Source organism: Helianthus annuus, chromosome 9, assembly GCF_002127325.2.
Source record: "Helianthus annuus cultivar XRQ/B chromosome 9, HanXRQr2.0-SUNRISE, whole genome shotgun sequence".
In the NCBI taxonomy this organism is placed as follows: Eukaryota; Viridiplantae; Streptophyta; class Magnoliopsida; order Asterales; family Asteraceae; genus Helianthus; species Helianthus annuus.
This window is the reverse complement of record NC_035441.2, coordinates 45,800,159-45,872,247: the sequence shown is the minus strand read 5'-3', so window position 1 is coordinate 45,872,247 and position 72,089 is coordinate 45,800,159. Positions and strand designations below refer to the sequence as shown.

Genomic DNA, 72,089 nt, shown 5'->3' with positions numbered 1-72,089 from the left:
GAATAAAAACTCATATCCAACATGAACATAATAAAATAGTTTAAACGTGCTAGTTTACGTAGTCCAAGTGATAGCCCAAGTTTCCCAATGCGTTTAAAGTACCTAACCCAAAGTTTAACGGGAGGTTGATATGTCTCCTCCTAACAATACCCCAAAGACTAACGGGGAGGTGCATTACTCCTATAGCGCTACTATTGTTAAGGCGGAACTACACACAAGAATTAAACGTTCACATTGCACAAAAAGTCTCAAGATTCACAAGTTTCATGTTTCATGTTTAAATGGATAGAGTAAGTTTCAAATAAGTTTCAAGTGTCGTGTGCGTTTAATATAGAATACATGTTGCACCCAAAGTGTTAAAAGTAGAAATGGGTTCGAGTATACTCACGGTTTACAAGTGGTGACTTGAAGTTCCGAGAGCAAGTTTGTAGATGAGTTAGTTTGGAGCACCTTGTCCTTCTACACAAGGAAACGTAGGTGTGTGAGTTTGGCGTATACGGAAGATTATAGATTCGGAGTTTAAAATATAAAGAAAGTAACATAGGTGAAAATAATCATCTTGTACACATAACTCTTGTTCTTGACACTATTGAAACTCAAAAGAGTTGGTATGATTTCATGGATTCTAAGATCCATTAGAGTCGTAACAAGGGCATGGTCATAGATGATGTAACGTCCACTTAACAAATAACTATTAAGTCATCATCAAGTCTTAGTTACTTAGATGTATACGTATAGAATAACTTAGATATTATATAGTTTTACAAGTCTTAAGATTCAAGCATGAGGTAGGAGATTAATGTCTCCATTTAGGTACCTCTTTGTGTCATAGAATACATACATGAGGTAGGAAGAACAAGCTTCCATTTAGGCACCTCTATTGTTCACCACTACGCTTGTTGTTATAAACGACAAGGAGGGTCATGAACATACAAGTATCAAGGTATGAACAACAACTAATCTATAGTAAAACATCAAGTAATGAGTGGATTCTTATGAAGGATAGCCCAAGCTAATCCAACCATCACACACACATCAAGCTTCACACTTGAACACTACTTGTGGGTAAAACCCTAATTAAAACAGAAAGTTTATGAGGTTTTAACCTCTGATTTAGATGTCTCAACCATGTTTTTAAGCTTAACCAACCATGAGAGGGGTTGTAAGCATTAGGACATTGGTTTGAGATGTGTTTCACACAAGTTAGATGAAGTTTGCATAGGTTTGAAACAAAACAGAAAGTTTTAGTCCATTTTAGGGCAAATCCAAGCCTGATTCTTCCAAGGAAAAACCAAGGATTCAAACCCAAGGAAATAACAAGGCAATAGGAAGAAGAACCAAGTGATTTGGTTGAGAAATGAGCAAGTTACACTCACTTTTGTAAGTCTTCACGAATCTGTCCAAAACTCAGATTCTCAGCTGATTAGAGAGTAGTTTAGTGAAGATTAGAGAGTTGTGAAAGTGTCAAATGGGTTGGAGAAGGTGGGTATTTATAATGGAGGAGTTAGAAGGTGATTGGAGGTGATTAGAGGTGGATTAAAGGTGATTGGGTGGTTTAGGTTAATGGGATTTCGTGCACAATCAGCTCAAGAAAACACATTCTGCCGAAACAAGGGCGTCGCGTGACGCCTAGCACCCTCGCGTCGCGCGGCGGGTGTGGTTGTCCGACTTTTGTTTTTGTTACACTTTAGCCCCTGAAGTTTGTAATTGGTCCCTTTAGGTGCATATTTGATAGTTTAGGGACTTGTTTTGATGTAAAAGCATAGTTTAAGGTGTAGTTAAGCATGAAGATCATAACCGAAGTAAGTTTAAGTGTATAAATGTCATAACCAAGTATCGTTCTCGTTCAAAACACGTTCAATGCGTAAGTTTAGTTTAATTACAAGTTTCGCACATAGTTTCCAAGAATCACGATTAAACATAGACTGATTCACCAAATTGAACATACGAGTATACATAGAATGCGTTTAACATAGATGTAACAAAATATAAGCTTCATTAATGATCCAAGTCTCGATTTGATAAAGATTACAAGGAAAGAAACGATTACAAGAATACAAAGTTTCCAAAAATAGAATTACGAATCAAACTTTCTATAAATGGAAAGTACAAAATAGCCGGGCGTTACAGTCTCCCCTCCTTTAGGAAATTTCGTCCCGAAATTTAGGAAGACGTAGGGAAGAGATGAGGATACTTTGACTTCATATCCTTTTTGAGTTCCCATGTAAATTCAGCGCCACGTTTTCCTTCCCATCTAACTTTGACGATAGGAATCTTGCTGCGCCTTAATAGCTTGACTTCTTGCTCAATGATTTCCACTGGTTTTTCCACAAAATGCATAGTATCGTTGATTTGAAGATCTTCGAGAGGAACTTGAAGTCCTTCATTAGCGAGACATCTCTTTAGGTTCGAGACGTGGAACGTTGGATGAACGTTGCTGAGCTCTTGGGGTAAGTCGAGTCGATAAGCCACCTTACCAATCCTTTCGAGTATCTTGAAAGGACCGACATAACGAGGGGCAAGTTTTCCCTTTTTACCAAAACGGACAACTCCTTTCCAAGGAGATACTTTGAGTAGGACATGGTCCCCAACGTTGAACTCCATTGGTTTTCGTCCCTTGTCAGCATAGCTCTTTTGACGATTTCGAGCCTTGAGCAGATTGTCACGGATTTGGAGAATCTTATCCGTTGCCTCTTGTATGATCTCAGGGCCAGAAAAATGCTTATCACCAATCTCGTGCCAGCTTAAAGGAGATCGGCATTTGCGACCATACAATGCCTCGAAAGGAGCCATTTGAATACTAGAGTGGTAGCTATTGTTGTACGAGAACTCGATCAAAGGTAAATGCACATCCCAACTACCACCAAAGTCGATGACACAAGAACGGAGCATGTCCTCTAGGGTTTGGATAGTACGTTCAGTCTGTCCATCCGTTTGAGGATGGAAGGCCGTACTGAGATTTAAATGAGTACCCATAGCGGACTGAAAAGTTTGCCAGAGACGCGAAGTGAATCGACCATCACGATCAGAAATGATGTCGAGAGGAACACCATGATGGCGTATGACTTCATTGGTATAGATACGAGCAAGTCGTTCAACCTTGAAATCCTCACGAATGGGAATGAATTGTGCGGACTTGGTCAAACGATCAATGACCACCCAAATACTATCGTAACCAGCAGGTGTACGAGGAAGTTTAGTTATGAAGTCCATCGCAATGCTATCCCATTTCCAAACAGGGATCTCAGGTTGTTCGAGTAGGCCAGAAGGTCGTTGATGCTCGGCTTTGACTTTCGAACAGGTAAGACACTTGGAAACGTACACAGCAATGTCTCTCTTCATACCAGGCCACCAATAGGATGTACGTAGATTATGGTACATCTTGTCGGCGCCAGGATGAATTGAGTACCTAGATTTGTGTGCTTCGTTCATGATAAGGTCACGAAGATTGTCGCGATCTGGGATCCAGACGCGATCACAACAATAGAGAAGACCATCAGGTTTCGAAACGAGTTGACTTTCAGAAGCTCCACGTATTTCTACAGCCATGGAACCTTCATTGACAGACGAGTATTGCGCTTCACGAATGCAATTGTGAAGATCGCTCGAGATATGAAAACAACGAATGACATCTACGTGAGCTTTACGACTAAGTGCATCGGCCACGACATTCGCCTTACCAGGATGGTAGCGAATCTCGCAATCATAGTCATTAAGTAATTCCACCCAACGTCGCTGTCGCATATTGAGTTCTTTTTGGTCAAAGTTGTGTTGCAGGCTCTTATGGTCAGTGAAAACCACACACTTAGTACCATATAGGTAGTGTCGCCAAATCTTTAACGCAAAAACAACTGCGCCAAGCTCGAGGTCGTGGGTAGTATAATTTTTCTCATGTATTTTGAGTTGGCGAGAGGCGTAAGCGATGACTTTGTCTCGTTGCATGAGCACACAACCAAGACCACGATTTGATGCATCACAATACACCACGAAATCATCAGTCCCATCAGGGAGAGCGAGAATAGGAGCGTTGCAAAGTAAGTCCTTGAGAGTTTGAAAAGATTCCTCTTGCTCAGGACCCCAAGCAAAAGGTTTCTCCTTTTGAGTCAACGAAGTGAGAGGAACGGCGATCTTTGAAAAATTCGAGATGAATCGACGGTAATAACCCACCAATCCTAAGAAAGAACGGATTTCAGAAGGAGATTTAGGCGCGGTCCAATTCTTCACAGCTTCGATTTTTGAGGGGTCGACATGAATTCCTTTTTCACTAACAACGTGCCCAAGGAATTGAACTTCTTTGATCCAAAACTCGCATTTAGAGAACTTAGCGTATAAACGTTCACTACGCAAGAGTTCGAGTATAAGACGAAGATGACGCTCATGATCGGCTCGAGATTTAGAATAAATGAGGATATCGTCAATAAAGACGATTACGAAGCGATCCAAGTAAGGTTTACAAACACGATTCATGAGGTCCATGAACACAGTGGGTGCGTTGGTTAAGCCAAAAGGCATAACCACGAACTCGTAATGTCCATAGCGAGTACGAAAAGCGGTTTTGGGAACGTCCTCTTCGAGGACTCGAAGTTGATGATAACCAGAACGAAGATCGATTTTGGAGAAACAGGTAGCGCCTTGAAGTTGATCAAAGAGGTCGTCGATACGCGGAAGAGAGTAACGATTCTTGACGGTGAGTTTGTTGAGCTCACGATAATCGATACACATGCGAAAGGAACCATCTTTCTTTTTAACGAAGAGCACGGGAGCACCCCAAGGAGAGGTACTTGGACGAATGAAACCCTTCTCGAGGAGTTCTTGAAGTTGCGAAGATAATTCTTGCATCTCGGAAGGTGCAAGACGATAAGGAGCCTTGGCAACAGGAGTTGCGCCAGGTACGAGATCAATACGAAAATCAACGGATCGAGGAGGAGGAGGACCGGGCAAATCTTCAGGGAAGACGTCAGGGAAATCGCGCACCACTGAAACATCACTTAGGCTCTTTCCCTTGCCTTTTTCTTCCACAACGTGGGCTAAAAAGGCAAAGTACTGTTTGCGTAAGTACTTGTTTGCTTGTGTGCAGGACATCAACTTTAGTCCCCTTGAAGGTCGGTCTCCATAAACGTGTAAAACATCACCAGAGGGAAGAGGTAAGCGAACGAATTTCTCGTGACAAGCGATTTCGGCATGATTCTTTTGAAGCCAATCCATGCCTATGATGACGTCGAAACTACCCAGTTGCATGGGTATGAGATCGATAGAGAAAACGTGCTCGTTAAGAATAAGACGACAATCGAGGAGAATGGAATCGACTAGGATAGACTTGCCATTGGCGACTTCAACGGAAAACGACTTAGGTAGCTTAGAGCGTGCACATTTTAACAATGATTCGAATTCTAAGGACACAAAGCTTTTGTCCGCACCAGTATCAAATAGTATCGAAGCATAAAGATGGTTAACAAGAAACGTACCGTTAACGACATCATTGTCGTTGCGTGCTTGATTTGCGTTTAGGTTGAAGACGCGTCCACGAGGAGGCTGCTGCTGCTCTTGGATCCATTGAGGGCATTGGGGATGAAGATGATTAACATCCCCACATTTGAAACACGCCCTAGCGGGTCTTGCGTTTTGAGGAGCAGGTTGGGCTGGCTGAGCTTGCTGAGCTTGTTGAGCTTGCTGAACTTGTTGAGCTGGCTGCCCTTGGCGACAATAGTTGATGGTATGACCATAACGGTTGCAATTTTCACAACGACGACACCTAGCATTAGCGGGATGATGGAAGTTACAGGTGGTACACTTGGGGTGAATCCCAGTGTACGGCTTGGGGGCATCAACAGGAGCAACAGGATTTGGGTTAACAGGCGGCACAATCGCGTTACAAACGGGGTTGGATTGCTTTCGCTTCTTTCCCCTATTGTTATTCGATTGTTGGGTAACTTGATGGGCTGGCTTAGAAGAAACGGGGTTTGCGGCTTGCTTATCGCGAACGCGATTGTTGTTCAAAGACGCGGCCAAACGGTAAATGTCTTCGATGCTATCGAGTTTGGCTGCCTCGATTGTGTCACGCATACTAGGGGGTAAACCATTGATATACTTGCTTTTCTTGCGATCAGGGGTTGAAACAAGGTGAGGGACAATGAAGCTAAGTTGCTTGAAACGGGTGGTGTAAGCTAGGTTGTCATCACCAACTTGCTTTAAAACCCAAAATTCTTCCTCTAACTTTCTTTGCTCATGCGGAGGACAAAACTCATCCATCATTAGGGCCTTAGTCTCCTCCCAGGTCAACGCATAAGCCAACTCGTTCGAACGGATGTTTCTTTCATTCGACCACCACTCAAGGGCGCGGGCTTGGAATACCCCGGTTGCGCTACGTGTCTTGAGTTCGTCAGGGCAATCGCTATTGATGAATGTGACCTCTATGCTATCAAACCACTCAAGCATAGCGGTCACCCCATCATTGCCAGTAAATGGCTTGGGATTGCACAAAGAAAAGTGCTTAAAGTTGAACGAGGCGGGCTTGCGTATTTCTACCTTAGAGTCGACGGAAGAGTGAGGAGTTTCAGATGCACAAATCTCGGAAATGACCTTTGGGACGACGCGAGCGAATTGATCGGCCATGAAAGCCATCATCTTCTTGGTGGAGCGAGACTTTGACTTCTTAGACGCGTTGGAGAGACGAGAAGACATCTAAGATTTAAAGAACGAAATGAGTGAGACTTGGTCATAATGTTTGTTTATGAAAACGAAATTGATCACATAGCATAAAGAGTCACATAGCATAAAGGTTCAAGTTGATTTTTCATAGCATAAAAGTTTAAACGTTTCATATAGCATAGTCATGAATTCCACATAGCATAACATGAATAAACGAAAGCATTGTAAATTTAGTTTGTTCATGAGGGATTATTATTGTTTGTGATTGCGATAACGTGCGAAATGTTTAAAACGACATTTTGAAATGAACGAACGTTCAAGTATAAAATCACATATAAATTGAGATACATAAAAGAGAGGCTCAATAAAACATTGGAGTGTTTCGGGTAGAGAAACGTCGACTATTCCAAAGTGGGTCGAAAGTTCTTTCGAATTAGAGATATTGTGCTTTGGCCTATAAGTAAGATACTCTCGTCGAGAAGCGATTAACGGTATCTTACCCTTCCGGTTACTACACATCTCTAAATGATTGAAACATTCGGGACTTAGGCGAGAATAAAAATCAAGGAATGGGACTTAATCGACAAGATGCGGGTTTCACCCCTAACTTGACGATTTCGTACCCTAAATGTGGTTGGTACTCGTCGGCCAAAATAAATTTTGACACTTTGACGAGGGTCCACTAGAGTTGAAATGGAAATTACCATTAAGTTGTGGATGTCACTCCTAGCTTAATGGTGAAATTTCGTGCAAAAATAGATTAAAGGTAGAATGAGAGTCGTTTACCAAATTGTGGGTTTCACGCCTATTTTGGTAAATTCTTCTCGTTGGTGTTACAAGAGTATAAAAATAGCATAAGTGTATTCGTGTTAGCCTTAGGAAAGGCACATAAATTTAATCAAAAGTATAGCTAGGAAGCATGCATGGTAGAGTACAAAAGTTTTAAACAACGAATAAGAGGCAAAATTCCTAGAACTATAGATTAGGGCAAAAGCATGGCAATTTTTCCTAATTCCCTATAGTTATGGCTCTGATACCAATCTGTCACACCCCAACCGATGGCGGAAACATCGGGATGAGACGAAGTGTGTAGATTGCTCAAAACGTCATAACACTATGTGACAATAATTAATTTAAATTTAAATTTCATTTCAAAACTAAATGTCATACATAATTCAAAAGGAAATAACAACTTTGTTTCATAACATAACATAACCAACAAAGTGATAGATTAATCTAGGTGTGTATCTAGTCCACCCTAAACTTGTTTCATGAATCATCCATACTTCAAAATCAACCTGCAACATGTATTAAAATAGAGTTTCAATGCAAAAGCAAAGAGCGAGTATACAAGTTTGTTTACATAGCATAATAGAATAAAAACTCATATCCAACATGAACATAATAAAATAGTTTAAACGTGCTAGTTTACGTAGTCCAAGTGATAGCCCAAGTTTCCCAATGCGTTTAAAGTACCTAACCCAAAGTTTAACGGGAGGTTGATATGTCTCCTCCTAACAATACCCCAAAGACTAACGGGGAGGTGCATTACTCCTATAGCGCTACTATTGTTAAGGCGGAACTACACACAAGAATTAAACGTTCACATTGCACAAAAAGTCTCAAGATTCACAAGTTTCATGTTTCATGTTTAAATGGATAGAGTAAGTTTCAAATAAGTTTCAAGTGTCGTGTGCGTTTAATATAGAATACATGTTGCACCCAAAGTGTTAAAAGTAGAAATGGGTTCGAGTATACTCACGGTTTACAAGTGGTGACTTGAAGTTCCGAGAGCAAGTTTGTAGATGAGTTAGTTTGGAGCACCTTGTCCTTCTACACAAGGAAACGTAGGTGTGTGAGTTTGGCGTATACGGAAGATTATAGATTCGGAGTTTAAAATATAAAGAAAGTAACATAGGTGAAAATAATCATCTTGTACACATAACTCTTGTTCTTGACACTATTGAAACTCAAAAGAGTTGGTATGATTTCATGGATTCTAAGATCCATTTGAGTCGTAACAAGGGCATGGTCATAGATAATGTAACGTCCACTTAACAAATAACTATTAAGTCATCATCAAGTCTTAGTTACTTAGATGTATACGTATAGAATAACTTAGATATTATATAGTTTTACAAGTCTTAAGATTCAAGCATGAGGTAGGAGATTAATGTCTCCATTTAGGTACCTCTTTGTGTCATAGAATACATACATGAGGTAGGAAGAACAAGCTTCCATTTAGGCACCTCTATTGTTCACCACTACGCTTGTTGTTATAAACGACAAGGAGGGTCATGAACATACAAGTATCAAGGTATGAACAACAACTAATCTATAGTAAAACATCAAGTAATGAGTGGATTCTTATGAAGGATAGCCCAAGCTAATCCAACCATCACACACACATCAAGCTTCACACTTGAACACTACTTGTGGGTAAAACCCTAATTAAAACAGAAAGTTTATGAGGTTTTAACCTCTGATTTAGATGTCTCAACCATGTTTTTAAGCTTAACCAACCATGAGAGGGGTTGTAAGCATTAGGACATTGGTTTGAGATGTGTTTCACACAAGTTAGATGAAGTTTGCATAGGTTTGAAACAAAACAGAAAGTTTTAGTCCATTTTAGGGCAAATCCAAGCCTGATTCTTCCAAGGAAAAACCAAGGATTCAAACCCAAGGAAATAACAAGGCAATAGGAAGAAGAACCAAGTGATTTGGTTGAGAAATGAGCAAGTTACACTCACTTTTGTAAGTCTTCACGAATCTGTCCAAAACTCAGATTCTCAGCTGATTAGAGAGTAGTTTAGTGAAGATTAGAGAGTTGTGAAAGTGTCAAATGGGTTGGAGAAGGTGGGTATTTATAATGGAGGAGTTAGAAGGTGATTGGAGGTGATTAGAGGTGGATTAAAGGTGATTGGGTGGTTTAGGTTAATGGGATTTCGTGCACAATCAGCTCAAGAAAACACATTCTGCCGAAACAAGGGCGTCGCGTGACGCCTAGCACCCTCGCGTCGCGCGGCGGGTGTGGTTGTCCGACTTTTGTTTTTGTTACACTTTAGCCCCTGAAGTTTGTAATTGATCCCTTTAGGTGCATATTTGATAGTTTAGGGACTTGTTTTGATGTAAAAGCATAGTTTAAGGTGTAGTTAAGCATGAAGATCATAACCGAAGTAAGTTTAAGCGTATAAATGTCATAACCAAGTATCGTTCTCGTTCAAAACACGTTCAATGCGTAAGTTTAGTTTAATTACAAGTTTCGCACATAGTTTCCAAGAATCACGATTAAACATAGACTGATTCACCAAATTGAACATACGAGTATACATAGAATGCGTTTAACATAGATGTAACAAAATATAAGCTTCATTAATGATCCAAGTCTCGATTTGATAAAGATTACAAGGAAAGAAACGATTACAAGAATACAAAGTTTCCAAAAATAGAATTACGAATCAAACTTTCTATAAATGGAAAGTACAAAATAGCCGGGCGTTACACTTCCATCGGCACGGTGCTAGATTGTCGACTTTTTCATCGATCTCCGGAAGTGAGTAACAATCTTTGGGGCAGGCCTTGTTAAGGTCTTTATAATCGACGCACATGCGCCAGCCCCCGCTTACTTTTTCTACCATGACTGGGTTTGACAACCAAGTCTGCTATTTCACTTCCTGCAGGATCCTTGCGGAGTGCAGTTCCTTGACCTGCTCATTCATCGCATCGTTCTTTGCGGATCCCAGGTGACGTTGTCCCTGGATCACGAGTTTGATACCTGGTAAGGTATTCAAGAAGTGTCGCGCGACCTCAAACGGGACGCCTGTCATATCAGAGGGCATCCACGCGAAGATGTCTTTATTTGTAACATTCCGGAAATCCGCAAAGTTTATATTTTAACAAATAAATGATCCAGTTTTTTTTATCGCATGTGAATCGGTTGACGACTCTGGACATGTAATGTCACACCCCAACCAATGGCGGAAACATCGGGATGAGACGAAGTGTGAAGATTGCTCGAGACATCATAACGCTATTTGTGACAATAATTTAATAATCCAAATTTCATTTCCAAAATAAATTGTCAAAACATTACAAGCAAAGCAAATAACAACATTGTTCAACATAACATAAACAAAATTGATACAACACTTTAAACCTAAACGTCTAAGTGAGTATCTAGGCATCTTTGCTATCCGTTTTCATTTCATCATCGTCAACCTGTAACATGTTTAAAAATACAATTCAATGCAAAAGCAAAGGCGAGTATACAAGTTTGGTACATACATAGCATAAGACAAAAGTGTGAACAATTCCTCATACCAAGCATGCGATTCAAGATAAACATTAAATATGGCATGTGTCTAACATATCAAACCAAGAAAACGCAACTTGCTCATGACATAACCAAAGTTTCAGTAGAGGCGGGTCGTTAATCCTATAGCGCTACATATGTCAAGGTTTGGCTCGTACCAAGTTAATGATAAGTTCTACACATAAGAATCACCCAAATTTAAAGTATCAAGCCATCACATATACAAGCATGTTATAGGAATGTTCATGTGTTTAGACAAAAGTTCATGTGTAAGTTTCAATAGGTAAACATGTTACACCCCAAAAGTGATAAAAGTAAAAAGGGGGAATACGAGTATACTCACAAAGTTTGCATATGTTTTTCGATTATCCAATTGTTGACGAGTTGATGAGGTTAGAAGGTTGAATGTGTAGGGTTAAAGTTCATGTATGCTTAGAGTCGAGATTCGGTATTTAAAAACAACATAAAAGTAAGATATGAGAATAGCATGTGAAAGTAATCATCTTCAACCCATAACACTTGTATGACACTTGGTAACCACAAGGGTTATGATAATATTTTCATGAGTTGAACACCCATAAGAATCACAACAAGGTTTAGGTCTTAGGTGATGTTCTACTACTTTAACATATAAACATGAGTTCAATATTAAAGGTTCGAATGAGTGTATATATATATCTAGGTTAAGTACTACATATTATTTAGTCCAATAATTCAAGTAGGAGGTAGAAGATTAGAATCTTCATTTAGGCACCTCGTGTTATCATAGATGTCATGTATGGGGTAGGAAGGACATGCTTCCATTTAGGAACCCCTTGAATGTTCACCACTTCACTTGGTGTAACAACAACCAAGGAGGGTCACGAACTAGGATTTGCACAATAACATAAACAACCTAACTATTGAGAAATCATCAAATCATGTGAGGATTGTATGTAGGACAACCCAAGTTGTTCCATAATCACTCATGTATCAAAGGCTATGTTTGACATGATTTGTGGGTTGAAACCCTAAACAAAACACCAAGTTTATGAGGTTTAATCCTCTGATTTTAAATGTCTCAACCTTGTTTTTAAGCTTAACCAACCATGGGATAAGTTGTAAGCATTAGGACATAGGTATGAGATGTGTTGAACACAAGTTACATAGGTTTAAACAAGTTTTTGATGAACATAAAAACAAACAGAAAGTTTATGGACGATTTCGGGGCATTTCCAGGTCTGATTTCTCCAAGGAGAAGTCTAGGAATCGAACCCCATGATTATACAAGCAAGTAGGAAAAAGAATCGAGTGAATCGGATAAGAATTGAGTGAGTTATGCTCATTTTCGTGAAGGGGTGTCAATCTACTCGAACCCTTGCTTTCAGCTACGGTTTGGTGGATGTTTTGTGAGTTTTTAGGGTTGCAAAAGTGGTAGGGAGGCTGGTTATAAGTGGTATTTATAGGGGGAAGGATTAGGGTTTCAATGGGTTGGGCTTTGGAAGTGTTTAGAAGGGGTTACACCTTGAAACTAGCCCACAAAACCCAACTATATGGGGCTGAATTTTGCTGAATTGGGCTGCCATATTTCTTTATTTTTTTTATTTTTTTAAAACATTATAATGAGTAATTTTGTTAATTAAGTTGTGTAATAATATGCAACAATGTTTCCCCTAACTTGTAACAAGGTGAAATATGAAATAAAACATGATTTAACTAGGTAAAAAGTGTAATGTACAAGTTTTATTTACGAAGCAAGTTCCGTATTTTACAACGATTATGATGAAAGAATGGTTATAAGAACACAAGATTTCCAAAGATAGAATTTCACGTAAGGTTTCTAAATGTAGGATGTTTGAAAACGCAGGGCGTTACAGTCTCCCCTCCTTTAGGAAATTCGTCCCGAAATTTATTCAAGAGGAAGGCTTGAAAGAGTTTTTGGCATAAAGGTGATCATTAAGAATTGAAACTTGGGAAGTTTGAAAGTTTTGAAAAGTGCCAAATTTTGGAGAACGTCAAGGTAGATTTGCAAGGGGAAGTTTTTAAGGATAGTATAAAAAAATCATACTTTCGTAAAACCTGTTTATTGAGAGGAACGAAAAGGTTTGTTACTTTAAATAAAGCAATAGAGGTATACTAAGTATAGTTTCACAAGAATCAAGAAATAGGGAGGCTATTTTATAGGTAACGAGGTAAGTTAGGACTCAAATGTTTAAACAAGCTGGATTGCGAACGAGTTTTGTATAAAATAATACGAGTATAGAATGAACGAATGACTCTTAAAGAGTACAAGTATGTGAATAGCATAAGTGTTGGATAGATGAACGTAGTGTGTTAAGGATGAAGTCTCATCATGAATAATCGGATATAATGCGTTTGTGAGTTGCGTGAAGTTGTATTAGGTCCAAAAGGTCTGCAACACACTGAATTTCTCATGGCACGTTTTACGAAAGTTTGGTAACATGGTGAAAACACTTATATATAGGAAGTACCAGCGGCGTATCCACCATGTTTTAACCACATTACGTCCGTTTCGTTACTCGGGGCCATGTTACGTTCCGTGTCTTACCATACACAGTAGTACACTCTATGGTTCTCATACGCCTATCACTATAATCCCGTGTGCACCCGCGATTATGCTGATTGTCGCATGATCCACATAGCTTGTACTAGTTATGTATGAATCAAGGTATACATGAATTTGAAAATAAGAATGTGTACGTAGAAGAATGTCGTATGTAAGCATGTTTATGTTTAAGCATGTATGGGACCCACGTAAGCGAATCCCTCGGATTACGCTCGCGTATAGGTACGAATGTACGAATCATGAGTAAGGATGAAAGTATGAGCATAAGTTTAAGTATGAATACGCATGTATGTATGAGCATAAACATAAAACGTGTAAGTAGTATGTGTACAAGCAGAAGCGTAAAACGTATAAGTAGTATGTGTATGAGTACAAGCATAAAACGTATGAACATAGGTGTAGGTATGAAAAATAAATATTGCGTATATGGTGTACGTTGAGACATTGCGGAGAAAAAAAAGGTTAAGTATGTAGATACGAACGATATAAATGATGTTATCGCGAGATATCGACTAAAATGTGTATGATGATGTGCATGTATAGTTGTTTAAACAAAACGTTGAGTTTGTCGAATCAAAATTAGATTGAGCTTGGTTTGAAAGGTAGAATATAGTTTGTATATGTAAAGGAACATAAAGTGCTCATTGGTCATGTTTAACGTATTTTGTAATGATTAAAATGCTAATTTTGTTTCAAAAAAAAAGGAGTTCACGTATGTTGAAAATTGTCGGTCCCCATGAAGTCTTCTAGCCCACGTGTTTTGAAATTTGGATGACGAGTTAAGCGTTTTAGAGAAGGTTTTTTTTTTTTTTAAATAACGGGTTTGTTTCATTTGCATCAAAACATGAAAATTTTTGGACTTTGAAAGTTCTTGTGAAAACGTCGACCCTTAGAAAAGAAATTTAGTAAAAGAACTTAGTGATTGTTTAAAAATAATTTTAACAAAGGATTTATTGATGTTGGAAAGAGTATTTGGTAAACGGTCATATAACATCTATGAGGTCTTATAAGTAATTGAGAAAGGTTAGTTTGATTTCGATTAAGAGTGGAAGTCTCTAGTATGATGATATAATGTGAACGTGTTTCAGTTAATAAATCAGATGTGAAGTTCATGGGCAAGAGATTCATTAGACCGATTAAATTGATAGGTAGCATTTCGTAAGGTTTGGAAATTCGTGTAGTAAAACGGTAAATACATGATTAAGAATCTCGTGTATATGATTTGAGTGAAAATGGATGGTAGAATAAGAAGTACGTTTGATAAACAATGTATTTTGAAATCGGTATAAGTAGGTATTTTGAATAATGATAAATGATTTAGGTATAAAACATGATCGGGTTTGCATAATAAAATATTTTGAAAGAGAAGTTTTGGGTAACGGTCACCTAAGTAAGGGAATCACCCCTAACTCGTTGGTGAAGTCGTTTTAAGGGAAGAGGGGTGGAGTCAATCGTCAAGGTAAGGAAGTCACTCCAATCTCGATGATACATCTCCACTAGTTGTTACAAGGAATATGAATTTAAATTATATGAAAATCATGCGTATATAAGTGTATCGAAAAGGTTCGATATGTTGTGCGTGTGAAAAGAGAAATCAAAGGTAAACTCGAGGTTGAAAGATTGCATCGTATAAAATGAACAATAGAAACACATGTTTGACCAAAGTTTGGAGTGTTCCAAAACGGAACTTTGACTAACCAAAGTGGTCGAAAAGTCTTTTGAATTTGAGGAGCATGTTTTGGCCTAATAGGTAAAATACTCTCGCCGACAAGTCGGTTAACGGTATTTACCCTTCCGGTTACTACATGTCCCAAATCAATCGAAATTTCGAGACATGGCGGGATTTATGAAAAAATGCCAAGGAGTGGAACTAGTCGACAAGGTGCAGGTTTCACCCCTAACTTGACGATTTCGTATCCTAAGTGTGGTTGGTACTCGTCGGGTCAAAATTTAATTTCGACGTGTTGACGAGGGTCCACTAGAACTTGAAATTTGAGATTTACCATTAAGATGTGGATTTCACTCCTAGCTTAATCGCGATATCTCGTGTAAAAAAAAAGAATAGGTAGATTGAGAGTCGTTCACCAAATTGTGGGTTTCACGCCTATTTTGGTGAATTCGCCTCATTTGTACAATATGAGTGTTGTCGGATTTAGAATAATCGAGTAAAATGCATGAGGGAAGTGTATGTCGAAGGAGATACACAAACAAGTATAAACACATAAGAAAGCATATCAAGGATGATACTTAAATAATGAAATAAAACAAGTATTAACACATAGAGAAATATGTCAAGAATAACACATAAAGAATCGAACAACGAAACAAGTGTTAACACATAATAAAACAAGCATTAATGCGTAAGAATAACATGTCGAATATTACACATGAGTAACATACATGTTTAAAAGAGCATAAATAAGTAACAAATAAAGTATCATGTAGTAGTCCAAGCAAAGCATACGAATAAGGTTCTAAAACTATAGACTAGGCTAAAGCATTCCTACTTTTCCTAATTCCCTATAGTTATGGCTCTGATACCAATCTGTCACACCCCAACCAATGGCGGAAACATCGGGATGAGACGAAGTGTGAAGATTGCTCGAGACATCATAACGCTATTTGTGACAATAATTTAATAATCCAAATTTCATTTCCAAAATAAATTGTCAAAACATTACAAGCAAAGCAAATAACAACATTGTTCAACATAACATAAACAAAATTGATACAACACTTTAAACCTAAACGTCTAAGTGAGTATCTAGGCATCTTTGCTATCCGTTTTCATTTCATCATCGTCAACCTGTAACATGTTTAAAAATACAATTCAATGCAAAAGCAAAGGCGAGTATACAAGTTTGGTACATACATAGCATAAGACAAAAGTGTGAACAATTCCTCATAGCAAGCATGCGATTCAAGATAAACATTAAATATGGCATGTGTCTAACATATCAAACCAAGAAAACGCAACTTGCTCATGACATAACCAAAGTTTCAGTAGAAGCGGGTCGTTAATCCTATAGCGCTACATATGTCAAGGTTTGGCTCGTACGAAGTTAATGATAAGTTCTACACATAAGAATCACCCAAATTTAAAGTATCAAGCCATCACATATACAAGCATGTTATAGGAATGTTCATGTGTTTAGACAAAAGTTCATGTGTAAGTTTCAATAGGTAAACATGTTACACCCCAAAAGTGATAAAAGTAAAAAGGGGGAATACGAGTATACTCACAAAGTTTGCATATGTTTTCCGATTATCCAATTGTTGACGAGTTGATGAGGTTAGAAGGTTGAATGTGTAGGGTTAAAGTTCATGTATGCTTAGAGTCGAGATTCGGTATTTAAAAACAACATAAAAGTAAGATATGAGAATAGCATGTGAAAGTAATCATCTTCAACCCATAACACTTGTATGACACTTGGTAACCACAAGGGTTATGATAATATTTTCATGAGTTGAACACCCATAAGAATCACAACAAGTACAGGTCTTAGGTGATGTTCTACTACTTTAACATATAAACATGAGTTCAATATTAAAGGTTCGAATGAGTGTATATATATATCTAGGTTAAGTACTACATATTATTTAGTCCAATAATTCAAGTAGGAGGTAGAAGATTAGAATCTTCATTTAGGCACCTCGTGTTATCATAGATGTCATGTATGGGGTAGGAAGGACATGCTTCCATTTAGGAACCCCTTGAATGTTCACCACTTCACTTGGTGTAACAACAACCAAGGAGGGTCACGAACTAGGATTTGCACAATAACATAAACAACCTAACTATTGAGAAATCATCAAATCATGTGAGGATTGTATGTAGGACAACCCAAGTTGTTCCATAATCACTCATGTATCAAAGGCTATGTTTGACATGATTTGTGGGTTGAAACCCTAAACAAAACACCAAGTTTATGAGGTTTAATCCTCTGATTTTAAATGTCTCAACCTTGTTTTTAAGCTTAACCAACCATGGGATAAGTTGTAAGCATTAGGACATAGGTATGAGATGTGTTGAACACAAGTTACATAGGTTTAAACAAGTTTTTGATGAACATAAAAACAAACAGAAAGTTTATGGACGATTTCGGGGCATTTCCAGGTCTGATTTCTCCAAGGAGAAGTCTAGGAATCGAACCCCATGATTATACAAGTAAGTAGGAAAAAGAATCGAGTGAATCGGATAAGAATTGAGTGAGTTATGCTCATTTTCGTGAAGGGGTGTCAATCTACTCGAACCCTTGCTTTCAGCTACGGTTTGGTGGATGTTTTGTGAGTTTTTAGGGTTGCAAAAGTGGTAGGGAGGCTGGTTATAAGTGGTATTTATAGGGGGAAGGATTAGGGTTTCAATGGGTTGGGCTTTGGAAGTGTTTAGAAGGGGTTACACCTTGAAACTAGCCCACAAAACCCAACTATATGGGGCTGAATTTTGCTGAATTGGGCTGCCATATTTCTTTATTTTTTTTATTTTTTTAAAACATTATAATGAGTAATTTTGTTAATTAAGTTGTGTAATAATATGCAACAATGTTTCCCCTAACTTGTAACAAGGTGAAATATGAAATAAAACATGATTTAACTAGGTAAAAAGTGTAATGTACAAGTTTTATTTACGAAGCAAGTTCCGTATTTTACAACGATTACGATGAAAGAATGGTTATAAGAACACAAGATTTCCAAAGATAGAATTTCACGTAAGGTTTCTAAATGTAGGATGTTTGAAAACGCAGGGCGTTACATGTAAGGCATGATTGAATAGAATTATTGGATTCAAGGGGGCTCGATTGTCAATATACAAAATTGGTTATAATAACTTTGGAAACAAGTTGCACTAATGCAATTTTTGAGGGGCCAAGTCGAACTTTGTATAAAAAAAAAGAAGAAGAAAAAAAACAAGTTTAAAGATAAAACCCTAAGCCTCATGCGACCTAGGGATATAGCAGCCGTGGGAAACAGAAGACTAAAGAGAGAAGAAGAAGAGCGGAAGGAGACCGAGCGGTGCCGGGGTTGACTCGGAGAAGACTATCAGATCTACAATCACATCAAGGTAACCTTCTTTACAGTTTACACATGTTATTTATTTCGTTTTGCATGGAGGGTTGCTGGATTATGGGTACCGGTTGGTTTAGGAGGTGTTTTTCTACGATGGTGGCAGTCGGCGATGGCGGAGAAGGCAGACTGCGGTGTTGTTGGAGGTGGCTTTGATGTTTGGGAAGGTGGTTGCGGTTTGACGAAGGTGATGGTGCGTGAAGGAGGAGATGGTGTCGTGTGATGATGCTTGGTAATGGCGGGGTGTGGTGGTGCATGGTGATGACGGGATGGGATGTGGTGGTAACCCAAGATGGCCATGGTGATGTTTCGCAACCGTGTAGGCGACGGGTTCAGATGACTCGATAAAAGGAGTTATGGTTCGGTTACGAGCAGATGAAGATGGTGGCAGCGAGGGTGAGCATTGGTGGTGTGATGGCGGCGCGGTGATAACGGCGACAGACGCCTGTGAAGATAGAAGATGGTGCGTGAAACTGTATGTTTTGTGGCAATGAAGATGATGGTTTGGTGTAATGAGATGAAGGTGGTAATGTATAGTGTTGGGGTGTAAAACGTAGAAGATGGATGGGTTTGAATGTTATTGTAAAAATGTTGATGACTTGTATAATAGTAGGATCAAAGGAAGGTGACAATGATGAAGTCGCAAGGTATCTTGGGCATGCATGAGAAAATTGTTAAATGTCAGTATGATGGACTAGGGTGTACAAAATAAGTGATAATCATGGCGCATGATTTTTATGTAGGGTGCATGGGAGGTGATTAGTATATGCTTAAGTGTGTGTTTCATGAGGTGAAGGTGGTGCATGTGCATAGAGACCCGATGCGGGTTCTCGTGTTTCAAATGGGTCGGGGGCGGTTCGGTTTTATTTATTCACGAGACTCGGAATGGGGAGTGGTTGGATACGGAGATGTTAACGGGTCAGACTATGCGTTATTAAATCGAATGAGTTGTAACCACGAGTTTTCGGTTACAGGTTATGTTTGAGGACGCGGTTCGAGGCGCTTAGCTTGTCAACTTGGAAGCTTGCAACTGGTGAGTTCTTGAGCCCACTCTTTTAAATGCTTATAAATCTTTCGGGCTAATGTGCATGCTAAACTCGTATGATTAATTTTATGAAGAAAGCTGTGAAATTCTTTTTACATATTTATAATTTTTTTTTTACTCGTATGCTTTTTAAGCATGAATTGTAAGTAGGGTTATATTTTTTTATATACCTATTCATGTGAAGGCGATTATTGATCAGAATAAAATATATACCCATGTTTATATATGTTTACATATATATAAGAACAAATTTATATAGATATATTGTTATATAAATACTCGAGTTTATGAGGGAATATATATTTATGAGGGGTGTAGGTACGAAGATACACGTATGATGGTTGAAGTATATATATACACACACGTATGTATTTAAGTGTAAGTTCATGATGTTCTTTATTCAATGTCTCAAAGTTTAAGGGCTTATAAGCATGCTGGATGTATTAAATTGATGATAAACTTCTACGACATTTGTTTGGTTACTTTAATCTACATTATAACTATACATGAAGATTATTTGCTTGCCCAAATTTATGGACATATGTGTGATGTGTTGGGTCATGCCACAACTAGGTCGAACAGAGGAAGTCCCTAGCAGTTTATCTGCCCTTGAGGTAAGAGGAGAAGAAAAATTCCTTTATCCCCTACTTTGTGTTTGGGTTTTAAGGTGAGGAGATCTATGTTGTGTGCTTCACCCATTAAAGATGAATTTGTAGATAAAACAATTACATTTATTTATGATCATGATGTAATATATTATATTGCATTATTCTATATGTGAAGATGAATGTGAATGTGAATGTGTAGGTTTTACGTCTTGCCATGACTGGGTCGAAAAGTCCCCTAACTGTTTAGTTGACTTATGTGGGCAGAAGTAGTCCTCACAACTTAACAGTCCTTGGGGCAGAGGAAGTCCCCTAACCGTATCTATCTGTCTTGGTGGGAAGACCCCTCACAGTTTAGAGGTCCTTGGGGCAAAAAGGGTCCTTTTTCCTTACTTTGTGTTTTGCTTTAAAGGTCGAGGAGACCCATTGTTATGTGCTTGACCCATTTGAACGAGTGTTTGAGGTTATCTTAAAGAATGTTTCAAAGAAGTTGATGTTTATTTAAGACGATGTGATGAAAATGTTTTACAACTATTTTATTGTATTACAGTATTAAAAAAAACTTGAATTCACTCAGCCTAGCTGACTTTTGCATGCATGTTAGATTGATTTCAGGTTAGATGGATGAACGATGGCCTCTTGGACGTTGCATGAAGCTACCCGACATTTGAAGATGGCATTTCTAGTTGAAGACGATGCTTTAATAAATAAAGTTTAAACATTAAAATTTTATTTTTTTAGTTTGGATGTTTCCCATGATTGGGAATTTGATTTAAATGTTTTCCGCTGCGCATTCTTCAAATTATGAAATTAATAATAAAAATTAAAATTTTCAAGTGTTTGGACCATTTATGCAATGATTTCCCAACTGTGAGACACCCGGATTTTGGGGTCTTACATTATTCCTGAAGAGAAGTTGTTTCAGGCGCGCTCTTGTGTTGTTGGACAAGGCATGACCCAATGTGACCGTCTGTTTGGGGTACCTTGCATTAAGTACCCATTTTTCTGGCTCGGTGTTCGGGGTCAGCCTTGCCGTTTTGGCCGGACGCCGTTCGTCCGTTGACATTACTTCTCTTCGAGCATAGACTATCGCGATCCCCGTTTCGGTTGGAAAACCGATAGCAGAGTGGGGAACGGACGTTATCATGTTGAAATCGCCCTGTGATTCTCTGTCGAGAAGCACGTCGTACCGGGAGGTGTGGGGTAAAACCATGAAATTTACCTCCTCGACCCGCGTGTGCTTACTGTTGGTAAGGCGCACGGGGAATGTGATTTGGCCCAGGGGGAACACTGTTTCCCCCGCAAACACGGCCAACGGTTAGTCCACCGGCTGCAACCGATCTTTTTCTTCTTGATCGAATTGGTTGAAGCATTGCTCGTAAATGATATCGGAGGTACTTCCCGGGTCTATAAATAGACGCTCGGTGCAGTAATGAGCCAGGTAGCCAGTGATGACGACGGCGCTCCTGTCGCGCGGTCCCCCTCAAACTTTGGGGAAAACGACTTGTTCGTCACGCTAGTCTCCGTCCCCTCTCCTCGCTGCTTTGCGCGGCTTTCCGCGGCCCCCACTGATCATGTGTGTGCTTGCCACATACATGGCCTTCTTGCCGCCGGAGGTGCCCTCGTCGTTGGGGGTGATGCGCTTAGTTTGCTTTGGCGCAGTTGGCAACATGTGTTGCAGCTTCCCCTCTTTTAGGGCTCGTTCAATCTCCAAGCGGAGATTGATGCAATTGTTTGTGGAGTGGCCCGATTCTTTATGGTATTCACAATATAGGGCCATGTTTTGTTTTTTAGACTTCATTGGTTGGGCCAGTCTTAAGAACTGCGCGTCCGTGTGGAGGACGTCCCTTGGCGACTTCGTGAGCTTGGTCCAATTGCGGTCCTGAGACTCTTTCTTGGATGCCCGCTGATCTCGCTGGGCATTAATGGTTGCCCTGGCGTCGGGCTGATACCCGCGCGGGGCGTACGGTTTGGAATCGTTGCCGCGATTCCACGTATCCCGATTGCGCTTGTTGTTGTTGCGCTTGGACTCTTGGCGGGAGGATTGTCCCTCCGCCTGGGGACGTGCTTTGCCAGTGTTGGGCCTTAGAGACCGTGTGGTTTGGGCGTATGTCTTGACTGTCGCCATGATGTCGTCCCATTTCTCTGGCAAGCCATCCTTGCCCGATATTGTCATAATCATTTCATGGTGGTTGACTGCTCGGAGGAAATGATTTTGGGCCAGTTGGTCTGCTACCCCGCCGATTTCGAGGCACTCTTTGTTGTAGCGGAAGACGAAAGCTTCTAAACTTTCGTTCTCCCCGCGCCAGATGCTCATGACGTCTAACGAATCGCGCTTGTGACGTCTTTGCTGGCTGAAATGAGCAAGAAATTTCTCTTGCAATTGTTCGAATGAGGCTAGTGATCCTACTAGCAAAGAATCGAACCAGGCCCTCGCTAGTCCGGTGAGGGTCTGGGGGAAAATGGCACCAGGTGGGTTCTTTCCAACGACCGATGACCCCAGCCCCGGTAAAGATGTTCATATGGTCGTCGGGGTCCGACGAACCATTGTACTTGCCTACCGTGAGCGGAAGTTTGCTCGTGGTGAGTGGGGCTGGGAATCTCCCTAATGAATTTGGAGTTTTCGGCGGCGGACTTTGGCCTGCAGGGTTGATCCTGATCGTGCTTTGCAGCGCGATCGTATATGGTGCGGGGTTGTGTGGGGGGATAGTAATTGTAATCCCCCGATTGGCTGTAACCCGATTGAGAGTCCCCGTATTACGTATGGTCGTCTGGGTCGGTGCGGTCGTATCACTCATTGTGGGCGTGCGGTCCCAAAAGGCTGTGTATACCGGACCCTTGGCGAGTAGCTGACTCTCGTAGATATTCTCCATGTGGGCCCAGGCAGTCATGAACCGGTCCCCTGGCCCGGGACCCATAGGTGGAGTCATCTTCCTGGAGTGTATGGACACTATAGTAGGAGGGTCCACGTGGCCCACGCCTATCCCGGGAAGCGGGGTGTGTTGATGCCCTGCCCTCGTATTGCAAGATACGAGCCGCAGGTGTATACGGCGTGGGTGTAGGCCCTCTGGGTGTTTGTGCATTTGCACAACCTTTGTTATAGGTTGCAGCGAGAGCAGCCTGTTGTTGGAAGTATCGGGTGTGGAGATCCACTCCTAGTGACAGTACTGAGGCGTACTGCAAAAAGTCCGGAATGAACACGGTGGGAGCGTCCCCTGTTCGGAGGTGCCAATGTGGCCTATTCGTTGGACCGGGAGATGTTCCCCGTAGGTCCTGCGTTTGCGGGGGTAAAGTTTTCCCCAGTAGCATTGTGTTGACGATCAGATATGATCTTTAAGAAAGAGAGAGATGGAAATAAGTGCTAAGAGTAGCGTTGGGCACCAATGATGAAACAGTGGTTAACCAAGAGAGGTTAATTCGCTGGTCTCGTCAAGTAGGGTTAATCCCTTCTTTCTGAGGATCGGTGGCTGGATCGTCCGCTGATCTGTCTCCTGCACAAGGAAAACACACCGTGACTCGTAACAAGGAGGATGGGGATGGGTGTATATCACCGAGGAATGAAGGAGGGTAATTGAGTGGCTAGACTGACAATGCACAGCCCCTTGTAGGTATGTCAGGCACGTAGGCCATGGAGGCGATGCCACGTCCCACTGTGGCTGTCAGTCTGTGTGCTAGCGTTGCTTACATGTGGGCTGACAGATGACCGTCATCAGTGCCACTTGCTGTTTTGGCCACCTGAGTCAAGGTCTCAGTCCCTCTTGCGTCGTCAATAAGATGCGGTGCTGGGCCGCATCGCTATCTGCGGTAACCGCGGTTGTTTCCGCGTCCCTTGCTTTGACGAAGATGTGTACAGGATGCGGTGTTAAGCCGCATCGCTATGTGCGTAACTGCTGTTGTTACCACATCCCTTGTCGTGACAAAAACATCCGTTTTCATACATAAGGTAAGTCTTCTCATCACTTGACTGATTGGAATCGCCAGTCGCGTTCACGCGTGCCCGCACGGACGCAGATAAGTCCTTGCTAGTGGGAGTATTTGATAAGAGTGATGGTCACTCGCGACTGCTTTGGTGCGAGATTTGGGACCATACCCCTTCAGAAACTTATATTATCAAGAAGTAAAAGTTGCTTCCTTATCATACAAAAAGTTGTTGTCGGTCTTTAATCGATCGTAGGCACGAGCGGTCGTATTGCTTGTGTTGGATGAGGTTGATTCCATTTTAGGATTTTAGGAAGTTGAAATAGAGAATAGGATGGTGGGTTTTGTGTTGCACACACCTAAAAGGGGAGATGATATTTTTCAATTGTGATTTTCGTCCCTTAGGGTATTATGGTTATTTAACCATATTACTAACGTTCAACTAACGCCGTTTACAATAAGGATGTTATTGATTGCAATTGACAACCATAAGGGTGGAATGGTCGAAATTGACAAATGGGGGTTGTATGTCCGATCTGATGTAAGCTACAAGGACTGAAATTGTACTTCAATTTATAATGTTTTATATAAATTCGAATACAATATAATAATATGTGTATCTCTCTTTCTCTCTCGATATATAATATATAGATTTATTAAAAGATGAGCTTTATAATATGTTGGATGTCAACAACAAGATCCATAAAAATAACTAAGAAAAGGTAAAATGTGGTACACGTTGCCAACAAATTAAATAATTATTTGTAAAAGTAGATCAATTATTTTTTATAATTAATGTCCAAACTAACGATATTTTGTTTTTATGGTAAATTAGTGGATTACATTCCGCGCTCCACATCGAGTTCGCAACATAAATAAAAAGAACCAAATCGGGAGAGTTAAAGTTGTTTGAAGTTTTAATTAAGGGGTTAAACATGTCATTATTAAATTTGAGGGGTTAAAGTTGTTTATTAATAAAGTTGAGCGGCTAAAGTTATTTTTGTGTATATTATTATTAAAGTTGAGGGGCTAAACATGTTATTATTAAAGTTGAGGGGCTAAAGTTGCTTGATGTAGTTTAGGGGTTAAACATGTCATTAATAAAGTTAAAGGGCTAAAGTCTTTTATTTTTAAAATTGAGTGGCTAAAGTTGTTTTAGTTTAGGGGCTAAACATGTCACTGTAAAAGTTGAAGGGTTAAATATGCAATTATTAAAGTCGAGAGGTTACAGATGTTTATTAAAGTTGAGGGGCTAAAGTTGTTTGATATTGACAAAATAGCATATTTATAGTATAGATGATATCGATATGGATTCGGTTCAAGGAGAAATCACTACCAGTTGCGAGAACCATGAGAACTCCTCCCATTCAATAGAATTTTAACATATCATCTATAATCAATTTAATTCAAAATGGTATTTTAACATGTAACCTAGAATAAGTTAACCCCGCCCAGCCTCCAACACTTGGTTCATACCTTCCATGTTGAGACGGCACACCCAGGTTGTCCTTGTTCGGTTGTTTGGTATTTAAATTCTGTTATTTACATTCTGTATTCATTACCAACCGGTTTGTTAACTTAGTTAACTAACTTGTGCTTTGGTGAACTATAACGAGGTTATTACCTCCATGCATGACTTCTGTGATCTATATGACATTTTGGATTGTTAATATACTATATAATATAGCTAAATAACACAACTGGACTCACAACGTGACTGTTTCATAGTTAGAACGTTCAGATGAAGTTCGGTTCGCACCAAACAGGCCCCATTTGCACGAAGGGTAACCCCATTCGTGTGAAGGGTGTCTGTCATCCGTGCGAATGGTCCATTCGCCCGAACTGAGTTGTGAAGTTTAGTTTTCCGTTTATTTCGATTCCATGTTCGTTGTTATTGATTCTGACGGGCAAATCAGGACCCGTAAAACCACAGAAACTCAGTATCATAACAAGTGCCTGGACGGAATATATTTTTTCGGTTTAAGTTATACTTTCATACTATATACTTATGTACTTTTAATTCCGAATCCAAATCCTCCATTCAACTCCAACACTCACACTTTTGTTTACCCACCTGTAGGGTAACCTCGGTGTTCCAGGCGCCCTCGTCAACAACTCTTCCACTTGCGGGTGTAACTAAGAAGATTAGCAAAACCGTGAGTATACTCGAACGCCCTATTCTATTTTACACTTTTGGGTGCAATATGTTTACTTATTAACCTACACTATTACACTTACATTTTATGCAAACACACAAACAATCCAATACATGCATGCTCAAAAATTATACTTGATTCGTGTTTCTGGAACATTCTTATGTGATAAACTTGTCATTAACTTCGTACGAGCCTCCCCTTAACATGTATAGCGCTATAGGGGTAACGCACCGCCCGTAGTCTTGTGGTCATGTTAAGTCTTTTATACTTGCGGTAATCAGAGGGTTGACTTGTGTATTCACATGCCAGTTTTACGTTAATCTTGATAACTAAGTTTGCCATGTGGATTCGTTTAAATCATATTATACTTATGCTATGTATTAAACTTGTATACTCGCAAATACATTTTGTATTGAACCATATATCTTAAACATGTTGCGGGTTGATTATGTTGACTTGATGAAATCTAGTAGGGGATATTTTAGAAACCCATTCTTGTACCTTGTTATATCTTTTAAACAATATTGTATTTTGTTCCTTGTGTTATTGTTGTATTTTGGAACAATTGTTGTAATTTGAATTTCACATGTTGTACTTGACAATGTTGTTATGAAATGAAATCAGATTTTGAATTAAATATTTTCGCAATAGTGTTATGAAGCCTCGAACAATTTCGTTTTCGTCTCACTCCGATGTTTCCGCCATCGGTTAGGGGTGACACAAATTACCCCTATGCCCTACACATATGAAATCTTTGCTGTTGTTTCTTTTCTCCACAGCTGCCAACATCACTCTACAGCGATCCGAGATCCGGCTCCCAGTTCCGGCGACTCCAATTCCGGCGACTCCAGTTCTGGAGACGCCAGTTCCGGCTCCCAAACATCGGTTTCACGTCCCCTTCTCCTTGTTCCGCTAATGTTAGTTCCGGCAGCTGTTTCTGTAAATCAATTTCTGCTATTGTTTGTTTATGTTTTTCAATTCGTTGATTGTTTGAATATGTTTTATATCATGACTCACCGGTAGATTGTTTATGATCATTTAGCGTGTTTGTGATTGCTTATTGCATTAAATTGTGACGAAAATATTGATCTGGGATCAGTTTTAATTGTTTTAGGAGTATGAATATCTTATGATGTGTATTATCTTTGATTCACTGTTATCTCATGTGCTTCATTAGTTGCAAATTTCCTGAATTTTGATGATTGTTTGTCCAGTAGCTTGATAATTTTTGATATAGTGTTGTAATGTGATTTTCGGTTTCAGAACCGAGGCCTGTGACGGGTATCACTAATTAGGTTCGCCCACCTAAAGTGATAAAAAACAATAAAAGTGGATACCGAAACCGATACCGAAACGGCTTCGGTATGGTATTTTCGGGATCGGGATGGGATCGGGATGGGATCGGTATTTGATACCACTTGCTCATCCCTACATACCGGCTGTAATTTGGTGATTACATAAACTTAATTACTGTAATTATAACTTTGAAAATGATTTGGAGTATTGTAAAACAGTTGATAAAAAGAGAATGACTCACATTGCAGACTTAACGAGCAGAGTATAAGCCTACTGATTAGCCTTGATTAACCTAATTTAAATAACAATGCACACACAAATGGGTTAGTAACTAATACAGCAGTTACGACAATTCACGAGATTAAACCTTCACAACGATTTACAAGTGCAATACTTAACAATTCAGCGGATTCACAACGAATGACAGAGTATAGTCCGAGTTCGAACAGCACTCAAACATTCAAGTCGAAATCACGGTGAATAACAAAGTATAAACTCAATTTGAGCGGCACTTAAACAATCGTTGGATAGTTATAATCGATCGGACGTTGAATCATAATAGCGATCGAGTTATTACCCTGATTGCGGCAGCGTTTCGTGAATCGTGTGTGTTAACTGTACTGTTTCTGCTATAACTCTACGTATACAACGAGAATTTACGTCGTTCCAAGGCCAGCTTTCAAGTCCCAACCCCCTCTATATATACTGGAAATTGGAACCGCCCCCGTGTCGCGAAGGGTTCCATGGTCCCTGTCGCGTGTCGCGGCGGGTAACAATTCTAGGGTAGGGTAGGTTCGTGTCCAGATAGCTTGGATGAGTCAACGTACAATGAAATTTCGAATTAGACAGCGGTTTTTGATGATAATTATCAATCAGGGTTTACCCCCCTGAGTTTTAGGGGCCCTGATCCTGATTTCGATTGTTATGAAAATTTTAGGGTTTATGCAGAATTGATTGGGTTTCTCAATTAGGGTTTTCTTAATAAATAATTAACCTACTAAGTATTAATTTTAGTGAGAGATGTTATATCCTCCCCACCTTAAGAAAAATCTCGTCCTCGAGATTCAGAATAGATGAGGGTATTTCCGCTTCATTTCTGATTCCAGTTCCTAAGTGTACTCTGGTCCTCTTTTTGAATCCCATTTGACTTTGACTAGCACTAGTCGCTTGTGGTTGAGAAACTTGACTTTCTTATCTTCTATTTGCCGTGGTTTCTCTACGAATTTTAACTTTTCATTTACCTCTACATCTTGAAGAGGTACTACCAGGGATTCATCACATAAACTTTTCTTGAGATTGGATACATGAAATACATCATGTACTCCAGCTAATTCTTCTGGTAGTTGTAAGCGATAAGCAACTGGTCCTATTCGTTGTATTACTAAAAATGGTCCGACGTATCTTGGACTCAGCTTTCCCTTCTTACCAAATCGTACTACTCCTTTCCAAGGAGAGACTTTCAAGAGTACCTTATCTCCTATTTGAAATTATAGTGGTTTACGACGATTGTCTGCATAGCTTTTCTGGCGATCTCTAGCAGTTTTTAGTCTTTCCTTGATTTGAGTTATCTTGTCGGTGGTTTCTTGTACAATTTCTGGACCTGATAATTGACTTTCTCCTATTTCTGCCCAACAAACTGGGGTTCTGCACTTGCGTCCATACAGTGCTTCGAATGGAGCAGCTTCGATGCTTGAATGATAACTATTGTTATAGGAGAATTCAATTAAGGGTAAGTGGCTATCCCAATTACCACCAAAATCAATTACACATGCCCGAAGCATGTCTTCCAGGGTTTGTATCATCCTTTCACTTTGTCCGTCTGTTTGTGGATGATATGCCGTACTCAAATTTAGTCGGGTTCCCATTGCTTTCTGGAAACTAGTCCAAAAATGGGAAGTGAAACGACTGTCCCTATCCGATACAATGGAGAGTGGGACTCCATGTAAAGATACTACTTCATCTACGTATAACTTGGCTAGCCTTTCCATGCTAAAAGTTTCCTTCATTGGTAGAAAATGAGCTGATTTGGTTAATCGATCCACGATTACCCAAATCGCATTATTACATTTTCTGGTTTTGGGTAACTTAGTAACAAAATCCATTGTTATGAGTTCCCATTTCCATACAGGCATTTCCAATTGTTGTAGTAGTCCTGAAGGTTTCTGATGTTCGGCTTTAACTTGTGAACAGGTAAGACATTTAGACACGTATTTAGCTATATCCTTTTTCATACCTATCCACCAGAAATTATTACTTAAATCTTGGTACATCTTATTATTTCCTGGGTGCATAGTATACCTAGATTTATGGGCTTCTTCTAAAATCTTATTTCTTAATTCTCCTTGCTTAGGTACCCAAATTCGTTTCTTGTGGAATTTCCAAATTCCATCTTTTCCTTGTTCTAGCTCCTTTATATAACCTTTCATTCCTTCAGCATCGTCCTTGATTGCTGTTTCCTGAACTTTCTTTAATTGTTCCATTAAATCTACTTGTAGATTTAATCTAAGGGCACGGACTCATTTTTGTTTTTCCTGATACTTACGACTTAAGGCATCTGCGACTACGTTTGCCTTTCCTTCGTGATATTGAATATCACAGTCGTAATCGCTTAGGATTTCCATCCATCTTCTTTGCCTCGTATTTAACTCTTTTTGCCCAAATATGTACCTTAAACTTTTATGATCTGTATAAACAGTAAACTTACTTCCGTACAGATAGTGTCTCCAAATCTTAAGGGCAAAAATTATGGCTCCTAATTCTAAGTCATGAGTTGTATAATTTTCTTCGTGCTTTTTCAACTGCCGAGAGGCATACGCAATTACCTTTTTGCGTTGCATCAACACACATCCGAATCGTAATTTTGAAGCATCACAATATACTTCAAAATGTTCTGTTCCTTCGGGCAATGCTAAAATCGGAGCATTCGTCAATAGGTGCTTTAAAATCTTAAAAGCTTCTTTTTGTCTACGCCCCCATTCAAATTTAGCGGCTTTACAGGTCAACTTAGTCAAAGGTACAACTATCTTAGAAAAATCTTTAATAAATCGCCTGTAGTATCCAGCTAATCCTAGAAAACTTCTAATTTCCATAGCGGTTTGCGGAACCTTCCATTTAGTGATTGCTTCTATTTTAGCAGGATCTACGTGAATTCCTTCGTGATTCACCATGTGACCTAAAAATTGTACTTCTTGTAACCAGAATTCACACTTTGAGAATTTGGCATAAAGTTTTTCCTTTCTTAACAAAGTTAAGAGTGTATGCAGGTGCTGGCAATGTTCTTCCTGACTTTTGGAATAAAGAAGTATATCGTCGATGAATACGATTACAAATTTATCCAAATATGGTTTACAGATCCGATTCATCATGTCCATAAATGCTGTTGGGGTATTTGTTAGTCCAAAGGGCATGACTGTAAACTCATAATGGTCATACCTAGTTCTGAAAGCAGTTTTAGGTATGTCTTCTTCTTGTACTTTCAATTGATGATATCCGGAGCGCAAGTCTATTTTAGAAAAATACCTAGCTCCTTGCAATTGATCAAAAAGATCATCAATCCTAGGTAATGGGTATCGATTCTTAATTGTAACCTTATTCAGTTCTCTATAATCGATACACATTCTCATTGATCCGTCCTTCTTTTTCACAAACAACACTGGTGCTCCCCAAGGGGATGAACTAGGTTGTATAAATCCTTTGCTTAGTAATTCATCTAACTGTTTCTTCAATTCTAGCATTTCGGTGGGTGCTAATCGATAAGGTGCCTTGGCTATCGGTGTAGTACCCGTAATTAGATGAATTCTAAACTCTACTTCTCTATCGGGTGGCAATCCAGGTAATTCTTCTGGAAAAACGTCTGGGTATTCTGAGACTATAGGGATGTCCTGGAGTTCCTTATTTTTAGTTTTAGTGATTACCGAAATCATATACACCATTTCTTGTTTTCTTGAATAACTAGCCAACTTCATTACTGAAATGAATTTCAGTGGATTTCGTGGTTTATCTCCTGTAATTAAAATTACCTCTCCTGTGGGAGTACGGATTTCTATGGAATTCTTATCACAAAGGATTCGAGCATGGTTGGCTATTAACCAATCCATTCCTAATACTACATCGAATCCGGCTAATTTCATAGGTAATAGGTTTGCAGAAAATTTATGGCCTAAAAGTTCTATCTTTCCTTCTTGCAAAACTTTACTTATGTTAACAGAATTCCCATCTGCCGTTTCAACTGTAAAAATGTGCCTAAGGGTGGTTAAGGGTAAGTTAAGAGCTTGGCAGAATGAAGTATTGATAAAACTTTGGTTTGCACCAGAGTCAAATAATACTTTTGCAAACACGTCATGAACTAAGAACGTACCGGCTATCACATCTGGAATGAGTTCTGCTTCCTGGGTGGTTAGCTGGAATGCTCGGGCATTCTTCTTTGTTGTTCCATTAACTGGTTTGCCTTTATTGTTTGTGGTTTTGATGAATTTAGGACATTCTGTTTTGTAGTGTCCTGTTTCTCCACAGTTATAGCAGACTATGGTTTTCTTTTTGCAGTTTTCTTCACTATGTCCTATAGCTTTACAAAAATTGCACGTCACATTACACCTTCCAAAGTGATTCTTTCTGCAATTTCTGCAAAAAGGCGGATTTGCGGCTTGCCTCATTCCTTTCTTTTTAAACCTATTATTATTATTATTACCCATACGAAATCCTTGGATAATCTTTTGAGCCAATTCCTTCTTCCGATCTTCTTCTTTTGTACGTACCAGTTCATCAGTTAAGGTATTAGCTAATTCCACAGCATCGTCAATAGTGCGAGGTCTCGCAGCTTTAACGATGTTACGGATTTCACTAATTAATCCCCAAACGTAACGGGAAATGAGTACCGGTTCTGGCGAAGCCAGTGTTGGTACCACTCTAGCATATTCAAAGAATGTCGAAGTATAACCACGACAATCGACACCCGTCATACGATGATATAGGAACTTATTTGTTATTTGTTCCTTTTCATATTCAGGACAATATTTTCTTTCTACAAGATTCTTAAATTCTTCACAGCTCATAGCATAAGCCATCCCTCTTCCTTTGGCTTGTAATACAGTGTTCCACCATTCTAACGCCCCTTCTTTGAACAAATTCGACGCATACATAACCTGATCTTCTTCGACACACTTACTTATTGCAATTACTGCTTCGGTTTTCTCTAACCAACGCAGTACTGCAGTTGCTCCTTCGTTGCCTACAAATTCAGCAGGTTTGCAAGCAAGAAATTCTTTGTAAGTGCAACCAGGCGTTGCAGCTTTTATTTTCTTAGGAGGTGGAGCCTGTCGTGGATTATTATCATCATGATTGCCGCCTCCATTTACACTATGACTAAAATTGTCTTCCTGAGTACGTTTACTATGAATAATTTGTTGCGGTTCAACAGGTTTCTGAGCAGCAGCCATGATTGCAGGAATAGCATTAGCTATCCCTTGAGTGATGATATTTTCAATATCTTGTCTAGTCATATATTGGTTTTCCTGATTTTGCTCAGATTGATTCCCTTCATTAACTGGGTCATTACTAGCGTTTTCCATCTGATAATTATTATAGATATAACTATTAGTATCAAATGATTGTAAATAAAACAATTGCAAGTAATCACATAAATCTTTCTCACAACACATATATATATAGCCAAAATTGTCGATGGTTCGACTTCTATTTTGTTTTATAAATTATATAGGCATCCATACACGCTGTTTATCTTACAATGTTTTATTTCCCATTTTACAGAGTTAGATTTTACTATTACTATTATGATACAGACACACTTCCCACCCCCTATCTGTTGGTCAACTGGCAGTGTTAGTAGCGATGTTCCCTCTCGTCATACATCCAGGAGATTTGTTCCCCCATTTCCCGGATCCTATTCCCTGTACCTATCAGCTCTTCACCAAACTGACGAAGTTCGGCTAGATTTTCGTTGCTCATTGGAGGATTGGGGATAGGTTCTGGATCAAACTGTGGGAGGAAGGAATAAGGACTGTTGATCATATTTTGGAATTGCCAGTCATTCGTCCACCACTCTTCCATTTGGCCTAAAGGTCGAGTGTGGATTAGTGGGTCTGGAATAGCTGGTTCTAGATTTACAGGAAGTTGGTTTTCGGCCGGGTAAGGATATAGATTATTATGGATAGGGCTAATGACATCACAATTTGCCAGTAGACGGTCTATTTCGTCTTGAAATGTGATTTCCTCAGGTTGTCTAGAGCTCTCTCCAATTTCTATTCCTTTTTGTTTAGAATCTTTCCTGATTTCTATCTCTGCTGGCTTAGAACCTTTTCCGGTTTCGATTCCTTTTCCTTTGTCTATAGGGTTTTCTACTTTTGGGAGTTTCCTAGTGGCTGGCTTTCTTCTGCGCACTTTTCTCCATCCTACATATCTTCTTCTCTTTTTAGGTTTTGCTTTTTCCAGCGGTGGAGCTTGGAATTCCAGAGGTTCCTCTATGTCAGCAATATAACCAGTAAAGTCGTGGGAGACTTCAATTGGTACTGGGTAGAGGTTGAGATTCTGAAATGCTTCCGATATCTCATTCATGCTGGATAGCATATATGCAAAATGCACAAAAAATGCTAAGTTAAAACTTTGGAACAAAGTTTTACAAATAAACATTAAAGTTTTATTGCATACTGATTTGTACAAAAGACAACAGGAAAGAGAACACACTAGGATTTATTTATTTACTGGGTAGTGATTTTCTACTAGACCAAGCTTTTTGATAGTTTAGAGGTTTGCATTCTCTGCTATGGTAGCTAGCATATAAAGATTTGCCCATTTTTCATCTAATTTGTCTTCCCAAGGTGGACTATTGCCTAATTCCTGGGTTTCTTGATTAAACCTCACTTTCTTGACTTGGGGTTTCTTTATTTTCTCTTGTCCCTTCCTAAGAATCGAATTTCTTTTATCTAGGGTGAGAGGATTTTCATAATTTGCCTTACGGACAAAAATCCCTTCTTCCAGATCTGCTGGGTATTTGGAGGAAGAGGTTCCTTTTTCTGTGGGTGCAGTATCTAATTTGTGGTAGATAGCAGAAAGCTTTTGTTTACCCATACTGTAACTTAACAATTAATCAGTTAGTAAAACATATATTCACAGAATGGCAATTATATTCCTAAGTATTTCTCAATAGGCTAAAATCAATAGTAAGCTTAAATTAGTGGCTCTGATACCACCTTTTTCCTGTCACGGCCCTCGGCCCCGGTTTGACCCGGTCCAGAGCCGCGAGGCAGGAAATCCCGTGGTATTTATTTTAGGCGACAGCGGAAGTCTTTTTAAAACAGGATCTTTTAATATTAAAACAGCTCGTTTATATAATATAGGGATAAATCCCATAATTTACAATAAAGTGATTTCACTAGGAAATCTTTATTTCTCAAAACATGTTTCTTTATTTATTTACATTGAGCCACTTTTCTAAGCTTACAGTGCTCCACGACACTTTTTCTTTGCTCACAACAGATCACCTGAAACATGTTTGAAAAAGATTTTGTCAGCGGGGAAATACTGAGTGAAATCATTCATTTTACTGAAAACGACACATTTGTTATAATTCCCAGTATTAAGAGTGATTACAATGTTTCTGATATCAAACCAACTACCCACAGTATTTGTCACTCGACTCGCTTCGGTGACTGTGGTCATATCACCTATTGGCTGCCCCAATGGTGACGGGTATCACTAATTAGGTTCGCCCACCTAAAGTGATAAAAACAATAATACTGTGCACAATACCCCACATACCGGCTGTAATTTGGTGATTACATAAACTTAATTACTGTAATTATAACTTTGAAAATGATTTGGAGTATTGTAAAACAGTTGATAAAAAGAGAATGACTCACATTGCAGACTTAACGAGCAGAGTATAAGCCTACTGATTAGCCTTGATTAACCTAATTTAAATAACAATGCACACACAAACGGGTTAGTAACTAATACAGCAGTTACGACAATTCACGAGATTAAACCTTCACAACGATTTACAAGTGCAATACTTAACAATTCAGCGGATTCACAACGAATGACAGAGTATAGTCCGAGTTCGAACAGCACTCAAACATTCAAGTCGAAATCACGATGAATAACAAAGTATAAACTCAATTTGAGCGGCACTTAAACAATCGTTGGATAGTTATAATCGATCGGACGTTGAATCGTAATAGCGATCGAGTTATTACCCTGATTACGGCAGCGTTTCGTGAATCGTGTGTGTTAACTGTACTGTTTCTGCTATAACTCTACGTATACAACGAGAATTTACGTCGTTCCAAGGCCAGCTTTCAAGTCCCAACCCCCTCTATATATACTGGAAATTGGAACCGCCCGCGTGTCGCGAAGGGTTCCATGGTCCCTGTCGCGTGTCGCGGCGGGTAACAATTCTAGGGTAGGGTAGGTTCGTGTCCAGATAGCTTGGATGAGTCAACGTACAACGAAATTTCGAATTAGACAGCGGTTTTTGATGATAATTATCAATCAGGGTTTATCCCCCCTGAGTTTTAGGGGCCCTGATCCTGATTTCGATTGTTATGAAAATTTTAGAGTTTATGCAGAATTGATTGGGTTTCTCAATTAGGGTTTTCTTAATAAATAATTAACCTACTAAGTATTAATTTTAGTGAGAGATGTTACAAGGAATGTTGATCTTGTATATGTATCAGATAATGGATGCATACCGCACAATTTTTTTTTTCTTAAATTAAACATTTTATTAGGAATGGAAGAGAAACAAAAAAAAATCTAAGCCAAACACTTTTTAAAAAATAACTTATTGATTTATAAAAGAATGTCACTTTTAGTCATTTTACATGAATAAACTAAGCCAAAAACTTTTTAAAAAACCACTTATTGACTTATTGGCTTTTCCCACCCCATAAACTAATCCAAACACTTTTTTAAAAACTTCTTTTCAAAAAAATCATAAGTCAATAAGTCATTTTAACAAAAAGTCCTTTTTGAGTTAAATAAGCTTAGCCAAACAAGCCCTTAATATGGATGCATTCTTTTCCTGAGTATGAGTAAACTAAAGACGGCCTAATGAAAGATAGCCTAAGAAACTGGTACATCAGAGCATCAATACACATAACCTGGTTTGGAATTGACCATTCGCTTCAATCAACGAGCGAGCGAAAGAGAGTCGGTGCTGGTGGTGGTGTCAATCAACGATGATCAGCAGCAGATGGAAGGGAGTCGGTAGTGGCGGTGGTGTGCAAGCTTGTTCTGTTCTGGATAGTACAAAGAGAAGAAGGAACGACGTTGATAGCAAATGCCTGGTTGGTTAATCAAACTGTATGAACATCGAAGTTACAAAAATACCCTCCAAATATTGTAGCATATACCTGTTATCAATTGATATTTATAATAATAATTTCGTTCTTTTAATTTGTTAAAATGACATCCACTAAATTACTAATATTTAATTATTTCTAACAAACAATTTTTTATTTATAACTAAGGTGTTATTTCTTATTTCTTTAAAAAATAAACAATAAGGTCTTCTAAGAAAACAACACAAATTACGTAGGAGAGCAGTCCATTTTGAAAGATAAATGATTTCCTATTATTTAATTACATTACATTGAATAATTCCTATTTTCATTTATGTAAAACCACACACTGGACACCCTCCCTATTTGACCTTTCCACTCAGGGCGGACCCACATAGAGCGGGTCGAGATCCCCGTATTCCAATGTTTTTTAAAAAAAATAGTAGATCTGGTATATTAAATTTTATAAGGACCCCATAAATACAATTAGGTGAACACCGTAAAAAAAAGAAAGCTGGTGTAGTGGTAAACCTCACCTCTTTACCAACAAGAGGTCATGGGTTCAATCATTGTATAGCCCGTTTTTTTATCTCATTCAATGTCGCAACCCCCGTCCCCTAATTACCCGGGAACGGGCGGCCGCGGCCAGTATCAGTGGTATCGGTGTTAATCATTATTTGGCAGCGGAAATTTCATCAGGACCGTAGTTAGTAAATATTTTATTAGAGTAAAACACCACATTTTATAATAATAATTATATTGAGATAAAACCCAAGTTTTCGTTACAAACAAGGTTTATAGGGATTAACCCTATTTTATTGAAATAAAACATCTTCTTTATTTAGGTAACTTTTATAGCCACTTTTCCAAGCCTTCAGTGCTGTCCAGCTGGCTTCTATTTGGCTTTCACATTTTGTTACTTGAAACGCGTTTAAAAACATTTTGTGAGTGGGAAATACTGGTGAGTGAATCCCAATTTAATCGAGACAGGTAAAACCGTTTACAGCATTGTGGGCGATCTCGCAATTACATTTGTTTATTTTTCTACTTTAATTACCACCCACGGTACTGTCAACCCGAATTGTGGTCATGTTACTACTCACAGTGTAGTAACAAATTTTGTATACAAAACCCCAACATACCGACGATAATTGTAGAATACAAATACTCAATCACTGTTTAATATAATGTAAAACATTTGAGGTTTTGTAAAAATAGTTTGCAAAAAGGAGGATTACTCACATTGCTACTTTAGGGTTTTCCTTTGTGTTTTCCTGGTTATAATCTATTAATTACACAACGCACACGCGTTAGTATAATAACCCAAATGTACATTAGTTATACCATCCCCGAGACAGAACTCCAACGACTACGTCGGGCAGAGCCTCGACAGCCGTTACGAAGTGCTAGATCAATCGGGCAGCGTATCTAATACGTAACCGGGGGTTATGATACTTACAACGAGGTAGAGCTTCGCTTATTAGGGGGTATAATGCCCGAGTATAGTGGCTACACTACAGATATTAGAGAGAGAATTGAAAAGTTTGAGCGAGTTGGGACTGAGGCCGATCGAAGGTATTTATAGGGCTGATCAGGCACTTCGTCGCGCCCCGCGTAAGCCGAAGGCTTAGCCTTCGCGGCCCGCGACATAGGGGTAGTAGGCCCTAGCCTTGACCAATCACCGGGTAGACTTGCCACGATGCTGACACGTGGCACGCTAGGGTTCCGCCTGATCTCCTAGCTGTCACGCCCCGCGTAGAAGACCTTAAAGGTCTTCGCAGCCTGCGAGTGACTCTCAGATTTTGTTTTTATTTTATTTTTACAAAATTAAAGTATTTAGGTTCCATTATTCGTATACGGGGTGTATTTTAAGACATATAGGGACATTCTAAATATTTTTAGGAGGGTCGGAAATATTTTAGGAGGGTTGTTATATTCAAACTTCGCTCTAACTCGACCCGAACGAGGATCGACCCGAAAATTTTAACGTTTTGTTATGAAAATTTTGAACACCGAAAAAAATGGACCCTATTGAAAAAAAAATCCTGGGTCCGCCACTGTTATCTTTCTTTTACTACACCACCATCACCGCCATGAAGAACATAACCATCACTGTTACATCTCCGGTGACACCGCCAACACAACGGTTATCATCGCCTAAACCGCCATCACCCATCTCTTTCACGGAGTGGTAACACCTATGATAGAACTTACACTTTCATGCATTAGTTGGATGTAGCCAACAATCACTTCTACGTTGATCCACTTCATCCCTATCTGAACAACCCTTATCCATACTTCGCTCTATTTGGGTTGCATCAGATCCATCAACCCATAAAGTCATGAGAGTGCACCTCCACCAGTGCCTCTACCACCGCCGCAGCAGAATTGTTAGTGGTAGTAGCGTACGTTGTTACCAACGAAACCAAAGGCTTCCTCTTTTGTATGCGGATGAATATCGTCTGAAAAGGTAACATGCACTCGGTTAAGCTCTGTGGTAGTTGGTGGTAACAGTGGCTCGTTTCCTTCTCCGCTACTACCACCACTTGTTGTAGCCATCATCCACGATTTGTTTTAAAACTAAAAGATAGAAGAGATAAAGAGGTTGAGAGGCTAGGAAAGTGAAAACCCAACACGAAAACAACCTCAGGAAGACAAAAACGGACAGCGATAACGCAACCCTCTTCTCTCTCTCTCTCTCCCTCTTTCTCTCTCCCTCTCCCTCTCTCTTCAATTCTTCTTAGATGGTACTCTTTCTTTCCATTATATGAAACTCTGATGACGGGAAAACTGAAATACGATCTGGTGAGCGACTGAGCGGTGGGTTGGTGAGACTGAGGTGGAGGAATTTATTGATTTAATGTATCTTTAGACCTTGTGTAGTCATAAAGCCCATTTGAGGGCGTTATACGACACGTGGCAAAAAGCTTAAGAGAGGGCCGTTATGGGGCGTTATATCAAAATAGGGTGTAGTGGTAAGGGGGTTATATAAAGCCCTTCAATATACATACATATGTATGTATATATATGTGTGTGAATGGGGGGATTTGTGTTGGAGAACATCACGCCGCGAAGGATATAGCGCCAGAGAAGAAAAACCTCCCCATAGCGCCCGCCGTAATGGTGTTGGCGGCGCTATGGGGGCGCGAGGCTAGCTTTTGGCGTGATATCAAGCCCCACTACGGGTGGCCTTGGGTGGAACCGTGGAAGCTAGTTGGCAATGAAACATGAGGTGGCAAGCAAGAACTCATACAGTACTAATCATCACATACATTATGTTACAATTTAAAAATTTATGTAAATAATGCCCATCAAGTGTTTAATAAAATGCCTAAGTGAAAACTTATTGCTAATAACTCATGAAAACTTTGGTGAAAGTTGAGGAATGATTGCTAGCACTAGCAATCCTTGAATGGAAAGGGTCATATATGATAATCTAATGATCCCTTGGGTTAAATTTAGGCAACTCAAGTGAGGTTAGGGTAAGCCGAGCCGGGTAGGAAGCATATCAAGGGTGATCTCTAAGGTACGTAGCTACATTCGTTATAATTTGATAAGTTGAAATGATGTTAAGTAAACACTATTAAGAAGTAGAAGGAAAGACCCCTTGGGTCAAGTGGTAATGAGTTTTAAGTAAACCGTATAAAATGACATGTAAAAACAAAGTATAAATGACTCGCAGGGTCATAGAAGCGGAGGTGTTGCCTAACGAAAACAACCATGGTCATGGACAATGGTAAGATTTGATTAAAGTATAGTCATCATTCATGGTATTAACAAGAACCATGAATGGAAAACTAAACACGTCGTTTACGGTCTATAGGGCCACAAACAATGCATTAAACATGTAAAACCAAGGTATAAACGACCCATTGGGTTGTAGAAGCTAATGAGAATGAAAATAAGAAAAATAGGAGGATTGAGCTAGAAAGCTCAATGCCTCATATGACAGGTCAGTTTGGGTAAAACACCGAACCGAATGAAGGATTTGGAAATTAAAGAATCCAGGCTTGGATTATAGATTTCGGGTTTAAAGCTTAAAAGGAAAGGTCCTAAGTGTGAAAATTTAGGTTTGGGCCAACGTGGGTACAAACTTGGTGAAAAGTTGGAAAATTGTCTCAAGTGTGGGAAAAGCAAGCAGATGCTGGCAACCTGCTGTATAATAGCCTCACGCCATGTGGGGGAGTATCCTAAGCCCCCCCGCGACACGCGAGGGAGCCGGTCTGTAACGCCTCGTATCTTCGTATTTCTATTTTAAAAATGTTCGTATTCGTATTCTAATTTTAGAAACCTTACAATCATATTTTAATTTTAATCTCATAATTTGAGGCGTTAATCATAATAAAATTCATATTTTATACATATTTTTTATTCGTACAACCAATCATTTAAATACATATTTATACGCAAACCGACATAATTATACGTATAAATACTTATACACACATCCTCAATACTTGAATTATACTTTTTATATACTCAATTACATAATATATACTCAAGAAATACCAAGAAATATACCAATCATTTTTCCACCTCATCAATCCTCTTCCACCTTCTTTAGTGTAAGACCCTAATTCGTATTTGACCAAAAGTCACAGCGGAAATTCGTACCATAAAATTTCTTTCATTATAAACGTTTTGACTTACTTGAAAGTTCATTATAAAATAACCCTTTTACATTATATGCATCCTTCGTACTCATTTACAAAATAAAAGCATAACTTAAGTCTATCAATTTACATACTCAAGCATTCCCGTACAATCTATCTTGTGACTCGGTCTTTGATCGCTACTCCTCATGATGATAATCTGTGATTCGTACAACCTGCACCCACCACATACATTCGCAACATTAGCATACATTATATACAAACAAGATTCTTAATCATATAGTCTCGTTACGTTTGATCCACATATACTTTCCATCCCGTTATCTTTCTAGATTTAGTCATTCCATCCGGGTGTCTAATCCTTGGCGTAACTTCAATAGAGTGCCTGCACTACATTTCATTCTCAAGGCACACTGTTAATAATGTCAATACTTAAATGTATTGAAACCACGTATACAATCATACATAACTACGTACATACATACCCACTCACATACATACATACATAATTACATGCAAACATACCTACTCACATACATATATACATACTTGCATCCACATATATACATTCATACCTATACGCGTATGTACCTTCATACCTGAATAGATAATGCTTACGCCCATACATAGCTACTTACGTTCATACATACACCGATACCTACATATATACCGATCTGCATATATAACTACATACTTACCTGCATTCATAAAACGAATCATAACTACACACGTGCATACCTTCGCTCACACGTACATATACTTACATAATTACATAAATACATTCATACATACATACTAACTCGTACATACCACTTACTTAATTCTCCACGAATTACTATCGTATCTTAATTACAAACCTTCGTATAATAAACATGTACGAACAAACTTATATACATACTCACTCCTATTCATGATTACTTATTAGTTTAAGCGTATTGGGATGAAGTTAAATCTATACATGCATACCCACATACTTAGTTCATTACCCCACATACTCGCTCCCACATCCCGATCTTACTCACACATCGTAAACGCTTTTTAAATGTCTTTCGGGTATGTTTCGGATCTTAAGAATGAGTTCCGAACTCACCCGTAACTTACCAAGCCTTTCGGTAGGGTTGAGGAACATTATAAAGACTTAACGAGGCTTGGAATGGGTCCACGGGGTCCGAATTCGAAGGAAAAACAAAGAATTTCATAAACTTTACATTTGCATCTGACCTCCACCGTAAGCTACGGTGGCTACCGTAGCTTACGGTGGCCCCAAAAAGCCTTACGGCAGAAAGAAAGTCCTAGCTCCTATCGTAGCTTACGGTGGGCACCGTAAGCTACGGTGTTGCCGAGATCAGCTCCCCACTTTAACACCAAAATTCGCATAACTTGTTCGTTTTGCATCCGTTTCACTTGAAACTTGTTCCTAAACATTCGTAAAATAATTCCTTACATATTAGACTAAGAATCCTTACCCTGGCTCCTTAATCATTACAAATTTTATTATCGTTACCTCACTTATTCTTATTTATTCGACCCGTTTGGTCCCACAAACTACCTTCGACTATCTAGATCAATACTTATCTTAATACCTTCATTCATTTCATAACATACATAATTTCCCCTCATTCATAAACAAGAAAGTTCTTAAGTATACTAAAAAGTGAGTCGAAAGTCACTTACCTTGAGCGTCCAAAATCAAGCATAGGTTCCATGCTTACTTTTGACCCGTTAGCCTCCGTGCTTGAGTCCGTAGACATGTTATCCATCCTTGCGATCCCCTTGTGAAGGTGATCAATAATCCGTGCTCGGTTACGAGTTTAAGCTTCATTTAACCTTTCAATTTGGTGATTTCTTGATTAGGGTTCTTGAGCTCTCATGGAGCTTCCTGGCTCCTTCCAGAACACACGTACGTGTGTGTGTGTGTGTGTGTGTGTGTGTGTGTGTATTTCATATATAACTTCAACTTTCATTTTGCCCCACTTTAGCCCCCTCAAGTTTGCCACTAAATTATATTTGGCACAACTTTCATCCTTTAATTGTTTCTACTTTCGTCACTTAATACTTTTACCCACACACTTAACTAGGTTAAATAGCCTAGTTATTTATTTCATGCTAAGTCATGTAGGAACATACGGCAAATATAATCATTCGGATTTTGGGGTGTTACAGCCAATCATATTTCACCCTTTTCCACCTCCTTTCTCCACCAATCATCTTTTCAATCCTCTTCCATCTTTTTTAACCAATCATATTTCACCATTTTCCACCTTCTCTACCTATATATACCAACCTCCTTCTACCATTTTCTTCATACCATTCTTCTCTCCATCTCTCTAATTCTCTCAATCTCTTTAAATCAAGAATTCTAAGAATTCTAAAAGGACACTAAGTGTTCCAACCATTCTTCTCTCAACCTCTCTACTTCTCTCAAATCTTCAAAGAAAGGAAGAGAACTCTAAGAGTTCTAAAATAAAACACTAAGGGTTTTAAAGGAAGCTTTGAAGCTCCAACCTCCAACTCTTCACGGAATCACCAAAGGAAACTTTGCAAAACTGTGAGTATACTTGAACCCCTTTTCGTTTACCACCTTTTGGGGTGTAACATGTTAATCTATAAAACTTATACTTAAACTGTATTCTTAAATGCACAAACATTCCTTATACATGCATGCCTGCTTGATTACTTGATGCTTTAAACTTGGGGTTATACGTTTTGTGTTAGACTTATCATTAACTTCGTACGAGCCTATCCTTGACATATATAGAGCTATAGTATTAACGCACCGCCTGTAAACTTTGGGTTATGTTAAGAGCTTATTGCGTTTCATCATTGGTTTGATTAGTTAAACACATGCCGATTTTATTGTTTATCTTGTTTCAATAGCTTGCCATGTGGAATTGTTTACAACTTATTTTTATGCTATATATGAAAACCTATATACTCGCCAATATATCTTTGTATTGAACTATGCTTTTAAAACATGTTGCAGGTTTTGAGACGATGTTGATGATGCATGGAACATAGTAGGATGCTTATATACACATTTAAAATTTTGTATTCTTATTGTATTGTCATTCTTGTATTTCAAGTTGTTGTATTTGATTCCAACCTTTGTAATTGACTTTTAGAAATGAAATGAAATCCATTATTTAATTATTGTCACTAATAGTGTTATGAAGTCTCTTGCAATCTCGTTTTCATCTCCCTCCGATGTTTCCGCCATCGGTTGGGGTGTGACACGGTCAATGTGGAAAGTCAAATAATCGTACCACTTGCCACGCGAGGGACCAGATGGCGCCCTCCGCGACGCGCGGGGTAGCCCAGTTTCGTGAAATGTGTTTTTTTGCCCTTTTAGAATAATCTATCGGTTTTACTAATCGTTTTATGTAAATATATGATAGGTAAATTATCAATGAAGAATCGGAGGGAAGATCAGTCCATGACAAGAACCGAACGCTTACTAATTCCGTCTTTTATTATGTCTCTTGTGAGATAGTGAAATGTTTATTCGAAATATGAGATTTAACTTTTACTCTACATTTTGTAAAGTCCTCTTGTTTAATACATGGGATCTGGTTAATTATATGTGTTTTAACAAAATTTTAAGTATTACAACTATGGGTCTTACACCGATAAAGATGCCTTACATGAATGTATGTAATTGGTTCATTACTTCATTCTACTCAGTCTTGGCTATAAATTGATTTGCACACATCAGCCATAAAGCAATAGCCAAACTAAATTTCGGTTATGTGGATACGTTATGAGAACCGAATCTTTAGGAACCGTTACATTACCAAATCGACCATATAGTAGATGGGCCGATTCTAGTTCTGGTTCTTGAAATACACCACTATGGGTTCTCGGTTTCGGGTTGGTTTGGTTTGGTCTAGTTCCAGCGCGTCCAACTTGTTTGCTCACTCCTAGTTTTATCACCTTAAAATGTCAATATGACATTAAAACATCGGTTGTTATTGATCCGCAGATTATTAACTTTTCTAATTATTTATTAAGTTCAAGGTCATAATAAAGAAAATAACTGAAAAATAAAAGGTAATTGCCTTGATCAATAATGCCACGCCCCTGTTTTTTGATAACCGGGCGTGCGGTCATTAGTTAGTACCCTTTTTTTCATAACGCATAAGTTGAGTAAAATATACTTTTATTTGACAAAGATTTAAACACCCCTGTTCGTACAAAACGTTTTATTACAAAAAAGTAATCAAAATCTGTCTACTGACAGTTTACCGATTTAACCATAAGGTTTATTTATGCCTAGCGACTCATTATCCTTTAAGCATCTAACCTTGTTAATCAATTATTCATGATTACTTGAAACATTTTGAAAATAGTGTCACCGAAAGTTGGCGAATAATGTTAACATACACAAACAACTTTAAGCACGAATAATACTAGAGTCGTTTAATCACAATTCTAACAGTAAATCTGCACATTTAGTAGGCTATTTCACCTAAGCGTACAACCATGGTATACACTTGCATCATTGCTTAGGTAGGTCTACTTACATCTTTTCATACAACAAAGACCATTCTTTCTCCATTATGGCCATTTCATATGTAACACATGTATTAGTTGATCAAGCAATACGTATACTAGTAGATTACCTTACACATTAAATGTATTTAATACATCCTCATGTTATTTTCAAAGTTATAAATCATTTTCAAGTTTTGAAAGCGTTAAAGATATTGACCTGATTAAGTTAGGCTTTGTGAAAGCTTAAACCTTGGTGATCGTTGCAAAACACTTCTATAATATACTAGCCTCGGGAATCCCACACGAACGTTACACGTAGCTTAACTGTGGACAAATGTTGAGAAACTATGTATGGGGGCCTGACAATCGAGAGAAAATCGGGTCGGAAACGTAACGTTAACGGAATCCTTAAGCGTCTATTTATAGGTTGTCTTCGACGCCCGTGACGGACTGTTCGACGTCGGTGATGGTCTATCATCGTTGGCTTTGTATAAGGGCGTCCGATGTGGTCGGAAAAGTTGAGCGGCAAAGGGTGTTTGCCGCGCGGGAACACCGCCGCCGACCCCTTTGCCGCGCGGTAAACTTTGATGAATCGGTGAGGGGTTGCCGAAGCGGTGAAGGGAGGAAGGAGAGTGAGGGGGTGTGTGTGGTGGAGTCCGTGCCATCTCAACCAATCACACTTTTTTCCTTTTTTTTAAAAAAAGTTTACCACTTCACCAAGTGTCTAACCATTGCGAACACTTTTCAGCATAGTTTAAACACTTTTCACTGATTGACATGGCACACTCTGATTGGTTGATTTTTAAGTTTACAACTCTCAAGTGATTAACCACTCCTTATACCCTAAGGTTTATCCGGGGTTGGTGGCGGATTGTTATGGATTGGAGTTTGTGACGGATTGTTACGGTCCGTTAACAAACACAAGTTATTAATGAAAAATAAATTTAAATGGGTTGAAAACTGTATTATTTGTTGTATATGGGGGAAACTGAAGCTACTTTTCACATCGACCTACATGGTGGAAATTTAGTTCAGTACGATACTGACACTCAGTACAATAATCAAAAGACAAAACCAAAAAACTGAAGTCATGATATGCTCAAAAGAATACTTACACATATTTTACTTGGATCAAAAACCATAAAAACGAATATCGATACCGTTTTCGATAATACATCGATGTTGGTATATGTTTGGTTCGTCATGGTACCTGTATAGCACCGACAATCGTTGTAGGTTACGTTACAAAAAATACTATAATTTTAATATAACTATGTATTCGACGAAATTACTATCGAAATATGAAGAGAAAAAACCATACATCATATTCATTTTTTTTCTTGTCAACGAATATAAATTATTAAAAAAATAATCTGAAACTATATTTGTATATTATTTAAGTATAACAGGTCTATTAAAATGTAAAACTTCATGTTATATAATAAAAGTGTTCATAAACAGTCGATACTTAAACCAAATCACCCTTGCTAAAGAATAATGGTTTTTGAAGATAATGAGAAAAAAACAAGTAACATATAAATTAGTATATATAAAGTAAAGACTATGAATAAACTCTTTTTGTATTAAACATAAGTTTATGGATTATATTAGTTACTTTTCATTTCTAACAAGTTTAACTAATCTAACTAATAACATAACAAAACACATTTTTCATACTATATGTGATCAAGTAAACATGGCAAACACACTATAAATGGTAAACACATGTGATAGTAGATATGTATGCAAGTCATAAACATATATTTTTTTTTTGTTGAAAATTAAACTTCATTAAAACAACCTCTGACCCAAACGGGCAAAAGGCCAAACACACAACAAAACCTCCGACTCAAACGGGCAAGGGGCAAAGAAATTACAACATATACATAGGGTATTTACACCATTCCGCCCATCTAATATAGTTACATTTTGATCTATTTTTAAACCAAGCGAAACTTCACGATTTTAACTCCCCTATGATATCTTGCGGACTACATCTTTTCTGTTTAAAAACCACTTCATTCCTTTCTTTCCATATGCACCAAGACGTTATCAAAGCCAACCCATAAATGATCTTCTCCTCCTTCTTACTGCGCTTAATGAATATGGGGATATCAAGAATATCTTTAAACTCAAAAAGGTAGAGAGGCGGGATTTTGCACCAGTCACTGAAAGCCGGCCACACCCTCAAAGCCACCGAGCAGGCAGTGAACAAATGCTCAGCCGATTCACAGAAAGGGCACATAGATGAAGATATGATCACATTCCTTCTTCTTAAATTTATTCTAGTAGGAAGCCTATCCAAAATGCCTCTCCAATTCATAATATTACATTTAATTGGAACCCATTTACACCAGACAAAATTTGGAAGGTGACAAAATTTGGAAGGTGACAGATACCTCTATCCTTAATCAAAGCTGATTTGACTGCCTTCACCGAGAAACCATTCTGACTATCACCATTCCATAACCAGGCATCCTTACTATTGGACAGATTCACCATACTAAGCACCTCACAACATTCCTTCCATTCCTTAAGCTCCTCTTCAGACACAGGCTGACTAGACCACTGCCAGTTGAATGTTCCATTTCCTCTAACTGTTTCCATTCTCTCTGCAACCCTGCACGACTTAAACAACTCCAAGCGAAATAAATGTGGCCACCTTTCCAGGAAGGGGCGATCACCTACCCACGTATCGATCCAAAACCGCAAAACAGACCCGTTCCCGACTTTACCCTTAATCAGATGATTTATACCTTTCCCATTAATTTTCATTTTGGAAATCAGTTTTACTATGTTTTTCCAACATCCTGATATGTTCTCATTGATAGGGAGGAAGCTCCTTTGGTTAAACTTACAGTGACACGCTTCCACCAATTTACACCACAAATTATGATTTTCCGCCCTATATCTCCACCCCCATTTGAAAGGAGGGCTTCATTGACTTCTTTTAACCTGTTAATACCCAACCCGCCTTTGGTCTTGGGCCAAGTGACCCAATCCCAAGCCACCCAGTTCATTTTAGAAATGTTACCAGCACCAGCCCATAAGAACTTCCTCATCTTGGCCTCGAGGGTCTTTAAAACACCCACCGGGGCTTTATATAAAGATAAATAATAAATAGGCAAGCTTTCCAAAACAGAATATATAGTCATAAACATATATATAGTTAGATCACCCAATTTTCACGAAAAAAGGTTATGATAAGTAACGAATCGATATCTAAACCGTTATGAATCACTAAAAATAAAGAAAAAGATCAAAATGCATCAATGTGGGAAATATGTAAATTCTGCAATACTACATGTCAGGTTCTAACGCGAGCAGTCTAGAATTACATAAATAACTATAGCATGTTATCAGAACACGTATAATCTTTTTATTGATATTGTCCGATAATCATGTTATTACTCTAAAATATTGTCGCTTATATTTACCTGTCATTGTATTGTTTTATTTTTGTAAAATATATATAGAGAGAGAATGTGTTTTACAATTTAAAAGATCTTTTACTAATAATATTAGTTAAAGAGACGCATTTTTTTTAAAAAACCAGTATAAAACACTCTTTACGTAATCGTTAATGATTTACAAGAAAGAGTAAAACCGGTTTAAGGAGTTATCGTATTATTGGTTTTGAAATAAACATAGCCCATTTACGTTTAGTATCAACTTGATTTGGCTACATATCAACCATGGTTAAAGAGGGTAGGTGTGGCTAACCATTGTAGTTGGGTAGGTGACATTCTACATAAAACCCCCCTCAAGTCAAGCCCTTTTTCCCAACCACCCCTACCAATTCGAGATTCTAGAGAGAGAAAGCTTAACAAAACTAAACCTTTTGTTCTGATTTTCTCTCTCTAAACGTCTATTCTCGATTCGAATCCACCGTAATCTCGCCGGCAAACCGTCAATTTGTCGTCATCTTACAGAAAACCTAGAGAGATAAAGCTCAACAACACTCATTTTCTCTCTCTAAACGCCGATTCTCGATTCGATTTGTTGTGATTTCACTGAGAATCTAGAGAGAGAAAGCTTAACACTAATTTTCTCTCTAAAAGCCGATTTTCGATTCGAATTTACCGGATTCTCGCCGGCGAACACTCGTTTCGTCGTGAAACTGTTGAATTCGTACCGGAAACAATGCAATCAAGCTCCGAGAAGATCTCGCCGCTCGATCTGATGAGTGCGCTTTTGAACGGAAAGGTTTGGGACACATCGAACGCATCGGAATCAGGAGAATCGACGAGTCCACCGGCGTTAGCGATGATTTTGGAGAATCGTGAGCTGATGATGATACTTACGACGTCGTGTGCGGTGTTGATTGGATGCGTCGTCGTTTTGGTGTGGCGGAGATCGGCGACGAAGAAGTCGGTGTTGGAGCCGCCGGTGGTTGTGGTGCCAAAGAGAGTGGTGGAGGAGGAGGTTGATGACGGTAAGAAGAAGGTTACCGTGTTTTTTGGAACTCAAACTGGTACGGCTGAAGGCTTCGCTAAGGTGAATAGTTTCTGCTTAATTAGCTAAATTTCGGTATCAATATTATGTGTACCATATAGGTACTGATAGAGCATATGAACAGTGGTTTTAAATTTCGCTAAATTTCGATACCTGTGCTATGAGCAACGGTACCTTCCCATAGAACATATACCTGTACTATACCTGTACCCACGAACGTATGAACATAACGGTATTCGGTTTTGGTTTTTGCTAAATTTCGATATCGGTAACATGTGGTTTGATACCATTACTGATCTCATCAGTACTTTATGATATATTTTAATTTAATTTTCAATCATATTACGTGTTTAGTGTTGTTGATATGGATTTATTGTTGTTTGAAGGCACTTGTTGAGGAAGCTAAAGCTAGATATGAAAAGGCGGTATTTAAAGTGATTGATTTGGTGAGTAACCAATTCTTTGATACTTAATACGGAAGTGTAGATTCTCAAAAGTGTTTTGAACTTTACTAGTCAATTGAATCTAGAATAGTAATTGATTTAGTTTCTAAAATGTAGGATGATTATGCTGCTGATGATGAAGAGTATGAGGAGAAACTTAAGAAGGAATCATTGGCTTTTTTCTTTTTGGCTACGTAAGTTTGCTCATTTAGTTGCTATCTTTATTTTTATATTAAATGGGAAATTTCCTTTTTTTTGAATTTTTTAAGTTATATCTTTTTTTATAAAATAATGATTTTAGTCATCTGTTGCAATCAACATGTGGTGGACTGGTAGATGGCTAATAAATTTTCATAAATACATACTAAAATTAAGTTGGTATGATGATTGGTTTGTAGATATGGAGATGGTGAGCCAACCGATAATGCGGCCAGATTCTATAAGTGGTTTACTGAGGTAAATATTGTGCAATTTGTAGATACGTGTTGTGGTATCCAATGGGGATTTGCTTGTTGATTTGAAAGTTTGTTGATCTACTTGTGTAGGGCGAAGAGAAAGGAGAATGGCTTACGAAGCTTCAATACGGAGTGTTTGGCCTTGGCAACCGACAGTATGAACATTTTAATAAGGTAACAGTTAATATCAGGTTGTCTATGTTGATAGTTAAGAATGGTAGCATTATAGAAGATGTTGGGTCACATGTTACATTCATCATTTATGCTAAATTTAAGTTTTCCTTGATGTCTTTTCTATATGTAGATTGCAAAGGTGGTTGACGATGGTCTTACTGAGCAGGGTATGTCCATATAAAGTTGTAATATTCAGCTTATACATCTCAAAACACTTTATGTGCCACAAGTCAAAGTGGTCAACTTCATGTCAGTAAACTGTCATAACTGTCTGTTTTATAAATCTACTCATTGTATTAGTACTTGTATGCACTTACTCATTATTAAGTCTCATTTCATCAAACATTCAGCTCTTATGACACTGTCATCATCTTCACATTTGCCAATTTGCTTTATGTTTGTATTCAAGATGACATATCAGTTGTTAATGACAAATGATTAATTACTTAAATCGGTATAATGCATATAGAAATAGACTGTTTTCCACTATATTGCTTTGTGAATACTTATCCAGTTATCCCTTAACCTAATTATATTCTTTACAATTTACAGGTGCGAAGCGGCTTGTTCCTGTCGGCCTTGGAGATGATGATCAATGCATTGAAGATGACTTCACTGCATGGTATTAACTATTAACTATTAAGAAACATACACATTTGTTAATGATCAAGTGAAAGTCATCTAGTGGTCAGCAACTGATAATTTTTTTCCAATATCATTTACTTGTTTAGGAAAGAGCTAGTGTGGCCTGAATTAGATCAATTGCTTCGTGACGAGGATGACACAACTGTTGCCACTCCCTACACAGCTGCGGTTTCCGAATACCGTGTTGTGTTTCATGACAAACCAGACATGTTTGCCGAAGATCAAAGTATGACAAATGGTCATGCTGTTCATGACGCTCAACATCCATGCAGGTATCATACTATTTCCGGTTTCCATTTTTTCAATTACATATATATTGTCGACAACCTGACGTATTTTTTTCTTCTCAAAGATCAAATGTGGCTGTCAAGAAGGAACTTCATACCCCTGAATCTGACCGGTCTTGTACTCATCTGGAATTTGACATCTCTAATACTGGATTAACGTAAGTTACTCTTTATTTTGAATAAATTGATGAAAGCGTACCCAGATCACACCAACGAAAATTATTATTTTTAATTTCAGATATGAAACCGGGGATCACGTGGGAGTCTACTGTGAGAACCTAAGTGAAGTTGTGGATGAGGCTGAAAGATTAGTAGGTTTACCACCAGACACTTACTTCTCAGTCCACACGGATAACGAGGACGGGACACCACTTTCCGGAGCCTCTCTGCCACCTCCTTTCCCTCCATGTACTTTAAGAAAAGCATTGGCTTGCTATGCAGATGTTTTGAGTTCTCCCAAAAAGGTATATCTTCATTTTTCGACTTGTTTGCTTATAAATGGGTCAATTCGGGCTGTGTTCTATCTTAAACAGGTCATTTCTATTAACTTTATTTTGATCGCATACACCTTTTAAATAGTTTTTATTCAAAATTTATAGAGTAAAATGCCAGTCCCTAAGGTTTGGCCAGTTCTGCGACTTTCGTCCAAAGGTTTGTTTTTTTCGCATCTAGATCCAAAAGGTTTGAAATCTAGCCATTTTCATCCGGCTCATTAACTCCATCCTTTTTTCTTGGTTAAGTCGGGGGTATTTTCGTCTTTTTTGTTAACTTAAAGGGCAATTCGGTCTTTCGAATACTTGTACATTATGTTAAATGCTTGTACATAAAGTGAGAAAGACCGAATCACCCTTTAAGTTAACAAAAAAGACGGAAATACCCCTGATTTAACGGAGAAAAATGGATGGAGTTAACAGGCCGGATGAAAATGGCAAGATTTCAAACCTTTTGGATCCAGATGCGGAAAAACAAACCTTTGGACGAAAGTCGCAAAACTAGCCAAACCTCAGGGACGAAAATGACATTTTACTCAAATTTATACAATCACAATAGTATTGTATTTTGTAAACCTGGTTAACATGTACAACTTTGAAAAAAAAGCACAATAAAGTGTAGTTTTGACCCGTTTCAGTCTGAACCCCTTACTCAACCTGCACGTGTTGCCTACTTTAATTTGAAGATTTGGCATGCTAACCTTATATTATTAAAATTGCCCTTAAAAATTTGAACTTGACAAGTGCTTTTGATGCCTATGAATTTCAGTCAGCGTTGCTTGCACTAGCTGCCCATGCTACCGACCCCAGTGAAGCTGATAGACTAAAATTTCTTGCATCTCCTGCTGGAAAGGTTGGACTTCGTCTCATTATTCACAACCTTAGAATTTCTCAATGGATAACATGGAGACTGATATAAATCATTTTATTACGTTAATGTTCTGCAGGATGAATATTCTCAATGGATAGTTGCAAGCCATAGAAGCCTTCTTGAGGTCATGGAAGCCTTCCCGTCAGCTAAACCTCCGCTCGGTGTTTTCTTCGCGTCTGTCGCCCCGCGCTTACAGCCCCGATACTACTCTATTTCTTCCTCCCCAAAGTAAGTCTTACCAATTACCAAGCCTTCATCTATATCTATATCTATACTATACTATACTATATTATAATACATTTCACAAGGACTTCTGAAGTTTTAAGTAATACAAGTATGATTGCTTATACAACACTTAATGCATATGTTAAACAAAATTTAGGGGTAAATCTGTTTTTTAAAAAATATTTACACATTTGTCCCCTTAACCCTACTCAAATTTTGGTTATTTAAACAATAATTACACTTTTACACCCTTATTTTAAACTACCTTCCTCCACAAGTTTTAAATGACTATAACTTTTTCATATATTAATACTTTTTTTTAAAAGTACACCATAAAAGCGGGAATTTTATTCTCTTGATTTTGAGTATTGTATTGCTATAGTTTTTTTAACTTAACAAAATTCAAATGTTACGTAATAGTGTCTATAGGCGAGCAATAACCGAACTGTTATCTGAAACTGAACTGGAAACGAACGAAACCAAAAACCAGATTAACCAAAAACTGACTTACCGAAAATTGAATTAACTTGATGGTTATCTGCTTTTTTTGTACCCTTGGTTAACCAAACTATTTAACCGAAAACCAATTGGTTAATAAAATAGGTTAATCGATAACTTCAGTTTCAGTTGAAGCTTAATGACCGAACCTAACCAAATCGTGCACACCCCTAGCAGTGTTTGTGATACCCGCCGCATCGCACGGGCACCCTTCTAGTTTACATAAATAAATAAAATTTCAACGTCTTGAAATTAATATAGTTTTCAAAATTACAGGATGGCACCAAACAGGATCCACGTTACTTGTGCATTAGTTTACGAGAAAACACCAGCAGGCCGTGTCCACAAAGGTGTTTGTTCAACCTGGATGAAGGTATTAATCAGTTCATTTCTCAACTGTTGCCTATGGAGTTCTAATTTTGACTTATTTTTTTAAAGTTATAACTTTACGGTTTATTTGCAGAACGCTGTGCCTATGACAGAGAATCAGGATTGCAGTTGGGCCCCTGTTTACGTTAGAACATCCAACTTCAGACTGCCTTCTGATCCTACGGTCCCGGTTATCATGATTGGCCCGGGAACGGGATTGGCTCCTTTTAGAGGTTTCCTTCAGGAAAGGTTAGCATTGAAGGAAGCTGGAACTGAGCTCGGATCATCCGTTCTATTCTTCGGATGCAGAAACCGCAAAGTGGTATGTTAAAAATCACTCTTTTGACAATCCATTGACGAAACCCTAACCCGTTGACGAAACCCATAACCCAAACAATACCTTAATAAGTTACTATATATGGTCAGCTATGATTTAAAAGATTATATCATTTACAATTTTATTATTTAAATAACAGACTGTTGACTTTTTACCCGGTCAACCATTTGGCTTGTTCTACACTATCTTAATAAACTACTATCTGGTCAGCTATGATTTTAAAATTCTATCATTTCAATAATATTTTTATTCCTTAAGTAAAAATGCTTAACCGACTGTTGACCTTTTACCGGTCAACCATTTGACTTGATCTACGCTATCTTAATAAACTAGTATCTGGTCAGCTATGATTTGAAAATTTTTATCATTTCAATAATATTTTAATTCCTTAAATAAATGATTAACCGACCCGGTCAATCGTTTGACTTGTTCAGTTCTCTTTTTAACTCTTTTTTTAGTTCACTTATATCACCTGATTTAATTTTTAGTTTTTATTCTTATTTTATTTGTTTGACATGTTTTGTCTTTTAGCTAAGTTTATATTTTACTTGTTTGACTCGTTAGAGATAAATCCTAACGCCCACAATCGTTTATGTCACTTCAGGATTTTATATACGAAAACGAATTTAACAATTTTGTGGAGTCCGGTGCTCTTTCTGAGCTTATTGTTGCTTTCTCCCGCGAAGGCCCAACTAAGGAATACGTGCAACACAAGATGAGCGAGAAGGTGGGGATAACAACCTTTACAGCATATATATTTTTATTTTATTATTTATATGAATATTTCATCATTATTAATTTGAATTTATGTCTGCAGGCTTCAGATATCTGGAACTTGCTTTCTGAGGGAGCTTATTTATATGTATGTGGTGACGCCAAAGGCATGGCTAAAGACGTACATCGAACCCTTCACACCATCGTGCAAGAACAGGCATGTTTAACTTTTCAACTTAGTTAATTATTAGTTTTATTTATTTTATATTTTGCATTTGCATTAAATTTATATTTATTTACATGATATAAGGAGTAGGTATATTATGTGGTTGGAGTTGGTTGAGATGGTGAGACCATATAATTATATGGTGTTAAATAGTTTGGGGTCCATTATACCTGTCTTTGCTAGTTGCTACTTTAATTGGAAATCTAACTGAAAAGTACATCAGTTGTGGCCCATGAAAACCGACACCCTTCTTTTGAGACATTGTAGACCACTAAGTAAAAATGACCTTTTTGTTGAGTTTGGCGTTGTTCAAAATGTTACGATTGTTGAGGGCGGTTTGGGCATTTGACCGTATGTGGAGTCCCGAGTACTAAAAGCAGTTGTTTTTACTTATTAACGGATTGAGTCGGGTGTATTTTCATCTTTCATGTGAAATAATTTTATTAGCAAAAACTAGATTGTTCTTGATATAATACAAGGTTGTAAACTTGTAATCGTATTTTACGCATTAGTCATGTATAAAAAAATTAGGAAAAAATACTGTCCAACATGTTTCTGCCAAGAGTCAAGATGACTTGTTTTACATGTACAAAAATATCCATCTTAACCGGAACCCATTTGGGCCTATTTTCCAACCTGCCCTACTTGCCTGTTTTGCCATATTTCGATCAACATCTTGATACGATGGAGAACACCAAAAAATTATCTGCGAGCTCTAACCAACTAAACAGTACTTTTTTGGATTTCAGGGATCTCTAGACTCCTCAAAGGCGGAACTCTACGTGAAGGACCTTCAAATGTCGGGAAGATACCTCCGTGATGTTTGGTAACGAAAAAACCGAAAAGTTGAAAAAAGCTTCTGTTAGCAAACTTATTCGGAAGCATAGGAGGAAAGCGGTCGATGTTTCCGATAAGAACAGAGCGATAAGAATAGAGCGGGAAGTGTATTCGCATTCGTTGTTAATTATAGCGTGATGTGTTCAAAAATTCTTTTTATATTCTTCTGTGTTTTACACACACGTGGTTTGGAACTTTGAATGTGTAATTTATAAGGAGATAGTAATAGCTTTATACATATACATATTTGGAAGCAGCAACTGTAGAAACCCACTTGTTATGTATGAACAAAAGCGGATGTATTTATTTATAGACGTCCTTTTCGAACTCGAGAGGTGTCTCTAAATAACCTAAATAGAGATCATGTTTATCTTCGTGAAGACTTGAGACTTTAACAGCTTGTTTGCAACTGTCGGGTTGACCACAAAATCTATGTTATCATTATCACACAAACAAATGATCATATTGGATATAATGTTCAATTGTCGATTAGAATTCAACGTTACCGTCAAGGTATGACCCAAAGAGTTACACTTTGGGCAACGAACATAACATTTAACGGTGTTTTAATCGTTAATCACCGGATCACGAAATAATTAGCGTAATGAAAGAAACGGGTAATTATTTGGAATAATTACGGAGAGCCGATTTAATATCATAATTAATTTGTTAATTATAATAAATCGTATATATATATATATATATATATATATATATATATATATATATATATATATATATATATATATATATATATATAGGGGATTGCTAAAATGAAAACCACCTCTAGTTGTAAGAACCATGGGAACCACTTTCTGGCCCTTAGATCAACTAGATGGATTGATGTGATTAAAAGTAGTAAATATTAATATTAAAAGTTTTTTGTCTTATTATGTCTTTAATATTATAATCCAAAAGGGTATTTAAGTAAAATCACTCTATTTTGTCTTTTTATATATATTAATTTTTTTTTTGATTGGTAAACTTCATTAAAAACCAAAACGAACCACCTCAAACCGAGGGGCCCCCCAAAAAGAAAAACAACCAAAGTTACATAATTACAAATTTACACCAATTTTGCCACGACAAATTTTTTAACCTCGACCTACTTTTAAACCACAAAAAACCGGAAGCCTTTAACTCACTAATAATGACATCCGCTCTAACCTCCTTATTCTCGAACCTCGCTTTGTTCCTAGCTTTCCATATAAGCCAAACAGCAATCCTGACGATACCCTTAAAAGCTTCCTTTTTCTCTCTAGAAAGGCCAACATGCTCGTGAATCTCCACAATGTCTTTGAAGCCAAAGAAAAACAAATTCTGCACCTTAGCCCACCTGCTAATGTGATTCCAAACGACCGACGCCGTGTAGCAAGCCGAAAAAATATGAGAGACCGAGTCCTCGCCATCCCTGCATAAGGCACACGACTCATCCTGGACATTAAAGTTTCTATGCTTTAGAGCTTCCACCGTCGCAATTTTGTTCATGGCCGCTCTCCAGACGAAGATATTGCACTTGTCGGGAATCCACCTACACTCTTCTATCGGCTCTTGTAAGTGATGGGGATACCGACCTTCATTATTCAGAAGTTTTTTCACCGCTTTCACACTATATTCTTTGTCAGCCGCCCCTATCCACTCCCAAACGTCCTCACAATCAGATAGGGACACTTGATGCAACTGCCCACATAAATCAGCCAACTCATTAACCTCTACCTCAGCCGAGATAGGCCTCGCCCAGTCCCAAACGTACCTGGGGAAAAAACTGCTCGCTGCCGACCCACCAATCAGCCGGTCCGCCACCAAGCATCGCTTCTCCTTTTTGATCTTAAATAATTCTGGAAAGACGTCTTTTAACGGTTCGTTACATAACCAAGGGTCCAGCCAAAAGGATGTGTTTGCCCCGTTACCAACTTTGCTTCTAAAAAAATTCCTCAACGGACGCCCTTCCACCGTGGATTTCGAGAGAACTTTCGCTATGTTGCACCAAACCCCACCCATAGATCTTCTGAACGGAAGAAAATCCCAGTTGAGCCTCGTATTATGGATAGCTTCCACAACTCTAGCCCACAACTTGTTCCCTTCAGTTTTCAACCTCCACCCCCATTTGGAGAGAAGCGACACATTGATGTTTTTAAGCTTACTCAAAGCGAGACCCCCTTGATTTTTAGGAAGAGTGACCGCTTCCCAAGATACCCAATGAAGCTTCTTTATACCCTCGATTCCTCCCCACAAAAACTTCCTGATTTTCGCTTCCAAATCCGCAATCACTTTACTAGGGGCTTTGAAGAGGGAGAAATAATAGCTTGGAAGACTCTCAAGCACGGATTTGATAAGCACAACTCTGCCCCCAATCGAAAGCAAAGAGGCCTTCCAACTAGACAGCCGGGCATCAAAAATATCATAAATCGGGCTCCAATTGGCGACCCGGTTCATATTAGCACCAACTTTCACCCCCAAGTAACAAAAAGGAAAGGAGCCGACCTTACAACCAATAATCGAAGCCATCGAATCAAGATCCTCTGCTCCCACCCCCATGCCAAAAATATTAGATTTATCTAAATTTATCTTCAAACCCGAGCACACGTGGAAAATTCTCAAAATCCGAACTACATTTAGGATACTGTCCTCCGACCATTCTCCTAAAATGATGGCATCATCCGCATAAAATAGGTGAGATATAATGGGCCCATTGTTAGGAGTTTTCATCCCGTTTATAAGCCCTTCCGACTTAGCCTTATCAATCAAACACGAAAGAATATCCATGACCAAAATAAAGAGAAACGGCGAAATAGGGTCTCCTTGTCTAAGACCCTTATAACACTGAAACTCGAACGTCGGCGACCCGTTCACAAGCACCGAAGATCTCGCGGATTTAAGAATACCCTTAATCCAATGACACCAACGCTCCGGGAAACCTTTTCTAGCCATGGTATCCAAAAGAAAATTCCAATTTACGTTATCGTAGGCTTTTTCAAAATCAATCTTAAAGAAAAAACCTTTTTTTTTTAACTTTTTACCCCACGCGTACAATTCATTAACCATAAGGGGACCATCCAGGATAAAGTTCCCTTCCAAGAATGCGGATTGCGAGTCCGACACTACGGACCCAATGACCTTCTTCAACCGATTCGCGAGAACCTTAGAAACAACCTTGCTAATGATTCCAATGAGATTGATAGGCCTATAGTTTTTTAACTCCACCGGATCTTTAATCTTTAAATTACTTTTTTGTCCTATTCATTAATTAGTTTTTTGACTTAATTATTTTTTATTTATAAACATATTTTTTTTTGTAAAACAATTTTTTGAAATCAAAATTTTATTATAATTTTTTTAATTTTTAAGATTTTTACGCCCGGCCTTTTCACGCCTCGTTTTTTGACGCGCCGTTTTTTCGCCCGGCTTTTTCACGCGTCGTTTTTTCAACGCGCCGTTTTTACGTTTTACGCCCCGGTTTTTTACGTTAACGTTATTTACGTTTTACGCGCCGGTTTTTTGCGTTTTACGTCCCGGTTTTTTACGTTAACGTTATTTACGTTTTACGCGCCGGTTTTTTTCGTTTTACGTCCCGGTTTTTTACGTCAACGTTTTTTTGCGTTTTACGCGACGGTTTTTTACGTTAACATTTTTTTACGTTTTACGCGCCGGTTTTTTACGTTAATGTTATTTACGTTTTACGCGCCGATTTCTTGCGTTTTACGTCCCGGTTCTTTACGTTTTACGCGCCGGTTTTTTACGTTAACGTTTTTTTACGTTTTACGCGCCGGTTTTTTACGTTAACGTTATTTACGTTTTACGCGCCGGTTTTTTGCGTTTAACGCCCCGGTTTTTTACGTTCTACGTAAAATTTTAACGTTTTACGATTTACGTAAACCTTTTTACGTTTTACGTAAAAGTTTACGTTACATTTTTACGTTAAACTTTTTACGTTTTTACGCTAAAAAATTTACGTTTTACGCTAAAAAGTTTACGGTTTACGTTAAAAAGTTTACGGTTTACGTTAAAAAGCACCCAGAAATCGCAACTCTCGGGAGGTGTCTCAGATATATTGTTATCATCATCGACTAGGGGAGAAAAATTAAAAAACCAACATCAAAACAAAGTGTATCTAAAAAAATGGGGTTTGGCTCAGATTATCCGATAACCAAAAGGCTGCAAAAGTGGGGTTGCAGGTTCCAAAAACCTACCCTCCGCCGTCCTTGCCGCGCCATCGTCATCAAAATCTACGTTTTTTTTTTCATCATCGCCAACCCAATCGATCACCAACATATCAATACCAACAGATCTAAAACAACAGATCAATACCAACAGATCAATACCAACATATTAAACCCACAATCCACTGATAAAAATCACCAGAAAATCAAGAAACATAGTTCACTGATCAAACAAAAATCACCAGAAAATCAAAAATCGTTGATCAAAAATCAACAAGAACAAACCCATAGAGTTCATCAGATAAAAATCTAGAAACCCCATCAAACAAAATAAAGAAACCCCATCAAAAATCATGAAACCCCCAACTCAAACCTGGATACGGCTTCACCGGCTCAGCCACCGCCGCCGGCCCTCTCCACCTACCCACCATCCCCAAACGCCACCCGCCGCCGCCTCCAACCCCCCAAAACCCCCACTGGTCTCCCCACAAAAACCACCACCGGTGGCCGCCGGTGACGAACAGTTGCAGGTGGTGTTCGTCGTCGATGTGATGTGGAGAAGATGAAGATGGAGTGGAGTTGCAGGTTGGTCGGAGACGGTGCCGGAGAAGATATCAGCAGAGGAAAGGAGGTTGTTATAAGGTGGAGTTGCAGGTAGGGGTAATATGCGATGAAGGCGGAGTTGCAGGTTGTTCGTCCTCCATGAGGGTGACACAATTTCTCATTTTTTTCAAAGGAAATTGATTTTTGAATTGGGTTTTCTATGTGCAGTGAGATTTTAAAACAAAAAAGAGGAGAGAGGAGAGAGGAGATGTATATTAAATGAAGAGAGAGGGAAGATATGACACTTGGGGTAAAAGACCAAAATACCCTTTATGTTGGCATAATTTGATTGGTTTAGGGTGGTTCTCGCGGTTCTTACAACTGGAGGTGGTTCTTATTTTAGCGGCTCCCTATATATATATATATATATATATTGTTAATTATCTCGATAATTAACAAGAGGGATAATTGTTTTAATTATGAGATAATTATGAAGAAGTTGTATTTAGAATACAATTGGTTTAAAATAAAAGATATATATCTTTTGTATATTAACTTCCATATAACTCTTAAAATATAACTCTCAAACCATATAGGTTACGTAACTTTTAATTAGTTGAAAGTATATATATGGAACTTCAATTGGTAAATGATATATGCTTTTCAAAAGTCACGAAAGAAACAGAAAGAAAAAGGAGTATTTTCGTTGCAAAATAAAAAGAAGTTGAGAAAGAGGAGAAATTCTTAGGAGCTATTCTTGAAGTTCTAATTGATCCTAATTCTTTAAGTTCGTGTTTCTTCAATTACGCAAAAAGGTAAGTAAAGTTTTTGAACTTTATTTTTCTTTAGTTTAATGGTTTCGTTTGAAATCGTTTCAAACGAACAAATATGATTTCGTGGTCAACGATCATCTAGCGAGATCGTTCGTTGAACCAATGTGTCTTTCTTGGATGTCACGATTTTTTAATTTTATTATAACCTATTTTGATTGTAATGAGATCACTGGTGGAAACGGTTTAGAACCGAACCTCGTGTACATGTTTTCCGCTGCGTTCAGTTTGTTTGACAAATTGATAAAAATTATTTACTAAAAGGTACACGAAATTTCCTACAGTAGTATCAGAGCCACCTTACAAATCAAAGTAGGCTAATTTTATAAATGTGTTTTTAGATCTATAAAAATAGTTTATAGAATTGCATGCTTAAAATCGAGTAGATTTGGCATAGGAACCTGTCACGTATAATAGTTATAGGCAAGTTTGTATTAAGGCCAAAACACTAACACTTGTCAAAGTCCTCTTTGACAAAATTCTTGGCCTTAACCTATTTCGTTTAGCTTAACGATCATACGATGCAAATCCGGGCAAGGAATTATTTTTTTTATAACTTTTTACTAAATTAGTTTTTGAAGCTAAGCGCGTTAAAATTAAAAAAATATGAAATATTAAAATAATGATTTTAATATAATTAAACTTAAAGTATTAGTAAAAAACATAACAAACTTTATTTTGAAAATAAAGTTAAAAACTTTGTTAAGAATTTTCCGTTTAGAATATTTGAAGTAAATGTAGATTTTCTTTATATTAAAGATTTTTTATTGGATTGGATCCAAGATTAAGTGGGAGCACAAAAGGGTTTGTGCTACATTTAATGGGCTCGGTTTACGTTCTTAGGCTCGGACGAACCGAACATATTCTGAACCCAAAATTGCATATTTATTTATTTTATTATGCGTTTTGCCATGAGATGTTTGTTACGTACATAAAATTAATAATTAATACACGATCATTAAAACAACAATTTTAATAAAAGGTTTATTAAGTATTGGATAGGTAATTAAAATAAACAGTTTATTTTAAAATACAAAAAATCAAAATTGGTTTTACAAAAAATAAACGTTAATTTGAAAACCGTAATTAATAAACGTTATTAATTAAAATAAATTTGCGACACGACCAACTTAGATTAAATAGGGTATTTAAAATTAATCGGTCAAGTGATTGAAAGGTGTTTCAAGTCGTCACAAATTAAAACGTAAAATTGAACTTTACAAAGGAATTATATAGCCTATGTTCATGCCATAGGTCGTACAAGTATTTTAAAACGACCCAAACTGGTAATTTTAAAATACAACCCAAAATAAAATCGATATTCTACGCCACCCTAAATTAAGAACACCCGAACTGATCTATCCGAACCCCTGGTGCTAGTGTTTACCCTGCATCCAGGCCTACGGTTTTGGTTAGGGGTAGTTCCGTGATTTCCATGCTTACATGAGCCGGGCTACAGTTCTGATTTGAGGACAAATATCACTTTTGCGACACGAGAGCAAGTGTTAGTGTTCACCCTGCATTCGTTTTCTACGGTTGTAAAAGTGGGCGTAGTTGGGGTTAACGTACCAATGCTTGACAACACTCGTCATGCGACCCCAAACCGAGAATTGTGTAGCTGACACAATTGGTGATTGTCACCTACCCTTCAATCTATGCCAGTGAAGAGTGCTAAGTCCATTCACTGAGTTATGGAGAGATGGGATCTCATCCTAATTCCTAAAATTTTGTATATCTTGGGTCAAAATTGAAATAGGTTAATGCATGAAAATTACTAATAAAATTTTCTTCTAAATTCTACAGATGTTTACAAACAATTCTGATAACACCAAATTCTCGCTTAAGTCCATCCTTGAAAATGCTAAACTTGATAATTCTAACTTCATGGATTGGTACCGCAACCTGAAAATTGTTCTCAGGGCGGAGAAAAAGGCTTATGTCCTTGAAGGACCAATTCCCAAAGCACCTGCTGCTAATACGGGTGCAGCCCGTAGGACATGGGAAAAACATGTTGATGATTCCCAAGATGTGACATGTCTTATGCTTGCTATGATGATTCCAGAACTTCAGAAGAATCTGGAAAACTTAGGAGCATATGAGATGAGTCAGCAGCTGAGAGACATGTTTCAGTAGCAAGCTCGTCATGAGCGTTTTGAGGTGATGAGATCTCTCATTACATGCCGCATGCAGGAAGGTACTTCGGTCAGTGCTCACGTACTGAAAATGAAGTCTTTTGTTGATCAACTGGAGCGTCTGAACGCACCCCTTAGTAATGAGTTAGCTACGGATGTGATCCTTAACTCACTACCCAATTCATATCATCAGTTCGTTTTGAACTATAACATGAATGGGTGGGAAAGAACGATCCCAGAGTTGCATCAGATACTAAAAACTGCTGAGACAAACATCCCAACTAAGGGCAATCCAGTGTTGGCGATCAGGGAAGGAAGAATTACCAAGAAGAAGTCATCCAAGGGAAAAGGCAAGGCGAGTAAGCAAGACAAGGGCAAAGGCAAAAAGGTTGCCACTCCAAAGGCAAAGCCTCATAAAGATGCCAAGTGTTTTCACTGTGATGAGATCGGGCATTGGAAGAGGAATTGTCCCAAGTACCTGGCTGAGTTGAAGCTTAAGAAGCTGGAAATAGGAGAATCCTCAGGTATACATGTTATTGATCTAGTTTCCTTTTCGAGCAAAACTTGGATGTTTGACACTGGATGTGGTTTTCACATTTGTAATGATTTGCAGAGACTAAAAAGGATTAGGAAGCTGAAGCAGGGTGACTTAGAGCTGCACGTTGGGAACGGGCAGAATGTTGCTGTGAAGGCAGTTGGAGAATTTATTCTTGAATTACCTTCTGGATTGTTTATTACTTTAGACAATGTTTTTTATGTTCCTAGTTTGACTAAGAATATTATTTCTGTTTCTGCTTTAAGAAAACAAGGTTTTAATTATGCTTTTGATATTGTTAATGGTAGCATTTCTGCATTTTTAAATGGTGTGTTCTATTTTGAGGCTAAGCCTCACAATGGTGTCTATGAAATAGATACTTCTAACAATAGATCAAATAATATGGTATGCTCTCTTTCCTCTAAACGTGTTAAAACTAGCTTTAATCAAACATATCATTGGCATTGTCGTCTTGGCCATATTAACATCAATCGCATGAGGAAGCTCCAGACCGCAGGGATTCTAGAATCCACGGGTCAAGAGACTTATGATTTATGCGAATCTTGTCTAAGTGGCAAGATGACTAAGGCCCCTTTTACTGGAACTAGTGAAAAGGCCAAAGACCAGTTAGGACTCATACATACTGATGTATGTGGTCCATTCAGAACTATGTCAAGGAATGGGGAAAGATACTTCGTTACATTTACTGATGATTATAGTAGATATGGATATGTTTATCTTATGAAGTTTAAACATGAAACCTTTGAAAAGTTCAAAGAATTCCAAAATGAAGTACAGAATCAACTAGGGAAAACGATTAAGGCACTTCGATCCGATCGAGGTGGTGAATACATTAATCAAGAGTTTGATGAACATCTCAAGAAGTGTGGGATTATATCCCAACTAACTCCACCTGGAACACCACAACTTAATGGTGTGTCTGAGAGGAGAAATCAAACCTTATTAGATATGGTTTGATCAATGATGTGCCGTACAAACTTACCACACTCCTTTTGGAGTTATGCTCTTGAAACTGCTACACGTCTTGTAAATATTGTGTCACACCCTGGCTTTTGCGGAAGCGTGGGTTTATTTGGTGTGACTTCTTAATACCATAGTAACAATCATAACAATGTTATATGATAAAAATACGAGATCTTCATCCATTAATATTGTTTAGAAAATACCATAACATACTTGTCTTGAATCATCAAACCAAAATAAGTTACATCCATGTCTTGTTTAAAATGAGTTCACAAGGACTCAACAAATACTCTAAATAAAACGAGGTTTGGAGACATGTGACCCGTCCAGGTAAGGGTTACACCTCCCAAACCCTACAACCTTGGATGACATCTTTATTTAGTACGCAGCTTAACATGCATCACTTACCAGATCCGGTCAATTCCCTGAATACATGTAGTTTGAAAAATCAACAAAAGTTGAGCGAGTTCATGTGTATGTGAGTATGTATAAACCTTTAAAGTATGTCTGTATGTATAAAAGTCCCTGGTATGTAGCAATAAGGAAAAATAGATCACCAATGGGTTGCAAAGCCACTGGTATGTGTGAAAAGGTGCAGGAAGTACTCAAACCTAGCAAATTTGTACCGGGCTTCCGGCTGGAAGACATAGTCACCTCTATGGGCCGCCCCGGCCTCATGGATGTGGGCTCGCTACACCCAAATAGATCTATCACTCATGTCCCTCGGTCCTACGACGAGGATTAATGGCCTTTAAGTGTTGTGCCCACCCTTCACATGATCTAGTAGTAAACCCTCCTTAAGCTAAGCATACCATGTAAAAAGTCCGTAATAATTGTAACATGTATTCCACCCTCGAAGTATAAAACTGAAGACAGTTAAGAGAAAAGGGGGACATTAACTCACAGTAGTGCGTCTCCTGTGCTCGTACTCAAACCTTGTCAGCTACACGGTAACCTACACCGTACTAATGTCTATTAGACGAACGGGTCGTGCCTTGCTTTTGAGTTACGTTACTTTGTTATTATTCTAAGTTATAACTTCTTGTTAAAATAATAATAATTATTTTAACTTAAGTTTGGTTTTGGATTAATAGTTAGGCAACTATTTCGTGTCCATACTTCTCAAGTATTTTAACTTTCGTATTTCCTTCCCAAGGATGTGGGGTATTTATACATGTATTCTATAGTTTCAAAAATTATATTTTAAGTCCCACTTAGAGAGATATATTTAACTTATTTGTCCAAAAATAACTTATTCCCAAAATATATGTATTTTTCTCAAAAATAATATATTTTACTTCTTTAGTTTCCGAAATAATATTTTACCAAAAATATGTGTGTAATAGCATTTTCTGGAATATTTCATAAGTTACGTTTTCTTGTTCAAATTCGCAATAACAAATGCGTCACTTAAATATTTATTCCGTGGGAGTTTTGGTATTATTTTGGAGTTGTAAATGTCACGGTATTTTGTTAGGTTATATTATTTTACCTACAATCACCAAAAGGCCACAGAAAAAGAAAACTCAAAAACCCCCAAACCCATCAAAAAGGCAACTCTGGAGGATGAGATACCAGAGCAACTGCCTGTGACAATACAAAAGTCACAACAAACCAATGCTGCTGTCACACCCCTATTTTCCACGTGTCACCGGTGGGCCCGGTGGGGGTTCCGTGACGTAGTTGATATCGTCATAGTCAAACAATACAAAATATAAATGCACAACGGAAGCAAATGAAAGATTTATTTCAAGTAAATAAATTTGTAATATTCAGTATCACAAAAATTGAAATAGATCACAGGCGGATTGAACAAAGAGGAGACTTTTATTCAATAGACTTCATGCATCCTAAGCTTGCGAGACTTATACTGATGCTAAGGAGTAGCCAGCCTATTACGCGTAGTACCTGCACTTAGCCTTTTTGGAAAATACGTCAGTTTACACTGGTAAATACAATTTAACTGACTCATTTGAAAATGTTTAAAATTGATTTAAATGCCTGTGGCACAAAACTTTTTATAACTTGGGATAATTATTTGCTTATAATCTTGTAAAAGAATTACATGTTTGTTATGCGTTCAGTTGCCCGGGTCGTACCGGGTTAAAGATTAATAGACACACCACTTAATATAATTCCGCCGCGAGACTTCTCTCGACCGACGATTATACTTTATTGAAATGCATTACGGGTGTACGCCTACACCTGTGTGCTAAGGTCGTGGCCATTCTTTGAATGATGCCAAGGATATCCGGGACATGGTCATTAAACCCCCAAAGGCGTTAAACAAACAAAGCATCATTTTTAAACGGGTTAATTTGACAACACTTAACCACCGATCGGTTAAGGTCAATTTCCCGACCAAGCGGTATTTTATATACCGTACCCCAAGCCCGTATAGGGAAAATAAGTTAAATGTATTTACCTAAGCAAAGTATAAATCAAATACAGCGAGTGCACGTAGCTTTTACTGGGCTCCTATATCTGGAATTAAGGTTTTAATAACCTATTAGAATTCTAACGGGTCTTAAGCTTAGACCGGTTAGTTTTATATAAAGATTACGGTTTTAAACGCACGATAAGGCGAAGACCGCTTTAGAATGTGGTTTTGGCCCGACAAGCTTGCATGCTTGCTTAATATGGGTAACTTAATCACATTCTGGATTTTGAGTCCGAAATGATATGGTTTGACCCGTTTCGGCTAAAATGAGTAAACTAGTTACATAAGCCGATCCGAACGCGTAAAGTGCGTAACGAGTAACCATAAGAGTCATATACATGTTTCTGAAGTTAATATGCCTAAAATATGTTGTGATATCAGAATGATACCTTCCGTTATGCCCCAAATGGTTTTAAACCAAAACTATGCCTCATAAGGGCATTTTGGTCATTTTAAAGGGTGTATAAGAGTTTAAATGATAACCTGAGGTACAGGTCTGATTAAATCAGCAAATATACTTAATTTACTAAGTTATAACAGTTGGGTATCCAATATATGTGAAATTTATAACTTATAACCATTCTACGCTCCTTAGGGGCATTTTGGTAATTTCACATAGGTCTACAATGTCAGAACTGTAATTCTGAGTTTGAAATATTTTCCTACTGTTAAAATATAAAAATCTTGCTAAGTACCTCAGTAGGTTTCAACCCTATATGCTTAAAGAGGTTCTAGTACATACTTATGCGTTAAAAACGCTTAAAAAGGCGATTTGGAGCCATTTCCGGGTTTTCTGTAAAAAGCTGATATTTTTAATATTCCAAAAGGCTCAAAATACTTTATTTAACATGTCAAATCAATAGAAAAAGGTTTGGGGTCAAAAGGATTTATAAAACTCATTTTATAGCCTAAAAGGGCAAAACCGGCATAAACCGAATTAAGCTTAGAACACTAAGTTATGCTTAGCCTAAAAATAAATAAAAATCTCCAAAAATCCCAAAATATTATTTTATAACAGTGGGTATAAGGTTTTGTATAAAAATTCGGGTTTATATAGGCTATATGCAATTTATGCTTTTTAATTAATAAAGAAGCTCTTAATTACGCTAATGAGCATAACTCTTAATCTAGACCTCAAACTGATCTCAAATTTTGGGTGCAAGTTTATAAATCAGTAGCTAAAGTGTTTACCCTTTTACATTTTCAAAAATCACTTTTTAAGGTCAATTGGGCATAATGGTCAACATATAAGCGATTAACGGAAACATGCATGTGAATAGGATATCTAATGAACCAAGTTGTATAATCTCAGAGAGTTATACTAACATGCAATTAGGTCCAAAAGAAGCTCTAAGGCAATCCTAAACTTGGCTTAAATGGGTCAGAACTGAAAGTCAAAGCAGAAGTCAAACTTTACGACTTTCGGTTCCAAATCGAGCCTAAACTGAAAATTGTCGAGTTGAACATGTTGAGACATGTTCTTACCTTAATTACCAAGTTATTTTAATGATCAAACAGGTTGCATGTATCCTACATTGCTAATTATGCATTAATTTGAAGATAAGCATTCTGTTGACTTTTTAAGATGTGCTTTGACTCGATAATTAACATAGTTAGAGTGGGATTCTGGAAATACCCTTTTAAGGGTTTGTTACCCACATAATTACCTACTTATAGGTATTTTTAATTCGAGATATTAGTGAGTAATCATTGACTAATCTCGAAGTTAAACCTTAATTACGACGGTTTGACTTTTAGCTAATTAACTAAGCTAAAACGAATTTAGAAAGGTTAAGGACACTTACAAAAGTCCTAATTAGGATTAGGGACCACTAGGAAGTTGGCTTGCTGATCAGAGAGCTCCAGAAGTTGAGTTGTGAACTTATGCAAGTGAATGAACAAATTGTTTACAACTTATGCTCCTTATATACTAAATTTGATCTCATAAGATGATGCCACCATGGTCTACAACTGATATAAGATCATTACAGGTGCCCCCTATGCATGAAATACCATTGGGGCAGCCCCTGGTATGTAAAACAAACGTTTTAAGTCGGTTAACAGGTCTGACTGGCAGCTGTGCAAAGTTTCTGTCGCTGGCACTCTGACGCGGGCCGCGTAAGCCCATAAGGGGCTCTTACGCGGGCCGCTTGGCCTGTCAGAACCTGCCAAACAAGTTTAAACTTTGCACTTTTGGTCCCTGGTCCTTTGTAACGTGGTTTTAAGTCCCTAAATTGCAGTTTCAGCCCTCTAACCTTATTTTTTAAGGGTCTTGGGACTCTTACTAACTTAGTTAAGTCCTTGACTAACTTTGTAACTACTCATAAGGCCTTAAAATTCAACGTTGACGCTTTTAACCCCTCGTATACGAATTTGATCATAACTTTCTCATACGATAACGAAACTTTATGAAATTTTAGCCACATATTCTAGTGAGTATATTTTTTCGTTACAAAGCTTCGGGTCCGTCAAAAGGTCACTCAGAGGTATACTTTGCACATGTTGACACTTTTAGCCCCTATGGTTTGTAATTCCTCACTTTCTTTCATATTTAGCTTCGTATGATCCATGATTTATTCGTTTGAAGGTATAAACATTGTGTAGGGCTATTTTTGAATATATTTATCCATTGTTGACACTTTGGACCCTTATATTCGCATAGTTTCCCCGTTTGTCAACTTTAGTCCCTCCAAAGTATTCTTTCTCACGTTCAGAGCTTATGACACGTGTTTATACATTGTTGGACATGAATTTTCAAGGTGTTACAACTGCTACTTCCTCACAGCAGTTGGTAAAAATATCTCAAACCATAGCCGAAACTCCTCCTGTTTCTTCTCAAAAAGAACAGGTTGTACAACAAGGGACACCACTCTATGATGCTCTGGAATCACTTGTTTCCATCATCCACAGCCCAATGTCCGGGGCAAACTCACTTTCTACACCCTACCTCACATCCACAATTCCACCAATTACAAAGATTTTGTTGGATGAAATTGATTTGAACTAGGCACAAACCAGTCCTTCTCAATCACCTGTTCATGAGAATATGCCTCAACAACAGACTGGGCCTGATGCATCAATCTTTGCTAACCCACCAACACAACCTGAGGAGGTTACACCCCTTGAGTTACAAGTAACTCTTGGTGGGATTCCAAGTGAAGCAGCCACTACAAGTGTTGAACCCACTGGTTCACACTTGGACAGTGGTTACATCAATAAGACTTCCTTGGAGGCAATTCCTTCTATAACACCTCTGATATCTGCTAGTGAGTTTGTTCTGACCACTGGTTCCATCAAAAGATTATCAAGTGTTGAAGGAAGAAGACCCCAGTACCAAGAAAAATGGGCATTAGTGGTTAATACTTGGAGTATACTCCCTGCATCAACCACTGATACAACCACTATTAGTGGGAAATCAGATAATCCCA

The 72,089-nt window shown here is 38.2% G+C and overlaps 2 protein-coding genes and 1 long non-coding RNA gene across 3 annotated transcripts; 2 read left to right on the top strand and 1 right to left on the bottom strand.

Moving 5' to 3' along the window:
- Positions 1-43,974: 43,974 nt before the first annotated feature.
- On the top strand, positions 43,975-44,666 carry LOC110874261. Its single transcript, XR_002555782.2, has 2 exons — positions 43,975-44,067; positions 44,503-44,666. It is a non-coding gene; the product is annotated as an uncharacterized LOC110874261 (long non-coding RNA).
- A 3,301-nt stretch (positions 44,667-47,967) lies between these two features.
- LOC110875605 lies at positions 47,968-48,617 on the bottom strand. Its single transcript, XM_022123802.1, has 2 exons — positions 48,410-48,617; positions 47,968-48,320 (listed from the first exon to the last, which is right to left on the bottom strand). Exons 1-2 carry the CDS (start codon positions 48,615-48,617, stop codon positions 47,968-47,970), a joined length of 561 nt encoding a protein of 186 aa, XP_021979494.1.
- A 1,131-nt stretch (positions 48,618-49,748) lies between these two features.
- On the top strand, positions 49,749-57,417 carry LOC110877508 (NADPH--cytochrome P450 reductase). Its single transcript, XM_022125659.2, has 17 exons — positions 49,749-50,507; positions 50,852-50,911; positions 51,026-51,102; positions 51,307-51,364; positions 51,454-51,537; positions 51,668-51,704; positions 52,090-52,159; positions 52,269-52,454; positions 52,535-52,627; positions 52,708-52,933; positions 53,730-53,813; positions 53,908-54,059; positions 54,831-54,927; positions 55,018-55,245; positions 55,865-55,987; positions 56,078-56,191; positions 56,950-57,417. The coding sequence occupies exons 1-17, from the start codon at positions 50,154-50,156 to the stop codon at positions 57,028-57,030; spliced, it is 2,124 nt and encodes a 707-aa protein (XP_021981351.1). The 5' UTR covers positions 49,749-50,153; the 3' UTR covers positions 57,031-57,417.
- The last annotated feature ends 14,672 nt before the right edge of the window (positions 57,418-72,089 follow it).

Bases quoted from the DNA above. Each gene is read 5' to 3' on its own strand.
- LOC110875605 (XM_022123802.1), bottom strand. From the start codon at position 48,617: ATGGAAACAGTTAGAGGAAATGGAACATTCAACTGGCAGTGGTCTAGT. The intron at 48,321-48,409 runs GTATCTGTCACC...TGAATTGGAGAG, and splicing joins AGCTTTGATTAAGGATAGAG to GCATTTTGGATAGGCTTCCT.
- LOC110877508 (XM_022125659.2), top strand. From the start codon at position 50,154: ATGCAATCAAGCTCCGAGAAGATCTCGCCGCTCGATCTGATGAGTGCG. The intron at 50,508-50,851 runs GTGAATAGTTTC...TGTTGTTTGAAG, and splicing joins CGGCTGAAGGCTTCGCTAAG to GCACTTGTTGAGGAAGCTAA. The intron at 52,934-53,729 runs GTATATCTTCAT...TATGAATTTCAG, and splicing joins TTTTGAGTTCTCCCAAAAAG to TCAGCGTTGCTTGCACTAGC.